The 72,089-nt window shown below is 37.3% G+C and overlaps 3 protein-coding genes across 7 annotated transcripts in view; 1 reads left to right on the top strand and 2 right to left on the bottom strand.

Moving 5' to 3' along the window:
* The window catches only part of p4ha2 (procollagen-proline, 2-oxoglutarate 4-dioxygenase (proline 4-hydroxylase), alpha polypeptide 2), a 35,947-nt gene extending 9,761 nt beyond the window's left edge, over positions 1-26,186 (bottom strand). For 2 of the 5 annotated variants that reach the window (XM_056446627.1, XM_056446626.1), the window contains exons 1-11: positions 26,011-26,186; positions 21,226-21,317; positions 19,748-19,844; positions 19,484-19,635; positions 15,004-15,159; positions 13,572-13,811; positions 11,986-12,185; positions 7,905-8,081; positions 6,093-6,163; positions 3,384-3,483; positions 2,069-2,122 (exon numbers count right to left, since the gene is read on the bottom strand). In XM_056446627.1, coding sequence (XP_056302602.1) covers positions 2,069-2,122; positions 3,384-3,483; positions 6,093-6,163; positions 7,905-8,081; positions 11,986-12,185; positions 13,572-13,811; positions 15,004-15,159; positions 19,484-19,635; positions 19,748-19,844; positions 21,226-21,304 — 1,326 coding nt within the window. In that variant the 5' untranslated portion in view covers positions 21,305-21,317; positions 26,011-26,186. The remainder of the gene's footprint in view (positions 1-2,068; positions 2,123-3,383; positions 3,484-6,092; positions 6,164-7,904; positions 8,082-11,985; positions 12,186-13,571; positions 13,812-15,003; positions 15,160-19,483; positions 19,636-19,747; positions 19,845-21,225; positions 21,318-26,010) is intronic. The other 3 variants (XM_056446629.1, XM_056446628.1, XM_056446630.1) reach the window with 2 other exon arrangements.
* A 4,169-nt stretch (positions 26,187-30,355) lies between these two features.
* Positions 30,356-64,737, bottom strand: hspa4a (heat shock protein 4a). The gene is made up of 19 exons (XM_056446046.1): positions 64,437-64,737; positions 62,353-62,410; positions 62,132-62,272; positions 59,129-59,251; positions 54,722-54,821; positions 52,849-52,982; positions 52,040-52,284; positions 49,538-49,614; positions 49,044-49,195; positions 46,935-47,041; positions 46,724-46,857; positions 46,367-46,548; positions 44,626-44,718; positions 37,994-38,146; positions 35,617-35,742; positions 35,435-35,542; positions 33,589-33,708; positions 32,758-32,919; positions 30,356-31,186 (listed from the first exon to the last, which is right to left on the bottom strand). Exons 1-19 carry the CDS (start codon positions 64,541-64,543, stop codon positions 31,007-31,009), a joined length of 2,502 nt encoding a protein of 833 aa, XP_056302021.1. The 5' UTR covers positions 64,544-64,737; the 3' UTR covers positions 30,356-31,006.
* A 1,014-nt stretch (positions 64,738-65,751) lies between these two features.
* On the top strand, positions 65,752-70,710 carry zcchc10 (zinc finger, CCHC domain containing 10). Its single transcript, XM_056446435.1, has 4 exons — positions 65,752-65,793; positions 66,000-66,161; positions 68,214-68,258; positions 69,930-70,710. Exons 1-4 carry the CDS (start codon positions 65,753-65,755, stop codon positions 70,141-70,143), a joined length of 462 nt encoding a protein of 153 aa, XP_056302410.1. The 5' UTR covers position 65,752; the 3' UTR covers positions 70,144-70,710.
* Positions 70,711-72,089: the final 1,379 nt, after the last annotated feature.

The following is a 72,089-nucleotide window of genomic DNA, read 5'->3' as shown; positions in this document are numbered from 1 at the left end:
CCACATCAGCTATTTAATGGCAATATCGTGATAGATCAAAACAGTGATAATTCAATAAGAGATGTCATTTTGACTGAGAAAGTCTTATTTTTTTAATAATAGTGTAATTATTATTATTATTATTATTTAAATACAGACCGCAGAAGGCATCTAAACACCTTAATATTTGCAAATTACAGTAAATAAACCTCGTCAATAATTAAGACTCTTTGAGATTGGCAGAAGTTTAGAGCTAAATAACTTAACATTAGGGGTGGAACAAATCATAGTTGATCTGTAGTCTGTACAGATCACAACCCACAGTCCAGAACACACGTGATCCAAAGATTATTACCTTCTTTATTTGTAGATTAATCCAATGTTTGTAAAGATCGCAGAGAGATCGCCTCCCGCGTCATTTAAATTGCACGTGTGAAACATTTTATCTCTCCTGTAAACTATAATGATGACGGATGAAGTTATGGCGATACCTAAACGCCTTCTTAGGTTACTAAAGGTGTTTTCTGTCACTGCTTGTTTAACCTGCATTAATGTATTCAGTGTAAGCTGCACGATTAATCATTAAAAGATCGGGATCTCAACAACGTGCAACATAAATTATAAATGATGATGATTTGCATATGTTTATTAATCCTTCGATGCATTCAAATCTGTGATTGAGAAAGAGATTAATTTTTTTACTAAATTCAGTTAATTACAAACAGTCAAATAACACAGAAGTACTGGGAGTGTTACCGACTCGGTCCCAGTCATTCCCCTCACAGGCCAGCAGAGGTCACCATCCCCGGACTTTTAAGCATTACATCATCCATCTAAACTGATTGTGCACACACCTGAACTGAATCTAGTTAACGACCCACGCTTCCTATATAAGCCACACTCAAACACCAGTTCATTGCGAAGTCTTGTTTAGCCCCGGCCAGCATTACTGAGCGTTCTTTCCTGTCTGATCTTCTGATAATAACCCCGGACTGTTTCTGACTGAGTTGTCTTCTGCCTGCCCACGACCCTTGCTTTATACACAGACTCTGAACCACGCTGCCTGCCCTCGACCCAAGCCTGTCTAACGGATTCTGAACCACTCCGCCTGCCACTGATCTATGCCTGGTAAATCACTCTGTGTCTGTCAGCCGCCAGCCCCAAGACCATTATTGATTACTGTTGATGTGTGTTCACACTTTAGTGCGTATTGGATGTTTGTGTTTGACTGTGACTAATATATACTGCATAATGAATCCCTCCGTGTCAGTCTCCTCATTACAGGGAGAACAGTTTATAGTTTAGATAAAACCACTGTTTATGGTAAAGGTTAAAATCACCATCATATGCATTTAACCACGCTCAAATTAAAGTTGTACCATTATTTAACCAATAGGTGGCGACTACCAGCTATCAAAAACATGCCAGTGAATAATTCTTCAAAAATGATCATCTAGTAATGAAACATGAAGTTTTATGAGTGAATAACTGAATCATTTATTGAAAATGAGACTAAAATAAATATGGGTTGTACAAATGATACTGTTAGATTTATAAATTTAGGTTATCAGCAACACCAGCAAATGTCATTTTCACACTGAATATTTCACTTCATTCAGCTGATTATTTCTTCATTTTATTTTTAATAAAATTACAGCTTCTAAGTTCGTTAAAACCAAAAGAGTCTTGCAATGCTGTTTTTGTAATAAATGGAAAGCAAACGGCATTTGTCTACTCTCTTTTTTGGCTGATCTGACTAAAACACCATAATGAGATCCTATGAGAACCGTGAGATTTGTGATTCGTAACACCCCTATTTAACATACATACCTAATTAAGTTTCACTGAAAGTCTTAGTCTTCAATTCATACATAAATCCATACAATAAGCATCAATATGAGAAATCCAAATTGGGTCTTTTGTTGTCAAAAAAAAACTTCAATATAAATATTCTGTATTTTTGTTTTTAAAAATTGCAAATAAAAATGGTCACTTACTACATTTCTTCATGCACACAACCCTGATGTGGTATTAAAATATCATGTCTCATAATTAAAATAATGATGGCGTTCGTGCACAATGATCTTACCCTGGAGAAATCAAAATGTGGTTCATATTGACCCCCGACGCCATAGTTCGCAACCTAAGATGCAACAGAAATCATCTTCAGCTGCACAATCAAAACAATTCATTATTTGCATAAACTCTGGGTTCCAGATGATTACTTCATATTGTCTCAACACAAATCAGTTAACTTAATTGTATTAACAAATTTAAGTGGATTGGAGACATTCAAGTTGGCCTAAAAAACTCAAGAATAGTGTTGTTTCAGCTCATTTTAAATAAGTAGTTTGAACAAGCAGCAAAAATCTTTTTTGAGTGAAAATAGAGTTGAGAAATGAGAGTTATTAGCATACCGTTTACCTTAATGCAATCATCTAATTCATCATACTCTATTGATTTTTCAATTATTGTGCTGTGTATAGGGCTAATTAAAATTGTTCACTGAAAAATATTTAGTCAAGGCTCATTCTGAAAACGTACCCCTGTATACATTTCTGGGGAGCGCCAAATACGACCCAGGAGCTAGATTTTTTTTCAGTTTTTGTTTTCGCGAATCCACCAGAGGTCGATGTGTACGCTTTTTCAGATCTCAAATTTCTCTGGCGAGTGCCATTCACGCCTGCTGTTCTCGCGTAAATCCACCAGAGGGCGCTGTGTATGCTTTTTGAGATCTCAAATTTGTCTCGTGGGTGACATTCACGCCTGTTGTTCTCGCATAAATCCACCAGAGGCTGCTGTCGACTGACTGACTGACTGACTGACCCACCATCCTCCTTCCCTAAACCCAACCAATAGTGTTTTCATAAGCACTGATTGACCAGTGCCCACCCACTTCACTAAACCAAATCGACAGTTTTAACTGTTTTCAGATTTTACCACATTCTCACCCTGTTATTTACTGGTTTATTTTATTTTTTGGCTTCTGTTTTTGTCTTACCTGTTTTCTGGAACCGTTCTTTGCCAGACTCGAACCCTGTCGTCGAGGTCAACTCCTCTCTGCGCCTCAATTCCAGACATACATGACGAGGTACTGAACAAACTGATAACAGTGGGAAAGCCATCCACATGGAGGCAAGCGTTCAACGTTCAAGCGCGAAAAGTAACAGCATCATACCGCCCTGTAGCGTTCATTTTAAAGTTTAAATATAGCCATACATACTTCTGCCTGCTTAATTCGCGATCTCCAAAAATGTATACAGGGCTACGTTTTCAGAATGAGCCTGTGCTGCATTCAGTACATAACGTTATTGTTGTTTGATTTATACTATACACACACTGTATTAGATGATATTATATTATCTTCAGATCAAATATATTGTGGAGTATTTAGCATGAATGACCTGTAGTAGTTCAGCAGTATCCACAGTTAACCCAGTGATGTCCTCTATTCTCTGATTGACCCGTGCGATCACTGGGTCATCTTCTCCTTCCAGCCACGCACTGTATACAGAAAACAGCACAATAATGACAATGGTTATACAGTTGAAGTCAAAATTATTCGCCCTCCTGTGATTTCTTTTTTCCAAATGATGTTTAACAGGGCAAGGAAATTTTCACAGTATTTCCTATAATATTTTTTCTTCTGGAGAAAGTCTTATTTGTTTTATTTCGGCTAGAATAAAAGCAGTGTTTATTTTTTATTTAACTATTTTAAGGTCAATATTATTAGCCGCCTTAAGATATATTTTTTCAGATTGTCTACAGAATAAACCACTATTATACAATGACTTAATTACCCTAGCTTTAACCCAATTAAGCTTTTAATGTCATTTTAAGCTGAATACTAGTCTCTTGAGAAATATCTAGTCAAATATTATTTACATTCATTCATTCATTCATTTTCTTTTCGGCTCAGCCCCTTTATCCGGGGTCCCCACAGCGGAATGAACTGCCAACTTATCCAGCTCGTTTTTACACAGCGGATGCCCTTCCAGCCGCAACCCATCTCTGGGAAACATCCACACACACTCATACACTACAGACAATTTCCAATTCACCACATGTCTTTGGATTGTGGGGGAAACCGGAGCACCCAGAGGAAACCCACGCGAACGCAGGGAGAACATGCAAACTCCACACAGAAACGCCAACTGAGCCGAGGCTCGAACCAGCAACCTTCTTGCTGTGAGGCAAGAAATTGGGGAATATTATATAGACTGATTTCACGCGGCCGCCATTTTTAAAAGCGAAATCGAGGCTGCGGTGGGAAGAAACCCGGAAGTATCGTTGGGAGTTACATTGGAACGTTGTGTAGCTTGCTGTATATTCTCATTTCACCGCCTTCCGAGTGACCCGAAGGTCCGTTCTGAATGAATGGTGAAAATATAAAGGGATATCAGAGCTCATTTTCAGCTAAGGGAAATGGCACTAGTTAGCTAGCGTTTTCTTTCCAAAACACACGTTTTAGACGCCATTTATCAAACTCAAGTTAATGAACTGATTCTTTCACTATATTAGACTGGTCACGATACTGAATTAAAAGAAAAACCATCAATTTCCCGCTAACATTTAAGGCACTGTTAATGGCTTTCTTAAAACAGCGCTGATTTGCCATTGTGTTCACGTGATCAACAGAATAGCTTGTGATTGGCCGAGAAGGTCAACAGTTCACCCTCCGCTGTTTACCGAGTACAAACACAGACGAGCCGAGCGATCTGCTTGATGACTCTACTGATCTTCATGGCTGCTTCGTGCTCGCGTCTCCGTGTATCTGTGTTTGCACTGGGTGAAGGGCAGTAAACTGAGTGCAAACACAGATACAAGGAGACTGGAACGCGAAGCAGCCGTGAAGATCAGTGGAGTCATCTGCGCTCAGCGGCGCTTCAATCTTAACTCAGCGGGAAATAGATGGTTTTAAAACTTCAGTCCCGGGACAACACTATTACAGACAACACGAGGGTGTGCTACAGTGTTTTATCGCTCACTGGGTAACATAGACTGAAGCAGGGAAGAGTCCCCACGGTGTTTACCTGCTGCCATGATCTGAAGCCTAGGAGGACACTTGAGCATATTACTCTTAAAGAGATTGTGATGTTGTTTGATGCTAAATTGCTTTTAATTTTCTAAATTAAACTTACTGAATGATATTAAAGTGATGTTTACACCAGTTCTGCATTTTGAAATCTCGGCAACAGCTGGAGGTGTGTACTCCACAGCATGTTACTGTAACGTGTACAGTCCTTGTCCTATACTTCCGGATTTCTTCCCACCGCAGCCTCGCTTTGGTTCTTTAAAATGGCGGCCACGTGAAATAAGCGTATAAAGGGGGACTAATAATTCTTCAACTGTAGGTTATACATTTACTCATGTAATTTACACATAACAAATCAAATAGAAAATAACCAAGATCGAGTTTAAAGACAGCCAACATGATTTGTGTAAGAGTGTGTGCAGTCGTTCACTGCCTATGATTCCTTGGTAGCCGGTTTCAAGGTTTACTGTGGTTTGGAAAAGTTAAAGCGCTAAAATGTTACGTTTTACATCTAAGAACTATCCAATTGGTCAGTCTATAATTCAGCACACATTTAAAAAAACAAATCACTTATGCACCAACTTCCAAGCTTGCTATAGAGCTGAACAGTGCAGGGGTTTTCTTTATATTCAAATAAAAGTTATCTGAAGATGCGTTTAAGTTGGAAAAAAATCTGTGTTTTTAAAACTAATAAAGACACTGTCGCCTCACAGCAAGAAGGTCGCTGGTTTGAGTCCCAGTTGGGTCAGTTGGCATTTCTATAAAGAGTTTGCATGTTCTCTCAGTGTTGGCGTGAGTTTCCTCCGGGTGCTTTGGGTGTTTCCCCTCACAGTCCAAACACATGCGCTATAAGGGAATGGATGAACTGAATTGTCAGTAGTGTATGAGTGTGAATGAGAGTGTTTGGGTGTTTCCCAGTTATAGATTGCTGCTGGAAGGGCATCCGCTGCTTAAAGCATATTCTGGATAAATTGAAGGTTCATTCTGCTGTGGTGTCCCCTGATTAATAAAGGGACTGAGCCGAAAAGAAACTGAATGAATGGCATTGAATAGTTTGCTGTATGTGAGATGTGCTCACCTTTTGGAGACTCTATAATGTGCGACGGTCAGAACTCCTGTTTTGGGATCTCTCACTGTGGCTCTCGCAAGCTGCAGAAAAAAACTCAACATCAGAAAGAGACAAAATAAAAGCAAAACACACATGCATCTCATTCACAACATCTCAGTCTCTCCATATTTCACAATGACTCGGCACCAGAAACCAGGTTGTGACATATACACTCAAGGGCCACTTTATTAGGTACACCTTAAATATTCCTCAGAATTTTATATTCCCATATTGACATGATAGCATCACGCAGTTGCTGCAGATTTGTCGGCTGGACATCCATGATGCCAATCTCCCGTTCCACCACATCCCAAAGGTGCTCTATTGGATTGAGCTCTGGTGACTGTGGAGGCCATTTGAGCACAGTGAACTCATTGTCATGTTCAAGAAACCAGTCTGAGATGATTCACGCTTTATGACATGGTGTGTTATCCTGCTGGAAGTAGCTATCAGAAGATGGGTACACTGTGGTCATAAAGGGATGGACACGGTCAGCAACAATACTCAGGTAGGCTGTGGTGTTGACACGATGTTCAATTGGTACTAATGGACCCAAAGTGTGCCATGAAAATATCCCCCACACCATTACACCACCACCACCAGCCTGAACCGTTGATACAAGGCAGGATGGATCCATGCTTTCATGTTGTTGACGCCAAATTCTGACCCGACCATCCGAATGTGGCAGCAGAAATGGAGACTCATCAGACCAGGCAACGTTTCTCCAATCTTCTATTGTCCAGTTTTGGTGAGCCTGTGTGAATTGTAGCCGCAGTTTCCTGTTCTTAGCTAACAGGAGTGGCACCCGGTGTGGTCTTCTGCTGCTGTAGCCCATCCGCCTCATGGTGTGTTCAGAGATGCTCTTCTACAGTTACTTCTGTTGCCTTTCGATCAGCTGGAACCAGTCTGGCTATTCTCCTCTGACCTCTGGCATCAACAAGGCCTTTGCGTCCTTCTCTTTTTCAGACCATTCTCTGTAAACCCTAGAGATGGTTGTGCGTGAAAATCCCAGTAGATCACCAGTTTCTGAAATACTCAGACCAGCCCGTCTGGCACCAACAACCATGCCACGTTCAAAGTCACTAAAATCCCCTTTCTTCCCCATTCTAATGCTCAGTTGAAACTGCAGCAGATCGTCTTGACCATGTCTACATGCTTAAATGCATTGAGTTGCTGCCATGAGAATGGCTGATTTTGCGTTAACAAGCAGTTTGACAGGTGTACCTAATAAAGTGTACAAATAATAAAGATATATATTTAGTTGAAGTCAGCATTATTAGCCCCATCTATATTTCTTTCACCAATTTCTGTTTAATGGAGAGAAGATTTTCTTCAACACATTGCTAATCATAATAGTTTTAATAACTCATTTCTAATAACACATTTCTTGCGTCTTTGCTATGATGACAGCACATAATATTTGACTAGATATTTTGCAAGAGAGCTTAAAGTGCAATTTAAAGGTTAACTAGGCAACAGTGGTTTGTTCTGTAGGCAATCTGAAAAAAATGATTACCATTATAACATTATAAAATGATTAATATTATTACCATATTATAACAATATGGTGCATTTTAGTGGCGAAAACAAAAACATTTTGGTTTGTTCTTCTTTGGAAACTCAGAGATGTGAATTTGGATGTCAATTAAATCGCTACACAACCTTGGAATTTGGAGGAAACTTAATGATTATTATTTAATTCTGACTTCACCTGTAGTCATCGCAATACTCAACAGCAATGTCGCATATTGCATCATCTTCACAGCATCGTCGTAGACTGACCTTGGGTGTGGCGATCTCCTTGATCTTCAGGATCTCCTCATCAGAAAGAGCCTCCAGAAAGCGCACGATGTGAGGACTGTCCCACTCATCCTCCTCCTTCATGGGTTTCAGCAGCAGACGGGGATTTCGGTTTCCGTCTCGATAGCGGCAGAACAGCCGGCTCTGCCTTTTTGGAGTCTGCAGGAGATTATGTTTTTTCAATTTTGGAACAACCTTCGGTGCATTTAGGATGAATTCATTTAAAAGTCATGCAGACAAATGTTAGAGGAGCTATGAGATGCAAATAATGTCCCAAAGAATATAATTGCTGGTAAATAAATAAAGAAAATAAATAAATAAATAAAATTACAAGTAAACTACTTAAGTTAAATAAAAAAACACAAATAAACAATTACAATTATTCATTCATTCATACATTTTCTTTTCGGCTTAGTGCCTTTATTAATCCGGGGTCGCCACAGCGGAATGAACCGCCAACTTATCCAGCACATGTTTTACGCAGCGGATGCCCTTCCAGCTGCAACCCATCACTGGGAAAACAATTACAGGTAAATTAATTTAAATAAATAAATATAAATGCAAGTAAATAAACCAAACAAAGAGCAAATAATGTCTGCATTTTCATTTAACTAAATGAAGAGTTTGGGTGAATCTCCAGTCACTTTATTTTGATGGTCCGTTTCTTACATTACATCTACATGCCAACTAATTCTCATTGGATTATAAGTAAACTGTTAGGTTGGGGTTAGGGTTAGTGTAAGTTGACATGTACTTGCAAAGTTTCTTATGGCCAGTTAAATGTCTGTTGGAGGAGCAGTATCAACAGACATTAAGCAGACCGTCTACTAATACTCAAATGGACCTTAAAAATAAGGTGTTACCAATGGCTCGTTTCCACTGACTGGAACGGTACGGTACGGTTCGGTTTGGTACGGGTCACCTTTATCAGGCTTGCGTTTCCACTACCAAGGGTACCCTTTTGGTGGGCGTGGTGTATGACAGAAAGTTTCAGTCGACGTCATTCTCGCCGGAGGAAATGTCTACAATAAAGCTGTACGGGTCACTTACATATCATATGAGAAGCACTTCTCATAAAACAGATGCTTCATACACATAAATACTTGTGTAGAAATGTTTATTACTAATTTTTATATGAACATGAGTTGATTATAACTGCAGATCAATGACGAGATCAGTGCGAAACAGCCTACTGTAACGTTTGTAATTATATTAAATAACTAAATAAATGAACATATATAAACACATACAGCCCCTTACAGTCTCCGATATGTTCCCAACTACAGAAGAACTACACACAACAGACATTTCGTCAGTATTTAGGTTCAAAAACAACACAAAATATAGCACACAGTCAGTGTAAACCTCTTATCTGTGTCTATAATATTCAGCAGCACATGTAGCCTCTGTTAAAGAGTAATTCCGTCATTCTTTCATATTAGTCCAAAAGGTGATAACAATAACAGTTAAACAAGGTATTTTGTTCACGTTTGCTGAAAAAATAATGTGCTCCTTTTTCTCCGGCTTCTCCTTTGTTTCTTCGCGCTTCACTCTCGCGTTTGTCAGTGTCTGACAGGATCGGGTTTCAAAAGCACATCAATAATCAAGCACAGGTTATTATCATCAGCTCAAGAAGTTTGTTATTTCAGATATAGACGCGCGGCGAGCGCGAGGAAGAAAGCGAAATCGCTCGCACTTCAGACTGCCTCGTAAAAAAACTACGGGGCACAGGGTAAATCTGCTCTACTCCATGGCTTTGTGGCTGTTTATCAAGACGACGAGAAGGTTTGTTTGAGCCCAGGTCGACCATGGCTCGTTATTATATGTATAAATAATTCCGCTGTAATCTCTCGGCTGTGCGTGCATTTTAAACATGGCGGGTTTTTTGTTTTCATTCTGGCTTGTTGCATAAGTGAATGACGTATCTCTGTAAACCAATAGCGTTCAGCTGCGCGTCTAGCTCCGCCTTTTGGTACCCTTTCTCGTGTTTGGTACCCTTTCGAAAGTGGGTGCCGAAAAAGTGGTACGGTACGGTTCGGTTCGGTACCAAACCAAACCAAACCGTACCGTACCACTCAGTGGAAACGGGCCTCAAATCTCCAATTGCCTCTAGATTCAATTATGATTCAGGAGGTATTTATTCATTTATAACAGGGGTTCCCAAACTTTTTCTTATGAAGGGCAAAAAACCAAACTTGATTGAGTCTAGTGGGTTATAGTTACCATGGGTAATTTCCTAATTTATTTAATAGTAGTTAAAATAACTAGAAAACATTGCTTTAATTTAACTAACACAACAATATTTTTTACATTTTATAGTGAGCTTATTACAGTTAAATCTCATTTATAACAGAATGCAATTAACACTAGTTTTTGCCTTGATTTGCTCGCCAATGTCTTCTGCATAGTCCTCTATCCGCCGAATTAGAAATCAAGATCTTTTTTAAAGGTATTCACCCCAAACAGGGGAGTTGCTAGACATAAAGCTCAACTGGGGCACACCCCCCTCCTCAAAAAAAAAATATTAAAGTTAGCTAAAAGTATAAATTAATAAAAGTATTCTTGTTATTATACAATTATTATTCTAAATAACCTTAAATGTAACTGAAAAACAATGTTAAGACACAACTGGAGTGAAATTCTAAAATCATTTAAGAAATCTTTTGCATAAATATTCATTTTATTTGAATGAAACTCTATAGACAATTCAATAAAATACAAAAAAAGATGTGTTATAGGATTATCTGTTGTAGACTTGACACATGGCAGATAATTAGGTTTATTAAGTCTTTACCTCCCTGACTCCTCATCCCTCCTTTTTGCTTCATACAAAAACATCAGGAGGCATGCTTAATAAGATCACCTTCATATTGTTTAAACTTTAGTTTTGTCGACTAGCAAAACAAAAAAGGCTGTTACGCCGGTTTTACAACGCATGAGCGGCGCGTGACAAGCAAGTAGCCTGCTTTTTTGGCGCGCATGTTAACTACCGGGACTCGCACCGGCAGAAGAGCAGCACGTGCAAGATGCGCGCGGGTTCTCTGCGTATACGCGGAGATGCGTCAGTTTGCTTTTTGATTAAACTACATTGCTTTCACCTGCGTTAGTTCGGTTGCACATAGAGAATAACGTCTTTATTTCGGAATTACCACTCTTAATAAACACACTTGCATATGAAGTAAATCATATCTCAAAGCGTTTACTGGGGCACTGGAGATTTTTACTGGGGCACGTGCCCCAGTAAATTGGGTCTAGCGACGCCCCTGACCCCAACCCTCTCCATCATTCTCCCTTTCTTCTCTGATGGGATGGTGGGCTAAATCAAATGTTACAATGGGCCAACTTTGGCCCGCGGGCCCTGATTTGGTCATCTCTGATTTATAAAGTGATTCTTGTTTTGTATTTTCTTGCAGTTTTCTTTCAGTTCTTGACTTAATAAATTAATTATATATTAATTATTAATTATATTAATATGTGAATATTAATTATACATATATTAATTATCCATTTGTTGTGGCTATTTATATATACAAGATTGAATCATTTTAAATCATTTAATTTCTTCCTTAAATTCTACCCAACGTTTTTTGTATATGCATATTTATTTATATTTAAAAAAAAATTATAATAATAAAAAAATTAATAAATAAATAAACATACATACATTTCTTTATTTGTATTTTACACAGTTGCATTTTTATCATATGTTATTTGTATTTTACAAACAAAGATACAAAAATTAAAAAGTATTTATTGAATATAAGGAATAAATTATTTCCTAGTGATGGGTTGCAGCTGGAAGGGCATCCGCTACGTAAAACATATGCTGGATAAGTTGGCGGTTCATTGCACTGTGGCCACCCCTAATTAATAAAGGGATTAAGCCGAAAAGAAAATGAATGAATGAATGAATGAATGAATAAATAAAATTTAAAAGCAATAATTTTGCCTGAAACTCTTAAAATTTCTACATTTTTATATACACTATCAGTCAAATGTTAGATTTTATTTACGTATTTGAAAAGTCTCTCAATTTCGTTTATCCGATCAAAAATCTGCTCACCATTTTGACGCCCTCCCCTCGGCACAGGGCCTCGTAAGCCTCTCTCTCAGGCAGGTAGTCTTTGGGCCGCTGGTATGTGTCCAGCTGAATGGGTCTCTCGTCTGCAGGTTCCGGCTGGGTCTGTCCTGAGTCTTGCAGCTCTTTAGACAGCAGACGCTCAAAGTAGCGCAGGTTCCCTCCTGCCCTCTGGTGGCTCGGCTCTGCAAACACACACACAAACATCTCAGAATGTTTTGTCCTTTCAGAAAGAGTTTTTTTTTCAGTCTAATGATAAAAAAAATACTTGTGTGTATTCAATATCAGTACTTTTGTAAAAGCAGCACTCCTTGTGTATATTACCTGTTTATGATAAGTCTCTTCATGCCAAGTCAATAATTGCAAGTAAATAAATAAATACAATTGCAAGAAAATAAATAAGGTAAATAAATAAATAAAATAAACAAATATAATTGCAAGTAAATAAATTAAATAAGGTAAATAAATGAATAAAAATAAATAAATATAATTGCAAGTAAAAAATAAATAAAATTAATTAAATTAATAAAAAATAAATATTAATTAATAAATATAATTGCAAGTAAACAAAAAATAAGTTGAATAAATAAAATAAATATAAATGTAGGATTTTTTTAAATTAATCAGATGAATATAATTGCAAGGAAATTATTCAAATAAATAAAAAAATAAACAAATAAAATTGCAAGTAAATAAATAAAATAAAAATAAATGCAAGTAAATAAATAAAACAAATAAGGTACACAAATAAATATAAATAAATAAAATTGCAAGAAAATTAATTAATTAATTAATTAATTAAAAATATATATATAAATTTAATTGCATGTAAATATATTTAAAGTATATAAATAAATAAAAATAAATAAATATAAAGCCAAGTAAATAAATAAATAAATAAAACTAAACAAACATAATTTCAGTAAAATAAATTATAAAGTAAATAAATATAATTACAAGTAAATTAAATTTGAAAGTAAATAAAATAAATACATATTATTTCATCCAAATAAGTTTCTTAAATAAATGAAATAAATAAATAAAAATGATTGCAAGTAAATAAAATAAACTAAATGTAAATAAAACAAATAAATACAATAGCAAGTAAATAAATTAAATTAATACAATATAATTGCAAGTAAATAAATAATGTAAATAAATAAAATAAATAAATAAGATTGCAAGTAAATAAATAAAATACATAAATAAAGCAAATGAATAAATTTAAATAATTAATATAATTGCAAGTTAATAAATAAAGTAAATTCATGTATAATATAAATATAATTGCAAGTAAATAAATTAAATAAAGAGAATAAATAAAAATAAATAAATATAATTGCAAGTAAACAAATAATCAAATATAAATAAACATAATTGCATATAAATAAATTTAAATAAAAAGTAAATAACTAAAAAAAAATAAATATAATTGCAAGTAAATGAATTAAATATGTTAAATAATTAAATAAAAATAATTGCAGTCAAATAAATAAATATAATTGCAAGTAAATAAAGTAACTCAATAAAGTAAATAAATGTAGTGCTGTGGATGTTGATGTTAGTGTTACCGATGGCCAGCAGGCGTCTGGTGAGCTCGATGGCTCGTGGCAGATCCCCCATCTGATAGACGGAGTAACTGAGATAATCCAGCACATCCGCTTTCGGTGTTTTGGCCTCTTCTCCGGAGTCCATCTGTCTGAGCGCCTGCTGCATCCACAGCACTGAGTGATAGTAATCATTGTCGTTGTAGGCCATTTTCCCCATGTCGAAGCAGTCGTCCACCGTCAGCAGAGCATTGTAACGCACTCCTGAAGATAAAACATTACACAGCCAATCAGTGCCGAGATCATGAGCATGGATTTCTGTGGTTTTTAGGCCCCGTTTGCATCTGGGGGTGCTCTTTTAACATGCGAGTCTTCAAATGAGTCTTATGTAAACACTTTAGTTTCATTATTTTGTCGTATTCTGCATCAATTTACTGTTGTAGTTGTATTAATAATTCTGTTTTTGTGCAAATGTTAGTAAAGTTATTCATTTTGTTTAGTCTTTGCCCTTTTTACTAATCAGTTTATTAATTTATGTATGCATGCACTTATGTATGTATTTATTTATATATTCATTTATGTATTCATTCATTTGTTTGTTTTCTTTTCGGCTTAGTCCCTTTATTAATCTGGGGTCGCCACAGCGGAATGAACCACCAACTTATCCAGCATATGTTTTACACAGTGGATGCCCTTCCAGCTGCAACCCATCACTGGGAAACATCCATACACATACACTACCGACAATTTAGCTCACCCAATTCACCTACAGCACATGTGTTTGGACTGTGGGGGAAACCGTAGGAAACCCACGCCAACACGGGGAGAATATGCAAACGCCACACAGAAATGCCAACTGACCCAGCTGAGGCTCGAACCAGCGACCTTCTTGCAGTGAGGCGACAGCGCTACCCACTGTGCCACTCCGCATAATTTTTGTAAGCATATTTATTACAAGTAATTATTACATAATTACTTTGTATGTACATATTTATTTAAATACATACATTATATATTATATACACAGTATATACTGCATATTAATTTATGCATACATGCAAATATTTATCATGTTTTTATTTAGTTATGTATGTATTATTTATTTATTATTTATTTATATATATTTATTTATTTATATAAGTAATTATGTATGTACGTATGTATGCATGTATGTATGTATGCATGTATGCATGTATGTATGTATGTATGTATGTATGTATGTATGTATGTATGTATGTATGTATGTATGTATGTATGTATGCATGCATGCATGCATGTATGTATGTATGTATTTATACATCTATTCATGTATGTATGTATGTATGTATGTATGTATGTATGTATGTATGTATGTATGTATGTATGTATTTATACATCTATTCATGTATGTATGTATGTATGTATGCATGTATGTATGTATGTATATATGTATGTATGTATGTATTTATAGAGTTACCCGAGTGCTGCCTCTGACCTGGCAGTTTTCCTTTGGAGAAACTCTCTGCGTCCAGTTTGTAGGTGTCCTGCAGACGCAGCAGAGCTTTGGCTGCTCCCTTCTCATCCTCTTCATCTGGGAAATACTGTCTGTGCACCGACATGTTGGAGATGAAGCCTTCACACCACAGGACAAAAAAAGAAAAACAAATAGGGCTGTCAAACATTTTTAGTAGATAAAATGTTCATCCAATGTTAATCCGGAGCTCCATAGGGTCATTTTACATGGCCGGCTGCTATAGCCAAACCTTTAATCACTCGTGCAATGCCAACCGTCGGTTTGATTGGTGCCAGCAGTGAAAATCTTTAGCTTTGGACAATGTGGAACATGTATTGTTCTCTGACGAGTCCACCATCGCTGTCTTTCCCACATCCAAGAGAGTTATGGTGTGGAGAAGCCCCAAAGAAGCGTACCACCCAGACTGTTGCATGCCCAGAGTGTAGCATAGGGGTGGACCAGTGATCGTTTGAACTGCAATATCATGGTTTTCCCTAAGCCCAATACTTACGCTACCACCAAACCATCCTGAAGGACCATGTGCACCAATGGTTCAAACTTTACATCCTGAAGTCGTTCTTCAGTCAGCTCAGCCATCCATCTGTGCCAGTCCAAAATATCCAGACAGAATGGACTGCACAGTTACCAGATATAAACATTATTGAGCCACTTTGGGGTGTTTTGGAGGAGCGAGTTAGGAAATGTTTTCCTCCAACAGCATCACGTAGTGACCTGGCCACTATTCTGCAAGAAGAATGGCTCAAAATTTCTCTGACCACTGTGCAAGACTTGTATCTGTCATTTCCAATGTGATCTAATGCTGTATTAGCCGCAAAAAGGAGGCCCTACACCATACCAATGAATAATTGTGGTCTAAAATCAGGCTTTCAGTTCCATTGTTCATCCTTGTGTATATATGATACCAATTAAAAGGCTAAATGGTTTGTGTGATAACTTAAATATTGAACCTAATTATTGATGTTCGAATAATAAAATATAACAGTTATTTGGGGATTTTGGAGGTAATTTCAGTCAATTTGCATTATGCAATTAATTAGCTTATAAATGTTAACCAAAGCCTTAGTAATATAACTTCGCCAAACAATCTGTGCGATGCTGGGCTTGTGTTGATGTCTCTGTATATTATCTCTCTCTCTCTGTCTCTTGATGATCATTTAAGTGGAAACATTCTTGAGAACTCCACGTGGCAACATGTAGCAACACATGCACACACAAGTCCACATTCAGCTGAGACGGGGCTTATGATAACATCACATTTTCTTATTGCGATTAATTGCTGAAGCTTTAATAACGGTATGTGGTTTTATCATGATATTGATATAAGGGGGCTAATAATATTGACCTTAATATGATTTAAGAAAAAACTAAAAACTGCTTTTATTCTAGCTGAAATAAAACAAATAAGACTTTCTTCAGGAGAAAAAATATTATAGGAAATACTGTGAAAATTTCCTTGCTCTGTTAAATATGATTTGGGAAATATTTGGAAAAAAAAAATTTACAGAAGGGGCGAATAATTTTGACTTCAACTGTATCTGTATGTTTATTCTAAAATATTATGTACCGTCATCATGGCAAAGACAAAATAAATGAGTTAGTAATTAGTTATTAACACTATTATGTTGACAAATGTGTTCAAATCTTCTCTCCGCTAAACAGCACTTGGGAAATATCTGAAAAGGGTTGTTTGTCTAGGTCTGGGTCATTTGTAGTGTTGTAGGACGCTATAATCAAAGATAACGACCTGGTTGGGACTGTAGCTTTATGATAGCTGTGCGTTTATAGCGCACTATAATTTTGTGGTGTGGTTACTGTTATACGGTTTTATCTTTTGGCATTATCTTTAAGCTGCCTTTTAAGAGCTGACAAGAGATTTATTCTGAAGCAAATGTTAAACGTGTTAGAACTGGTGGAGATCTCAGAGCATGCCAAATATGATCGAAGCCTATTTAAAACCCTTTAAAATATAATCTATTAAATATACTGTGCACGCTACCAGTTTAAGGTTTGCAATCATTCATTCGTTTTCTTTTCGGCTTAGTCCCTTTATTAATCTGGGGTCGCCACATGAGAATGAACCGCCAACTTATCCAGCATTTGTTTTATGCAGCGGATGCCGTTTCAGCTGCAACCCAACACTGGGAAACACCCATACACTCTCATTCGGACACATACACTACAGACAATTTAGCTCACCCAATTCACCTATAGCACATGTGCATGGTCCAGTGCTATACCAGAGCACCTAGAGGAAACCCATGCCAAAACGGGAAGAACATGCAAACTCCACGCAGAAATGTCAACTGACCAAGCCTGGGCTCGAACCAGCAACCTTCTTGCTGTGAGGCGATCGTGCTACCTACTGCGCCACCATGACGCAACAGCTTTGCAATTGTTAAGATTTAATGTTTTTACAAAAATTCCACACTTATTAAATACACTTTTCTTTATTTTAAGGCTGGGTGGTGTTTCAGTATATATCATTACAGTGGAATGAAATACTGTAAATGAAATCATAATGTTTTTCACACATATTCAAGTTTATTTATTATACCTTTTCCAGAACAACTACCATCATAAAGACTATGGACACTGTCATACACCAGGCACAATAAGGCGCAAGACGTGTTTGGCGTGATTTGTTGCTATTTTCAGACCAGCGCAACAATTTTCGCGTTTTGTGCTGCGTTGTTTAAATAGCAAATCCATTTGCACCACTTTGTGGACTCATGTGTGTGCTGATCTATAAAGGAGGTGTGTTAAGGCGCATTGTTGGTGCGTTGCTATTTTGAGAAACTGAAATAGACCGCATCATTGACCAGCTAAAAGCTGCTCTACAGTCCAACGCAGAGTGTGTTAGTTATGCGCCTATGTGGGTCCAAACACGTACACATTGCTTAATACACACAGGATGTACAGCAATACGCACATATATTTACAAATGAAAACAATTAAAGGATTAAAATGTTACAAAAATTAGTATTTTCTACATAATTATAAAAACCACTGCCTACATGCCTTTTTTCAGTTTATTCATGAAAATCTGCATTAGTATAATGTTATTATTATTATCAGTATTATTTATTATCTGCATATTTATATCTGTTTTAATAAACACAAGTTTAGATTTGTCCACCTGTGGGGTTTTGGAGACGTCTGCATCACCATATGGGGCATCAGAACAGGACGTGAGTTTGGATATAACTCAGTTGTGTGACCACATTTCATTGTTATTGTTCATTTATTCCTTTGCTGGAGATTAGAGCTGAATTTAGAAATAGTTTTGAAGCAAATCTTTGCGCTTAAACTAAATTAAATATTTAGGCTAATGGATGTCTTCAGTGGAATCAGTTTCCATCGTTTCTTATTCACGTAAGTATAGGAGTTAAAGTAAAGGAAGTAAAAATAAAGAGAAAGTAAAGAGGCTGAATGGAGGAGGCTCGTTTTTTATCCTTGCGCTGCAGATGCTCTGTGTAACTGTTTTCTCGCTAGTGAAGCGTTCAGTTTTTCCACTTACAAAGTCCGCCATGTAAATAGCAAATGCACCACGCATCTGACTCTTAAAGGAAATGGGAGATGAGACTCTGATTGGTTTAATGCATGTTATGCTCAAACCCTGTTAGACCAGGTGTGAATTTTTCCATCCTTAAAATAGCAAAAGTGGATTTGGACGCGCCCTTAATGCGTTATAATGATATAACAAATTGTAGTTATGTGTATATGAAACTACAAATAACATATATAGCAGGGCATTTAATTATTACTGTTTATTTCTTTGCATTTTAACTTTATAAACTATAAAATCATGGGTCTTCTCACGGTTTGTGTCTTATTTTGGGAGCCAACTGACAGTTGTTTGCTCCCCTCTTTTTCCCCTGCTCTGTCGACCACGCCCACTCCTCCCTCTGCTCACAGCGCTCCACGCCCATCATTAAGCTTTTTTTTTAATTCTGAGGTAGACTTAAACTGAATAAGGAGGTTTCATGGTCCTTTAAGCTATTTTTTTTTTATTGTCTATGCCTAATTACCCTAACTTTAGCCTAATTAACCTAGTTAAGCCTTTAAATGTCACTTTAAGCTGAATACTAGTATCTTGAAGAATATCTAGTCAAATATTATGTGCTGTCATCATGGCAAGGATAAAATAAATCAGTTATTAGAAATGAGTTATTAAAACTATTATGTTTAGAAATGTGTTGGATAAATCTGCTCTCTGTTAAACAGAAATTGAGGGGAAAAAATATACGGGGGGCTAATAATTCTGACTTCAACTGTATATATTTTTAGTCCAGGCAAAGTAAAAGAAACAAAACTTTCTCCATAAAAAACCCAATATAATACAGTAAAAAATGTTTGTACTATTTTAAAAAACATGTCATTTGAAAAATATTTCACAGGAGGGTTTATATAAACAATACTATACCATCAGAAGGGTCCTGAAGCACCAGGCTCTCTAACTCGGACCACTCTGTGTTGAGTCTCTTCATCAGTTTATAAGCGTTCACCGGGTGAGCCAGGAAGCCTTCAGGATCTGATGTGGATGTACGCGTCAACTTATCCAGTTTATTAGCCCAGCTGGAGCCAGCAGATGGAGAAGACACACAGCAAAACAAACACACACAGAAATGAGTCACGGCTTCATGTGCAGTCATGAAAAAACATGCACTTCAGAGACAGACAGACTCACCTTCTGACAGTTTCAAGCTTCAGCTCTTCTGCTTGAATGTATTCTTTTAGGGACTGGACCAGTTCCCGCTCGGTGAATATCAGGTTGGTCATTTGGCCTGTGAAAAGAAGTGGAAAAACCTTTAAAATGGCTGGGTGCCCAAACTTATCTGTCATATTAAAGACCAACAAAATATCATTGAGAGCTGTGGGCCGAAGGTAAATTTAACCAAACTATACTACATTCGATTCGCCATTAGTAATTTCATAATTTATTTCATTCATTTTCCTTCTGCTTAATCCCTTTATTCATCAGGGGTCACTAACTTATCCAGCATATGTTTTAAGCAGTGGATGCCCTTCCAGCCGCAACCCATCACTGGGAAACATCCATACACTCTCATTCACACACACTACGGTGTACTTCACCTATACCACATGTCTTTGGACTGTGGGGGAAACCAGAGCACCAGGAGGAAACCCACACAAACCCAGGAAGAACATGCAAACTCCACACAGAAATGGTGAGCTGAGGCTCGAACCAGCGACCTTCTTGCTGTGAGGCGAACGTGCTACCCACTGCGCCACCGCGTCACCTCTCCTAACTAATTTCATAATAATAATAATAATAGAAAACATTACTTTAAATTGTATCAACTAACGCAGTATTACTGTTCAAATGAAAACTTATTGCAATAAAAATGTATATCATTGTGGATTTCAATGCTGAATAGACTAGTCAAGCCGAATCTACATTTGCATTTACCCTTTATTTACTTGTTACTTGGTCAACTCTTCTCTGCATCCACTGACTTACATGGCGAGCTACCGGACAAACTGGTAACAGCGGAAAAGCCGTCCATAGGGAGATAAGCAGTCAGGTGGTAAGCATGAAAAGGAATGGCGTCATACCCCCCTGTAGCATTCAATGCAGCCATACGTATCTCAAGGTACATAATTCGCGATCTCCTGAAATGTATATAGGGCTACGTTTTCTGAATGAGTGTTGGTAAACAGGGAACATTTTACTAATGTTTTGTAAATTTTACTTTTTTACATGGATTGCTGGATGTACCTATTGGGTAGCTTTACAAGGACAAAGGAAAATTAAGACCCGTTTAATTGTATTAATGACATACAACACCATATTTCTGTGAATTTTTAATTTTTTAGTTTTTTCACCTTTTATTGGGATAGGATAGTGGGGGACAGACAGGAAAGCATTGGGAGTAAAGAGAGTGGAATGATCGGCATTGGCCCTCAAGCCCAGAATCGAACTCAGGTCGCCAGAGCACTATGTTGCTATATGTCAACACACTTAACCACTAGGCTATTGGTGCCAACATATTTCTGTGAATTTAAAGACTTTTTAAGGTCTAAAATTTCCTTTTTTAAATCTAAGACATTTGCGTAAAAGCCTGTATAAAGCCACAATATTCACATGCGTTTGGAAAAATCAACTGTCAAATGGTTTTCTTGTTGTGTCTGCATGAAGTTTACCGATCGAGGTGAAGATTTCTGCTCGCGTGGGAGAAGAGAAGCACAGAGTCGACAGCAGAAACACCAGAAATGCTGCCATGGTCGAGAAAAACCTACAAAGGAAACCAGACAGACATTTGAGAAATGTGCAGATGTCATTGGAGTGAACCAAAATCTTTAAATGGAAATTGCGGCGTTCGTTATGAATAGATTTGGTAGGCTACACACTGGTTTGATTTAAAGATATATATGGAGTTATAGGAGCAGCAAAACTACACACATGTGTATTAAGCTGGTTTACAACTGAAGACTGCTTATTAAACACAAAGCGGAGTCAAAAGAGCTTCACCACAAATGGGTCAAGAAACAGCTGCAAACTGAAGAAAAAAGTATGAGAGACACTTGATTAAACAAACACACAACACACACCATGTTTCTAAGCATTTATACGTTCAGTAACATGTTTAATTTCAATAAAATCGGGGATAAATGTTTTCACTCTGATGTACATTCAGTTTTTAAAAGGAGGCATGACACTATTCTGCAATAACAATAACATTGAATCCTTGATGTACTTCATACCTAACATTTTATTTTATTATATAGTACATTTATATATATTATCCTATTATTTTTCTTTATAGTTAGTGTCACAGTGTTTACAGTAGTTTTGTACTACTGTACCGATCGATACTGAAATTTTAAATACGTCCATTTCCTGCTAATATTTGAGCGTTGTTGAGCGCGTTCTTAAACCGCGCTGATTTGCCATTGAATTTGCCTAGAATAGCAGAGTCGAGTAAAGGAGGTCGAGCCTTCTCATTTATAGCTCCTAAACTCTGGAATAGCCCGAGGCTCAGACACACTCTCCCAATTCAAAACTAGATTAAAGACCTATCTCTTCAGTAAAGCATACACTTAGTGCACCACTTAGTGGGCTTCCACACAGGTTCTGCATCTTGTTTATATACACTATGAACAGCATCTACGCTAATTATTTTCTTTATTCTCCATTTCCACCTGGGGATACTCTTCCCGAGGCCCTCAGACTATGCAGAGTCACTGATTCGATCCAAGACCAACGACGAGATGATCCCAAGGTTTCCATATCCTGGACCAGGCCGTATCCTGAGCAGCTGCTGTGATGGTCATGGAAGAGTGGAGAACATGAGACTGATTCCTGTGACGCTCCAGAGACAGACGAGTCTTCGCTGAGGCCAGCTTCCAGCCTTCGCCACTGAGACTGCAGCTCTGCACAAGACGTTTGGCCAGCGGAGAAATTAAAATGGTCGTGCCCAACTGAGCCTGGTTTCTCTCAAGGTTTTTTTTCTTCACTTTCGCCATTTAGTGAAGTTTTTTTCCCTCTCCGCTGTCGCCACTGGCTTGCATGGTTCAGGATCTGTAGAGCTGCGCATCGTTGGATTTGCTCTTCAATATTTGGACTCTCAGTAGTGATTATTAAACCACACTGAACTGAGCTCAACTGAACTGAACTTAAACACTACAAACTGAACTACACTGTTCCTATTTACTGTGACCTTCTATGTGAAGCTGCTTTGACACAATCTACATTGTATAAGCGCTATACAAATAAAGGGGAATTGAATTGAATTGTGTTCACGTGCTCAACAGAAATGACTGTGATTGGCCGTGAAGGTCATCAACTCACCAAACACACCGCTGTTTAGTGTTTACTGAGTGTAACCACAGCTACATCGACACTGGAGCGTTTTAAAGCCGCGATTCATCAGCAGATCGCTCGTATATCAGCTTATTGACAAACCAGCTGATCAATGTGTGTTTGAAACGTGACTTTTGTCCCTGTATCTGTGTTTACAGCGGTGATTTTGGTGAACTGATGACCTTCACGGCCAATCACAGTGATTTCTGTCGAGCATGTGAACACAACGGTAAATCAGCTCTGTTTAAGAACACACTCAACAGCGCTCCAATTTTAGCGGGAAATGGACGATTTTAAAATCTCAGTATCGATTGGTACTGAATTACAGGAACTTGTAAATCTGACATACACCATGAGAAGCAGACACGCATGTGGGAACGCTGGACAGGGAGAAGCAGCTCATTTAACTTCAAAGCCACAAGAGATGAATTAATATCAAAGAAAATCAGCATGTCGGTAATAAGGGAATATTTTGGTTGCAATAACATTATTTTTATTAGTGCAATAACAATGTTAAAAAGATATATTGTGCAGCCCTATAGTATACTATGAATGTGAGGGTTGGACCTAATAAACCTTTTAGCAAATGACCAGTCATTACTGTAAAACCACACAACCGGTTTCACTGGGTGTGGGTCAAATTGGTTGAGCTTGATATGAAAACCACAACTCTTTTAAACAATCAGAAATCCCACAATTCAATTTACTTTCAGGAGGTCACAATCCAGTTCCAACATGCACTGAACTGTGCAGGTGGGAAATATTCAGTGAATTTAGGCGGCTTTGTCAACTTCTGTGTAAAGATTCTATGTAATCGTCCAAGTAAAATCATGTTTGCTTTACTGCTACACAACATAAACAAAAAAAGGTATGAATAAACATCTCTGCGTACTAGATGTGTCAATATTCAGTTACACAACATAAGATTTGTAACGTTTTTATCATGGACATTGCAAAATACTGCGAATAGATAACATTTTAAAATACTATTAAGAATATTCTGACTTGCATTATCAGTGTTGTTCATCACACCATCAACACTTAAAGACGTTCATTCATTCATTTTCCTTCGGCTAAGTCCCTTATTTATCAGGGGTCGCCACAGCGGAATGAACCGCCAACTATTCCAAGATATGTTTCAAGCCCTTCCAGCTGCAACCCAGTACTGGAAAACACCCGTACACTCTCACATTCACACACATACACTACGGCCAATTTAGTATATTCAATTCTCCTATAGCGCATGTGTTTGGACTGTGGGGGAAACCGGAGCACCCGGAGGAAACCCACAGCAACACGAGGAGAACATGCAAACTCCACACAGAAATAAAATAAAACAAGTCTAAACCAATCCCTGTGGCTCCTGTAGATACACTGAGGCCAACCGGTTGATCTGTGCAAGAAAACGAACATTATTTACAATATTATTAGTGCGTTAAAAGAAGATTTAAGCTGAATCTGTGGTTCTTGGTGATTTGGATAATGCAGGTCAATTGATACCCCATTTTGAGATAAAGTATAAACACATACAAACAAGTCTAAATCAATCCCTGTGGCTCCTGTTGACACACTGAGGTCTTATAAAGATAACCGGTTGATCTGTGCAAGGGAATAAACATTGTTTACAATATTATTAGTCTTAATCCACAGTTTAGGCAGTTGGTTTTGCACTATTCTGCACTCACTACGCTTGTGCGCATGCAGAGAACTCGTTGGCCAGGCTGTGAAATAAAGCCAATACTATGTTTATAACATTATGATATAATTATTTTAATTTTTGTATTAAATGGTGTTACTTTTCTTGCACAGAGTGATTGTTTAGCTTCATGAGAAGTCCGCGTTTCATCAGAAGCTGCAGGGATTGATTTGGACGTGTTAGTGTGTGTTTATTTTTAATCTCAAAAACGGGTAACCATTGACTGCCATTACATATTCACCAGCTAAAAATCTTCTTTAATGCTCTACTTAGGAAAAAAGGGTCACCTACATCTTGACTGAGAGTCAGTAAATTAACGAAATTCCAAAAATGTACATTTTACTCACTATTCTGACCTTGCGTTTCTTTTTTTCTGTAGAACACAAATGAAGATATTTTGAAGAATGTTGGAAACAAGTAACCATTGACATTCATAGTAGGTAAAATAAATAACATGGAAGTCAATGGTTTCTTGTTTCCTACATTTTTCAAAATATCTTCATTGAATTCTTCATATTTTGAAGAATATTAAAAGCAAGTAACCACTGACATCCATAGTATGTAAAACAAATAATATAGAAGTCAATTGCTACTGCTTTGCAGCATTTTTCTAAATATATTCATTAGTATTCGACAAAAACTCACAGATTTATGACAAGTGAAACATGAGTAAATGATTTAAATTTTTTGGAGAGTCGAATAACTGCTTTAAAGGCAACTAACTATCAGATTATTGTTTGAAAAAGATTGATTTTACTATAAGAACAAACTAACATGACCTCAAAACTAAAATAAAAAAGGTTGAAATGAGCCCAAGAGACTGATGACGACACCTTCTAGAAAATTTCCTCTCCACCCACAGCAGCAGAAACATGCGGCTGAAGTTTGAGCCTCAGCAAAACTCTTCATAGAACATACATCTACACTCAAACACTGATGTATGCTCGTTTTTTATAAAAAAATTAAGTTGAATAAACATAATAATTTACAGTACATTCAGCTAAACGCACACACTCGTGCCAAAAATGATTTAACACCTGCAGAAAGTCAGACACAACTCCAAATATTTCTCAAAATTTCAGAAATCAATCTAAAACAAGCTGAAAAGCTTCAATTAAATGTGTTAAATCATCAAATTAAAGTAACATATCATACATAACTCAACTTAATTTTGACAAAGTTACTTAACCAGTGTTTACGATACTTAAACTACACCACTTGCTAATACAATACTGCTCTAAAATGCATGACAATCGATTAAAAGCGACACTTGCTTAAATAAAAACCATTAAACTAACATATTTCTGTAATAAACCTTATATAAATGTCAGAAATCACAGGTAACGTTATAACACACTAACGTTATGTTGTACTAATGTTAGTAAGTTACAACGCGAAATTCTGTTGCAAATCAAAACAACCCACTTACCTTAATGTAAAAACGGCTGAAACGTATTATTTATCGTGTCGTTTGGTTTGTAAGTACCATGTGAGGTTAGAGCTCGACTACAGGAGTTTAATAACACCCGTCCGCTATGTTTCAGATGGTCTTGCAGTGATTTTTTAGTGGCTGCCACGTACAGAAGACCCTCTCGACACTTTCCACACGCACCCGCAACGCTTCTGATAGCTGCGCACGCGCATTCCCAACCACATCGCAAACGAGCATAATCTCACCTAGTCCTTACTTGGAGAAAATATCTGTCTTCATATTAAAAACAAGCGACTCTTTATGTCAGATTAAATGTGTATCTATTTGCCTCTGATAATAAGCATTTGACGTCTGAAATTGGCACGACTTCATAGATCCGTGTGTATTCGGTGATTTACGGTAAAAATGAATCATGCTGGACTGCACGTTCCCTTTTGACTCGGGGGTTCTGTTGAATCGTTCAGCTGTAAGTGAGTGGTTAACATGTAAATTGTTAACATTAATACAAGAAAGTTGTTTTTTAAAGTAATAATAATGACTATATTTTAGAAACATGCGCAGGAGATGGAGTCATACGGGTGAAGGTGTCATAAACACAGGGCTACTGTTTATATGCATTCCCTGTATGTATTTTAAACCAGTTTTTTATTTTATTTTCGACTTACTGTGTTATAATTTTGACTTTTTAGGGCATTTTTTATATCTGGCATCCTTTGTACCTGTGAAATCATTCTACCTGGTTATTAATGAGGTATTTTTCATTGTAAAATCATTAATAAGGTATTTTGCAGTGTAAAATCATTTACCAGTTAATTTACCTCTGGTATATACAATCTGGTGAGGCATTTTGCACTGTAAAATCATTAATAAGGTATTTTGGGAAGTAAAATCATCCTACCTGTTTATTAATAAGGTATTTTACGTTGTAAAATCATCCTACCTGTTTATTAATAAGGTATTTTACACTGAAAAATCATCCTACCTGTTTATTGATAAGGTATTTTGGGAAGTAAAATCATCCTACCTGTTTATTAATAAGGTATTTTACACTGAAAAATCATCCTACCTGTTTATTGATAAGGTATTTTACACTGAAAAATCATCCTACCTGTTTATTAATAAGGTTTTTTGAATTAAAATCATCCTGCCTGGTTATTAATAAGGTATTTTACGCTGTAAAATCATCCTACCTGTTTATTAATAAGGTATTTTACGCTGTAAAATCATCCTACCTGTTTATTAATAAGGTATTTTACACTGTAAAATCATCCTACCTGTTTATTAATAAGGTATTTTACGCTGTAAAATCATCCTACCTGTATATTACTAAGGTATTTTGAATTAAAATCATCCTGCCTGTTTATTAATAAGGTATTTTGCACTGTAAAATCATCATCTACCAGTTTATTTAATTGTGGTTTAGGCAATCTGATGAAGTATTTTGCACTGTAAAATCATTTAGAAGATATTTTGAACTGAAAAATCATCGTGCCTGGTTATTAATAAGGTATTTTGCGCTGTAAACCCATTAATAATGTATTTTGCGATGTAAAATCATTAATAAGGTATTTTGCACTGTAAAATCATCCTTACCTGGTTATTAATAAGGTATTTTGCAATGTAAAATCATCATCTACCAGTTTATTTAATTGTGGTATAGGCAATCTGATGAGGTATTTTACACTGTAAAATCATCCTACCTAGTTATTAATAAGGTATATTGCACTGTAAAATCATCCTGCCTGGTTATTAATAAGGTATATTGCACTGTAAAATCATCCTGCCTAGTTATTAATAAGGTATATTGCACTGTAAAATCATCCTGCCTAGTTATTAATAAGGTATATTGCACTGTAAAATCACCTACCAGTTTATTTAATTGTGATATAGACAATCTGCTGAGGTATTTTGAGCTGTAAAATCATCCTACCTGGGTTTAATAAGGTATTTTGCGCTGTAAAACCATTAATAAGGTATTTTTCAGAGTAACATATCTATCTTTATTTCATAGTTGGCCAATCAAATGATTTTGTTGGCTCTGTAGGCTTTTTACTACTGTCTAATCAGTAGTAATCAAAATCTAACCTGACTGCTTCCTGTTTAGAATACACAACCATCTTAGATTTCTTTGACCCCGGCGAATACAAACAACAACCCCCAAGGTGTCAAGATGCGTAAGTGAGTCGGCTTTTCAGAACAGCTGTATAAATACCCTTTTTTAAGATGCGGCCCATGTAAAACACTTGACCAAACAGGAAATGCTCAAAAATGAAAGGTGGTGTGAAATCGCATGTCTTGACACCTTTGAAGGGGGTTGATGTTGTATTCGCCGGGTGCAAAGACATGTTAATTGGTTATATTTTCATCCTCTACACAAGGCGATTCCCCCTACAGACAGTACTTACTGTACGTCTGCTCCTGTGTTCATTACTGGAATGTGAGTCGTGTGTGTGCTGATTGTGAACAGCTCTTTATATAGTGCTGTGAAAAAGTGTTTGCCCCCTTTTTTTGCAGGATCTGTCACACGTCAATGTTTTCAGATCATCAAACTAGTTTAAATATGAATCAAAAATAACACAAATGGCGTCACGGTGTGCTCCGGTTTCCCCCACAGTCCAAACACACCACATGCGCTGTAGGTGAACTAAATTGGCTATAGTGTATGTGTGTGAATGAGTGTGTGTGGATGTTTCCCAGTGATGGGTTGCAGCTGGAAGGGCATCCGCTGTGTAAAACATATGCTAGAATAGTTGGCGGTTCATTCCGCTGTGGTGACCCCAGATTAATAAAGAGACTAAGCCGTAAAAGAATATGAATGAATGAATTCAAATAAACAGAATGCTAATCTATGCTAATAGAATAGCTAAAGAGCATAAAATGTATAAAGTAGCTCTTAGCAAGGTCACTATCGTCCACCCCACCAAAATCTCGACTCTCTGCTGTTAGGATTCAAATAATATTATAATTTACATCATTTAAACCTTACAATGTAAATAATTTGTTCAATTTCAATTCAGAATTAACAATGAAGCAACTAATTTAGTCATTTTTAAACACGATTCAGTGGTTCAAAATACCAGTGTTGCACAGGGCAGGTTCTCTCTAGAACCATAGTTCAGGTAGCCATCTTGCTATTTCCAGTATTGCAAGTGCTGCAACCCGAAATGTTTGGAGCTTCCTCACCTGGGTCCAGTACGCTTGGGTCATTACTATTAGCCGCTGGAGGCTAATCGGTGAGACTCTGTCTCTTTTGTGCAGGACAAATTACAAATGTGTCCATTTTTTTGGCTAGTCAGGAGATGAAATAAACTAAAGCGACGTGATTAATTTCCTACTTGTCCACTGCTAAAAAAAAAAGATTGTGAAATATTATGTGACCCCCCCCCAAAACCCCCCCCCCCCCCCCCAACAGAGCTCACTAGCCGCGTTTCCACTATCGCGCCTAAAGCGAGCGAGCCAAGGCCAGTCACGTTTCCACTATCACTTCCGGGGCGTAATCGGGCCAAAGCGGGGCTTCCTTGGGGCCAGCGTCCGGCCTTTTTCGGCCCGCCGAATACCTTGGGCCAAGGAGGGCCAACTGGGGCTTCGGGGCGGGGTTACGTACAAAGGCGGAGTTTTCCTGTCAGGTAAAGAGGAGACAAGATGCTTTCTTCCCTTACATTTGTTTTGCTATCGTGCTTGATCAACTCACTAAGAAGAAGTAAAAAGTAAATGCCGCCGAACTCGAATGTCCTTATCCAGGGATCGCTGTCTGGCCTTACACCAACAGACCACAAACAGTAAAAAAGCAATCGCTTCAGTGTTCTCCATCTTCCAGCTCTCGTAGTGATGCCAGGTTGTGTTTGTGGTTATAATTTGAGTATTTGTTCCCGCTGAAGTGGGCGGGTTGTGTGACGGGTTGTGTGACGTTTGATTCGGGGGACGTTCTGGGGGCGGTGTTTGCGTGACGCGCTGCGAGCAACTAGCCCGACAGTGGAAACGCGACATGATTTCGGCCTCATTTCTCAACCTCCCGGGCTATTGGCCCGGCCTGGCCCGATTAAAGCCCTGGCTCGCACTGGCCCGATAGTGGAAATGCGGCTACTGAGGCCTACTTAAATGTCACTAAGCTGAATACTAGTATCTTGAAAAACATCTAGTCATATATTATTTACTGTCATCATGACAAAGATAAAAGAAATCAGTTATTAGAAATGAGTTATTAAAACTATTATGATTAGAAATGTGCTAAAAAAGAGTTATAAAGCTTAATTTTATACATAATGAGGTTTATCATATATTATGCATTCAGACTGATCATATTTTGATGACAGGGGTAGTTTTGCGAAAGCTCAGACGAATCTGATGGTCAAAAAACCTCCATCAGTTTTTATTTCACTTCAGTAAACTGACATTATAAATTACAGTAAACCAGTATCTACATCCAAATAAATCCTCGAGGACTTTTACGTTCCAATAAATCCCTTTGTCTGTATACCAAAAACGGTTTATTATCATTCTTATTATTATTATTATATTTGCGACTGGAGTGAACACCAAACTGGTCTCCACAGGTTACAGGTAGAAAAGGAGAAGAAAAACAAACAGCCAAACGCACCGTTCACGATCAAACACTGTAGAGCTACGTCAACATACAGCGCATACATGCCTCAAACACTCTTCTGTCAGCTCAACATCAGCTTCTCCCGCATTTCAGTGCTTTTATCGCCAAGTATTTCACTTGTGAAGATAGTCCAAGTGCTTTAAATCTTCAATGCTGAAGAATGAGGAGGTCGGGTTCTCATTCTGTTCTGCTTTTTAATCGAAGAACTAAAAAAAAGGATCTCGGTCTCCTGTTTTAAACAGCAAACAAACAAACAAACAACAAAAAAAACGCCATCAAAAGCAAGAGCATTGGCTGAGTTTCGAAGCCGGCTTCAACAAAATCAGTGTACATTTGTTTGTTTCTGAGGCGTGAGAGAGGCTGGACACACACACAAGAGGTTGAGCAGATTTAGTCGATGTCCATTTCAGGAAGTTTGGCCTCTGTGTTTTCTGGAGCCTTCTCTGGCTGAGCGTCTGATGGCTGCTGTCCGTTCACGGGGCCGTTCTGTTCGGCTGTCGTCTCCTCTTTTGGAGGCTCCACTTTAGGTTTGGGTTTGGTGACAACGGGATTGCAAGCGGAGTACAGCTCCTGTAGGACAATGGAGATACAGTTAGAAAATGCAGCTCTCAAGAGGACATGCAGGTTTGTGAAATATTAGAAATACACTGAAATAAAAAGTCTGGACTGAAATCGTGAATTCTGTATGCACTTGGGTGAAAACTGAGACCCAAAATTTGAGATGCACTAGGGACGACAACTGAAAACTCTAAATTCGAGACACGCTTGGGCAAAAACTAAAACAAAAAACTTTGAGAAGCACTTGGGCGAAAACTGAAAATCAAAATTCAAGACGGACTTGGGTGAAAACGAAAACAAAAAATTTGAGAGGCACTAGGGTAAAAACTGAAACCCAAAATTTAAGAGCCACTAGCGCAAAAACTGTAACAAAAAAAAATTCAAGACACACTTGGGCGAAGGCTGAGACCCAAAATTTTGATATGCACTTGGGTAAAAACCAGAAACAACAAATTCGAGATGCACTTGGGGGAAAACCGAAACCCAAATTCGAGATGCACTTGGGGGAAAACCGAAACCCAAATTCGAGATGCACTTGGGGGAAAACTGAAACCCAAATTCGAGATGCACTTGGGGGAAAACCGAAACCCAAATTCGAGATGCACTTGGGGGAAAATCGAAACCCAAATTCGAGATGCACTTGGGGGAAAACCGAAACCCAAATTCCAGATGCACTTGGGGGAAAAGTGAAACCCAAATTCGAGATGCACTTGGGGGAAAAGTGAAACCCAAATTCGAGATGCACTTGGGGGAAAACCAAAACCCAAATTCGAGATGCACTTGGGGGAGAAGTGAAACCCAAATTCGAGATACACTTGGGGGAAAACCAAAACCCAAATTCGAGATGCACTTGGGCGAAAACTGAAACCCAAATTCGAGATGCACTTGGGCAAAAACCGAAACCCAAATTCGAGATGCACTTGGGCGAAAACCGAAACCCAAATTCGAGATGCACTTGGGCGAAAACCGAAACCCAAATTCGAGATACACTTGGGGGAAAACCAAAACCCAAATTCGAGATGCACTTGGGGGAAAACCGAAACCCAAATTCAAGATGCACTTGGGGGAGAAGTGAAACCCAAATTCGAGATACACTTGGGGGAAAACCAAAACCCAAATTCGAGATGCACTTGGGGGAAAACCGAAACCCAAATTCGAGATGCACTTGGGCGAAAACTGAAACCCAAATTCGAGATGCACTTGGGGGAAAACCGAAACCCAAATTCGAGATGCACTTGGGGGAAAACTGAAACCCAAAATTTCGAGATGCACTTGGGCGGAAATTGAATTTTAAAAAATTTGAGATGTACTTGAGCGAAAACAGAGACCCAAAATTCAAGATCCACTTGGTGGAAAGCAAACCAAAAAGGCTTTGTAATATTTGTTAAGTATTTTATTAAATAAAAACATTTATAAGAGGAAAGGCATCATTTCAACAGTATTGCCTTTTCTATTCTCAACATAGAAATGTCCTGCCGGACACCAAGTCAGAAAACCAAAGAAACGTAGAATTGCCATTTGGCCACAGTTGCGTATGGATAGTCCATGATCTGCATATCAAGCATCTGCTGTTGAGTTTGTACCTTTGTTTTGGCCTGGATCTCCTGCACTTTAACGGCGGGGTCCTGGCTGAGACTCTGTTTGCTCTGCAGGTTTATTTTGTTGTTCATCCAGGTCATGCCTTCATTCACATGCTTCTCCACCTTCACCATCTCCAGCTCATCAAGATGATCATACAGCTCATCCTGAAGCAAAGACATCGATCCAGACGTTACCATGTGAAAAAAACAATGGGGGTTTACAAAACAATAGTAACACTTTACGATAAGGTTGTATTAGTTAATGTTAGCTAATGTATTTACTAACATGAAAAACAATGAACAGCACATTTATTACAGTATTTAATTCTGTTCATGCAAGTCAATGAAAACAAAGTTGTTCATGGTTAGTTCATGCTAACTCAGTGCATTAAGTTACCAAAGATTAAGCTCAACATGTTTATTGGCAGCCAGACATGAGGTTTAGCACTATTGTGTAAGACTGAAGGGCTTTATTCTGCGAAAACAACCATCCTGGATGTACTTTATCCAGCTTGTTACACGGCTACTTGCTACAAAACATAAAACTTAGACACAAAACATTGTTCTGAGCTGTACTAGTTTATTAGTTCTTTAATTAAACAGCTGATGGAGCATACACTAACCTGCGCATTATTCAGTCACAAGATGGCGCCAAACCGTCAAAAACAGTTTGGATTTTAATAATGTGTTAGTAAAATGTTGATCTATGATTAATTAATGCAGTACAAGTATTAAACCTTACTGTAAAGACTGACCACTAAAAAACAAAGAAAAAAAAGTAATATTGTATAAAGCGCTGTATAAATGAATGAATGAGTCTTGCCTGCTGCTTACCTTTGCTTTATAAGCCTCTACAACTTTCATGTACAGCTGGATTTGTCTTCCGAGCTCCTCGAAAGCTTTAGGTCGCACCTCCGCCTCAATGTATCGGCTCTGAATAGGATCGCCCAGTTTCTAGGAGCAAAGTCGTTTTATTTATTCATTCAGTTTATTATTCATTTTGATGGGTTTATAGTCAGCATAAAAAAAAGTTGACTGCTCTTTTTTTCTCCATATCGTTACGTTTCCAATTGAAAAAGTCTGATAGCCTCACCCTAAAGGACTGAAAACTTCACCCTAAATCTGAGAGTCCCACCCAAAAGGACTTATTGACATGCCCTAAATGACTGATAACTCTACCCTAAAGGACTTACAGCCCTGCCCTAAAAGTCTAAAAGCACCACCCAAAAGAACTGACAGCCCCGCCCTAAAGGACTGATTGACACACCCTAAATGACTGATAGCCACGCCCTTAAGCACTGATAGCTCTGCCCTAAAAGTCTGATAGCCCCACCCAAAAGAATTGATTGACATGCCCTAAATGACTGCTAGCTCCACCATAAAAGTCTGACAGCCCCATCCAAAAGGACTGATTGACACACCCTAAATGACTTATAACTCCACTCTAAATGATTGATAGCCCCACCCAAAAGGACTGACTGACGCCCTAAATGACTGATAGCCCCGCCCAAAAAGACTGAAAGCTCCACCCTAAGTCTGATAGAGTCACCGAAAAGAACTGATTGACAAGCCAAATTACTGATAGCCCCATCCAAAAGGACTGATAGTCACACTCTAAATGTATGATAGCCATGCCCTAAATGACTAATAACTCCATTCTGAAGGACTGATAGCCCCGCCCTAAAAGTCTAATAGCACCACCCAAAAGAACTGACAGCCCCGCCCTAAAGGATTGATTGACACACCCTAAATGACTGATAGCCAAGCCTTAAATGACTGCTAGCTCCGCCCTAAAAGTCTGACAGCCCCATCCAAAAGGACTGATTGACACGCCCTAAAAGTCTGATAGCCCGACCCAAAAGGACTGATTGACACGCCCTACATGACTAATAACTCCACTCTAAATGATTGATAGCCTGACCCAAAACGACTGATTGACATGCCCTAAATGACTGATAGCCCCGCCCAAAAAGACTGAAAGCTCCATCCTAAGTCTGATAGAGTCACCGAAAAGAACTGATTGACAAGACAAATTACTGATAGCCCCATCCAAAAGGACTGATAGTCCCACTCTAAATGTATGATAGCCATGCCCAAAAAGACTGATTGACATGCCCTAAATGACTAATAACTCTACCCTAAAGGACTTACAGCCCTGCCCTAAAAGTCTAATAGCACCACCCAAAAGAACTGACAGCCCCGCCCTAAAGGACTGATTGACACACCCTAAATGACTGATAGCCATGCCCTAAATGACGGCTAGCTCCACCCTAAAAGTCTGACACCCCCATCCAAAAGGACTGATTGACACGCCCTAAATGACTGATAGCCCCGCCCAAAAAGACTGAAAGCTCCACCCTAAGTCTGATAGTCACCGAAAAGAACTGATTGACAAGCCATAAATTACTGATAGCCATGCCCAAAAGGACTGATTGGCATGCCCTAAATGACTAATAACTCCACTCTGAAGGACTGATAGCCCCGCCCTAAAAGTCTGATGGCATAATTAAAGTCTGATGGTTCGATTAAAGATTCTAAGGGCAAATTAAAGTTTACAAAATAATGAAGTGCACAGATACATCCTTTATATCAAGAACTCCCCTTTAAAAATAAGAAGAGTACATTTTGATTTCATGCCGACTTTAAAATGTCAACAACTCAATACTACTATTAGGCTTACCTTTAACTCTGCTAGTTTGTCAATGTACACTTGTTTCTGTTGGTCCTCTCCTTCTTCATACAACCAGTTTTCAGTGTCCTCCAGTTTTAAGGAGAAAGAGTCGCGCTCCTGAATCGAAGTTAACTTTGATTAATAAAAACCATCCCCGATGAGTCTAAAACTGAATATGTGCAGACACTCACCGCCTCGCTGACAAAGTTCTCCAGCACTCCATGCAGTTTCTCTCTCATTTCATAAACGTATTCCTCCACTGCATTCTTCGCATCGTTCCTTTCCTTCTCCAGTTTATCCTGCATGATCATCTTCCCCTGTACACAAGAAAACGAAGTAAAACAGTTCTAGCAGAGAAGATTCACCTTGATCAGAAGCAACTCTGATTTTGTATGAGGGTGAAAAATTGAGTGCCTAATTTTAATGATGCTGCAAAAAATCCCTGCGATGACCAACAGAAAGCCTGGTTGAAAGTGACTTGAGAAGGTCTTGTTAGCTTCGGTTACTCACTGAAGCTAAGCAGGGTTGAGCCTGGTCAGTATCTGAATGGGAGACCACATGGGAAAACTAGGTCGCTGTTAGAAGTGGTGTTAGTGAGGCCAGCAGGGGGCGCTCAACCTGTGGTCTGTGTGAGTCCTAATGCCCCAGTATAGCGAAGGGGACACTATACTGTCACCATCTTTCGGATGAGACATTAAACAGAGGTCCTGACTCTCTGGTCATTAAAAATCCCATGACGCTTCTTGTTAAGAGTAGAGGTGTAACCGCGGTGTCCCGGCCAAATTCCCATCATGGCCTCTGAATTGGCCCTTCGCTAAGCCACACCTGAAAACCGCCACACACCAATCATGGCTTAGCAACAGTAGCTACGCGCAGGAGCTCTGTCAAGCTTTTGAGCGAGGGAAATAAGCCAAATAATTGTGCATATGGATCGTGTAAATCTGACACCCGGTCTCCTAAAGGTTTGAACGGGGTGGTGGAATTTTCCCTTTTTAAAACCTAAAACCCAAGAGGAGAAATGCCAGCGTGGATCAAGCTCTGTGAGGGGTGCTAAAGGAGCGGAGTTAAGTTGCTTTTGTTTTCCTGACACATTCAGTGATAGACCGACGGCAATAACTCACACACCTCTTAGCGCGAAAAGATCTAAACTGTGTTTCCTACAAAAATACAAAGCAGGTTCTGTTTCACTGCGGTCTTTTTCTTTTTTCCCCTCGCTCTATTATGAGCACTGCTCCGTTTAACCCCTCGCCATAGTAGTCATACTAATAGCAATAATATTTCCATCTGTTTCAAGCTACGAATGTTTGAAATTACATATGAACAGAACCGAGATATAAAATCACAATCTGAGCACTTGCGATCAATATACTTCACCCGCAGCTGTTTTTCAGTCATTTATAACCCTCATGCCCATGTCAGAGCTACAATTCACTGATGTTTCCGTCCGTCTTTTAGAGATTTAGTCATTGGTGAGGATGTTATAGCAGGTTAATATCTGCTTTAATATTTGGTGTCTGATTAATATTTGAAGGTAGGGAAAATCTATCTGTTCTCTTCTGCTATTTATACTCTGATTTGCATTTCAATTGATTTATTTTTTCCACTGAACTGCAAATTAGAATAGAAACGGTATAAAAAGCACACAAACACTGACAGCTATAGGTACTGTACATTGTTCACTAGCAATGATGCTAATATTTGGCACAAATCCATCAATTTCCTCTTTCTAGCTGTTTTTCTATGAATGAATTATGTAGAAGCACTGTCCATGCGTGTTTCCTTGCCGGTTAGTACCGCTATATTTCATTGCACAACAATAGTCTATCAGGCTTTTTGTCTAAAAATAGAGAAATCACAGTTTAACTTGTTATTATTACATTATTTTCCAATTTCACCTCTCCTGCTGTGCGTAAGCCTAGGCTAACCTAGCTTCAATTTTGATTAAATTATTTTATAAACGGCTGTTGCGTATTATGTCATGAATATACCCCTGTAATGCATACTGCAGTCCTTTTTTTGTCTGGCTTTCTCGGATATCTCACCTGTTCGCCAAAAATGACTAACGTTTATTGTCTGACACCAGCGCTTACATATTGAAATAGACGTGCCAGTCATGAAAGCTTGACAGGCGTAGCAACAGTAACTAAGTAGGGCGTGGCTTAGAGAAGGGTCAATTAGCTCTATCACTGTCTCTCCACTCCACCTATAGCTAATGTGTGGTGAGCACACTGGCGCCGTTGTCCTGGGGCTGCCGTCGCATCATCCAAGTGGATGCTACACACTGGTGGTGGTGTGAAGAGACCCACCTCATGATTGTGACGCGCTTAGGATGTATGGCCATACACGATAAATGCGCTATATAAATACACATGACATTACATGTGTGGGCATAGTGAAATGAAACGTTGTGTCTTGCAGGACCACGGTGATACATAAATAAACAATCATTAATATGAACACAATGCACATTAGAGCAATTTTAATGGTGAAGAAATGTTCATTTTGGGATGAACTATCCCTTTTATCCCACAGATTTTCCCCACAGATCATTAATTTGAACAGATGTACCTCGTTCTCCATGAAGAGATTGAGCGCGTCGCTGGCGAGCTGCCACTGCAGGCTGTTCATGATGGGCAGATCCACTGTCTTGGTTTTCACTTTGGCTTTCTTGGCCTGTGGAGGCTGATCATTCTTCTTTTCCTGTTTGTCTTCTGGTGAAGTCTGAAAACAATGACGGTCACAATGAAGTTACAGCTCTCCACTGGGAGCATTAAAGTCAGTGTGAAGTCCAAATGTACAATATTTACTGTGCGAATGCACATTGTTAACCTTAAGGAGAACAGTTTACCCATGCAAGTTCTTTAGCTGAAATAAAAGCATGTTTTGGTAATCTGCAATTTAAAGTCTGATCATTTGCTTCAGGGTTTAGAATGGCGATCCTTCTGTTGACGTTAACCTGAGGGCTTCCATATCAACTGCATATTACTATCTTAAACCACACCGCTCTTAACTGTATGCTATGAGGGAATAATGCATGAAAGCTCCTCCCCCTACTGAATATTCAATTTTAGTAGGAAGTGCATCAACATACAGCAATAAAATACTCAGCATTTTCTGGTTCACGCTGACTTTAACAACGAAACTAAAATGAAACCAGAATTCTGTAACTACTACAATTACCATTCATTCTGACCATTCTCATACAAGAGGTCTTATTGTCAATTCATATTTCTTCTATTGACAAATTAAAATTAGGCTTTGAATGTCTGTCGTCATATTTAATCAACAGGTTTCATGCTGATTTTATTTTAACTTCGAGGTAATGCACACAATAGATGCGTTCAAACAATGTTGGCTATGTCTGTGATGAAAAATAGACTTAATTATTGCACTGTAATTGAAACAATGTATGATTCTGGAGGCAGAGACAGTCAAAAATAGCTATCGTTTATATTTATTGAAGATTAATGTTCCCTAAATACACATGAAAACACTTGTTTTCAGACATAAATTGATGTAATTTGTGTTAATACACAAAACGGTTCCATAAAGTTGGAAAATAATAGAATGAGACGCAAAACGAACCTGCAATTCTAGATTCACCCATATATCCATAAAGAAATACACGCACACATGTAGTTCAGATGTGCATATTTAAAATGAAATTTATATACAGTTGAAGTCAGAATTATTAGCCCACCTTTGAATTTTTTTTTTTTTTTTTTATATTTTCCAAATAATGTTTATCAGAGCAAAGAAGTGTTCACAGTATGTCTGATAATATTTTTTCTTCTGGAGAAAGTTTTATTTCAGCTAGAATAAAAGCAGTTTTAAATTTTTTAAAAACCATTTTAAGGTCAATATTATTAGCCCCTTTAAGCTATTTTTTCGATAGTCTACAGAACAAACCATCGTTATACAATAACTTGCCTAATTACTAGGGATGGCTATCGTGAAACTGACGTTTCGACACAGTGTCGAGATCCCGAAGCGCAAGTGTTTCGAAACACTGAACCGAAGCATGATCCAAAACACCCAGGTCACGTGACTAAAGTGTTTCGAAACACCTGGTCACGTGACTAAAGTGATTCAAAGCATCGAACAGTTCAGAAGCGTTTCGAGACCTGGAGAATCTGCATTTGACTGATAGGGTCACACCTATCCTTTTGTCAGGTATGGCCTAGTGGACTGTGCGTGTGCATGTTGTTACAGATTTCATATGACTTTTGGGTTCGAATCCCGACTTGTACAAATACTTCAAAATCGTGATTTTATGTATTTTAATCATGTTACTGTTTATGGTGTAGTCTAGATATGAGACAGCTGCAGATACGCCATCAATTCAGCATCATTTTTGTAACTGTAAAACAATAATTAATATTTAATAGTACTGTGATGGTTGGGTTTAGAGTTGTGGTAGACGTTAATAAAATACAATAAATGGGAAATTTTATGAATAATATAAATAATTCTTGTTAACTTCTGTCCACAACTGTATCTGATCTAGCAACAGGCCTGTTTTATGACCAAAACAAGCTATATTTATTCAAGTGTTTATTCGGATGTCAGACCAATGTTGAAACAAAACGATACATGAACAAAGAATCTCAAACTGATATTAAAGCATTTCAAAATAACTGTGTCAGCCTGGATTCGAACCAACAATCCCCGCATGGAAGTCAGGAACCTTAACCACTCAACTATATCAATTGAGGATTCGACCTTACAAAGTGGGGTTTAATACCTCAATTTGCTCAACTGTTCTTTGCTGAAGCTGTTCCAGTGCAATACATAAAAAATTACCACTAGGCGTCACTGTAGAGTGGGGTTTCGAAACGTTTCGAAGCTTCAACACATTTGCTTCAACTGTTTCAGTGTTTCATGAAGCCTCGCTTTGCCCACCACTACTAATTACCCTAACCAGCCTAGTTAACCCAATTAACCTAGTTAAGCCATTAAATGTCACTTTAAGCTGTATAGAAGTGTCTTGAAGAATATCTAGTCAAATATTATGTACTGTCATCATGACAAAGATAAAATACATCAGTTATTAGAAATGAGTTATTAAAACTATTATGATTAGAAATGTGTTGAAAAAAAAATCTCTCTGTTAAACAAAAATTAGGGAAAAAATAAACAGGGGGCTAATAATTGAGGGGGGCTAATAATTCTGACTTGAACTGTATATGGTCAAAATTAAACGCTGAGTTATATCTCTGACTTTCTCTGAGTTTATTACCAGTGTTTCCCAGAAAGTCACACTAAGTGTGTTCAAGGATCTGTAGAGAGTGGTATATGTTTGATGAGAGTGAGGGAAAGCTCTAGAGGAAATGTTTCCCAGAATGCCTTCATATGGAGATTTTAAAGCAAGTTTAAAGTAAATGTTTAACCTTCTGCATCTGGCTGCTCTTTCATAAATGCACCAGATCCACTGACATTAGCACAAGGTTAAGAACAAAGTCTTGCATGTTTGCATTTGTTGTAGATTTTTTATGAGGACGTTTCCTTAAAAATGAAGTAATTAGTGAATGAGACCTGGTGTCTATTTAAATGAGTTTTTTAAATGCCATTGTGCCATCGTTCTTCATATTTTCTGTGTAGCACTTTATTTAACATGTTTCTGCATGTTTATACTGTGTACTTCTACTAATTGTACTAACCCTGAACCAACACCTAAACCCAACCTCAACTCATTCAATACTTTCATAGTTACGTAAGCAACAAGTACACGCTAGTGCATGTTTTGTAAAATAGACCAGATATTAATTATAAACCTGGAGCTATTTAAAGAAAACAGACTACTCCTTTGTGCACAATCAGCATGATCAATAAATAATTAATAAACAACAATAAATATTTCTGATTTAAAGGGGCAGTAGGGGATGGTCTTCAGAAACATGTGTAGTTGTGCTGGTTGAAAGTCTCTTCACATTCCAATAGTAATGATTAAAGTAAATGATCTAAATGTATTTATATGTACTTTTATGTAGAGATGAGACTAAAAAATGTTCGTTCAATTAAATATTGTCGGACCGATAATTCCCATAAATCTGACAAGTAACCCAAACTGTCTGTGAGTAAATGTAGATTTGTATTTACGTGTACACGTGCACACGAGAATGACAGCGGTAAAAACAAATGCTGAATCAAAACTTTTGGAAAATCTTGAATCAACACTGGAGTTAGTTTTGCACGCTGGAGGCAGGACGACACCATGGCTGAAGTATATGTTTTAGACAGGTAATGTTCCGTTTCTAATCTATTTTAGTCACGCAAAGCTGATGGAGATCGTGTTGTTTTATAAATAGGTTAAGTTTATAATAACTTTTAATTTCAGTTATTATTCATTTAGTTATTATTAATTTAAGTTATTATTCATTTCAGTCTTATTGTCATTACAGACATACCTGACCAGTTTAATTACACATTGTTTTTTATGTGTGTGTGTGTGTGTGTGTGTGTGTGTGTGTGTGTGTTTTTACCCACTCGAGTTAAATAAAAATTTGCAAAAAACATAAACTTTATATATTAAATGAAAAGCGGACGCTGATAAAGGGTGCTTTCACACCTGCCTTATTTCATTCGGTTGAATTGCACTAGAGTTCGTTTTCCCTCTTGGTGCGGTTCAGTTGGGCAGGTGTGAATGTCGCAGTCGATACTCGAGTGCGCACCAAAAGCAGACCAAAGAAGCGTACTGAGACCTCCTTGAAGAGGTGGTCTCGGTACGCTTTACAACGAACCTTGGAGCGGTTTGTTTGTGGCGAGAACATGATCTGAACTAAAACAGACCCAACCCAAAAAGTACTGTGCTTTTTGGACTAACCCAGCTGCCGTAGTCCGATGCGCTTATCCGATGCGCTTATAGTCCGATGTCTTATCTTATGGAATGTGGAGGAAAAATAATTGTTGACAGTGCTTTACCAACAATTTTAAATGGAGAGAGGGAGAAAAACATTACCTGATGGATCGTTTGTAATATTTCCGGATGGTGACCATGCCGCATTTAGCTAAATTAATTCACGCCTCCTCCTAAAGTGAATTGCGATGTGCCTTTACCAGTTGCAATGCATGAAAACGTCGTTTTCCATCCGCGCTTCATTCTCGAAATGTATAGTTTGTCTAAAGTGATGTATACAAATTATATAGTATGACCAGTGATACAATCAGCCAGTTCAGTCGTCCCTCCATAGTAGAAAAAAAAAAGCGACATTTTGTGTCTGCCGGTTTGTTTACTTGCAGGAGTTCCGTTGGCATTTTCCCACACGTTAATTCGGACCAATCGAAAAGCAGTTTAGGAAATACGTTCAATAACATCTGGCCAATGAGTGATGTGGATTTTGTCACATGACTCCATTTTGGTTCTTTTCAACTGGTTCGGACCAAAGCAATCAGTGTGGTGTGAAAACGACCCAAAAACGGCAGAGAAGTGCTACAATGTCTCACTTGTTGCCCTTGGTCTGGACCAAATGAACCGATCCACAGATGTGAAAGCACCCAAAGTTGTCATTTTCAAAACGCATGCACAACAAGCAGCCGGATTCTGTAAATACATGTTTTGGGTCACACTTACTAGGTGTCTTTAACTACTATGTACAATCACTTTTAGGGTGATCTTTGTACAGATTCCATGCACTTACTATTGTTATCATAGCTAATTATGCACAATTACATGCAGCTAGCCCTAAACTTAAAGGGCACCCATGATGCGAAATCAACTTTTGTAAGCTGTTTGGACAGAATCGTGTTTAGGTACAGCGTGCCCACAGTCATATTTGAGTAAAATAAACACAAGTCTTTTTTTTTTTTAATTCCTGATGTTATAATAGGATCTAAATCCCATCGATTTTGAGGCTCACCACAACGTGATTGAGTGCCGATTTCCCCACCCACTGAATTGATCGGCAGGTGCAAATTAACATGTCTCCATAGTAACGCATATAAACATGTCCACAGAACAGGATTTGCGAAGAAACTGAGATTAAAAGATCCGTTCAACTCTCTGTGATCATCTGCACCTCAAGAATGAGCATGTTTGTAATAAAGACAGTAAAATCGCTGTGTTACTCATAACCACTGGAATCACCACAGCTAAATAGAGTCAGTAAACTCGAGCAGTGTGTTTGTGTGTGCTACAAACTTTGTCACGACATTGTGACTCGTCATTGCAGAAAGGCTTGATTAAACTCCACCACAAATACATCAAATAAGCTTACTTGGTATTTTTGACTAATAAACTGGTGGCTGTCTATCACTGACTGCTGTTTATCTGAACGCAAGAGTAGCAGACACGCACATGGGAACGATGGGCATGAAAAACAGCTACAAAAACAGCTACACTTTGCTCTAAAGTCATATTCTGCATTGTATAAAAATAATCCGATGGGATTGTGAGCTGAAAATTTACAGATATATTCTGGAGACACCAAAGACTTGTCTTACATCTTGTAAAAGGGGTAAAATAGGAGCACTTTAAAGAGATGGTTCACCTTTAAAATTAAAATTTACTCACTATTAACTCTCCCTCAAGTGGTTCCTATCCTTCATGAGTTGAGTTTTTTTTTTCTGTTGAACACTAAAGAAGATATTTGGTAGAAAGCCAAAAACTCGCAACCACTGACTTCCATAGTAGGAAAAACACTAGGAAAGTCAACGGTTACAGGTTGACAACTTTCTTCATGTTCGTCAAAGAAAAACAAAACTCAAGACAGGCTTGGAACAAGTAAAGGGGGAGTAAATGATGACAGACTTTTCAATTTTGGGTAAACTATCCCCTTAAACTGTCCCTCTAACCCAATTTGTATGTTAAGTACATGTAATTAAATAATATTAACCAGTAGTTAAAGAATAGTTACACAAGGGCATCTTAAGATAAAGTCTAACCGAATACAGATTAGTTGGTAGATACACAGTACTTGTGTTCATGTATTAAAATTGTATGGTCAACATTGCAATAATATAGGTATTGTTAAGCAGATATTTATATACTTGCACTATATATGCAACAACAGGTGCAATAACAACATTGACAAGTGCACAGTAAGTACGGTGTATGATTGTAAATGAACACTACATTATCAAATAAATGTTAGCGCATCATAGTTAAAGACACCTAATATAAAATGGGACCAATATTTTAATATGCTTTGGTGTATTCTGTAATGTTGTGCATATGGTGTTGCTGTGCATGAGTGTTCACAGACCTCCATATCTTCAGTGTCTGATTTCTTGTCGGCTTGTTCTTTCTGATCATCAGCTTGAGCCTTCTGCGCCTCTTGATCCACTTGCATCTTGTTCTTTTGGGAGCAAATATAATAAACGTTCATTCTGTCTGTGATCACACATACACTGAAGAGCTTGTAAAGGCTATGATATCGTTTAGCATCTGTAAGGAATGATGAGATGCTCCTAGCACCCATAACTCCATGTATTCTGACAACCCAACGAATGTTCGTGGTTGACGCCATAAACAATGCTATGGCTAGCACTGTCAACAGTGTCCATTTCAGGGGTCACACATTTCACACACGCAACTGTTTCGTCTATACAAAACCCCAACCTTACCCCTAAACCCAACCCTCACAGGAAACGATCAGCATTTTTACATTTTCCAAATACTTCGATCTGTGTGCATAAGCATGTTTACCTCTATTTTGGTCATCACAGTTACACAAGTCCCAATGTGTCTGTGTGCGTTGAGGTTTAAGTCCCTATCGCGATATAAAAACAAGTACATACACATCTGGTTTGCCATCCTTGTGAGGTTTTCCCACATACACTACATGATAAAAGTCTTGTCGTCTAAGTTTTAGGAACAACAAATATTGACTTCTAGTTGATCATTTGATATCAGAAGTGGCTTATATGAAAGGCAAAGGCCTCTAGGTTCTTGCAGGACTCCCAGAGTTCATCAAGACTCTTTTGATTCATCTTTAATGTCTCCTCCATCTTACCCCAGACATGCTCAATAATGTGGAAGTCTGGTGACTGGGCTGGCCAATCCTGGAGCACCTTGACCTTCTTTGCTTTCAGGAGCTTTGATGTGGAGGCTGAAGTATGAGAAGGAGCGCTATCCTGCTGGAGAATTTGCCCTCTCCTGTGGTTTGTAATGTAAAGGGCAGCACTAATGTCTTGATCCCTCAGGCTGTTGATGTTGCCATCCACTCTGCAGATCTCTTGCATGCCCCCATACTGAATGTAACCCCAAACCATGATTTTATTTTACCAAACTTGACTGATATCTGTGAGAATCTTGGGTCCATATGGATTCCAATAGGTCTCCTGCAGTATATGTGATGTTTGGGATGCAGATCAACAGATGATTCATCAGAAAAATCCACCTTTTGCCACTTTTCCAAATGTCCAACTAGAAGTCAAGTTATTATTTCTTGCTCTTATAACTGGGATCATCAACAAGACTTTTGTCAGGTAGTGCATGTTGTGACATTTATACTGTACAGACTGTATATTTTATCGCCATCCCCAGGATGGTTTATGAGAAATCTCCATTGCCGTAATGTATTTTATATTCTAAAGAAATGTTTATTATATCACCCTACCCTAACCATATATACTTGATATTTTATTATTATTATTATTATTAGTAGTAGTAGTAGTAGTAGTAGTAGCAGCAATAGTAGTATTATTCTAATTATGTTGACTTATTTCTAAGGTTTGAATTATGAGGACACAGGATATATCCTCATAAACCACCTTTACATAGTAATACCCATGTCATACACTTGAAATACTATAGTGTTTTTTAATCATACTGATATATCCAATAGTGATAGAGATGTTGCACAATCAGCTAAAATGCATGTAGAATTAGTTTTTTTTATGTGTGGGCGATATATATTGCATCATTATTGAGATCATGTCCATGTGTTGTGCGATAAGTCTATATATTGATTATTGTGACAGGCCTAAGAGTGCGGTGTTTACCTCTTCGTCTTTGGCAGGAGTGTCCGTCTCCATTGGCTCTTCTCCCTCGCCGGGTTTCAGCAGTTCCACCAATGAGGCGCTGGAAACACTGAAGACCCCGTGAACATTCACTCGGACCTTCACTTTCACTTTGGAGCTCTCGCCTGATGCCTGAGGAACCACCTTATGGATGGTAAACTGACCTGTGCATAGACAAACATTAGTCAATAGGGCAGCATAATTTAATATAATCTTTATTTCTGCTTCTCTTGATTAGACATGGGACGATAACCGGTTTCAAGGTTTACCATTTGGAAAAGTCAAGATGTTTAAACCGCTAACATTTTAGTAGATAATGAAGAAGTCCAGTTTACACACCTATGGTAGGATCGGGATATGGCAGGGCTTTAAGATTGTTGTAGTAGGCTTCCAAAGTGAAGGGTTCCCTCCGGTAGAAAGTTAACACTTTAGAGAAGGGTGCGGCGTGGTTCTTTGGGAAAACTTCACAATCACTGCAGGACAAGACGACACGATGATTGAAATGGTGAACTGACAGAGTTAACCATCAAGTAGAGCAGAAATAATGTACCTGACGCCTTCATCTGCTGCTGAAGTCCACTTCAGAGAGATTGGGTACGGCACCACGTCTGTGATGGAGAACTCGCGCACTTTAAAAGCAGGCGACAGGATTGCACACTGAGGAAAGACAAACATTAAAGAGTTTGTTGGCATTAATGGGACATCACTTTTGTTATTTGCATAATTTGAGAAGGCAATGCAGGCAACTTATTGTTTTTTGTTAGTCATTAGTAGGCCTGCAACATGAGTAAGGACTGAAACTTTCCATGGAAATTAATGGGAATATATGGGAATTAATAGTAATAAACTGTGAATTTGGCAAGGTGAAGGTTAGCCTATTAAAGGGGACTTAATTGAGACATGATAGGATGCTATTTGTATAATTTTAGAAGGTAATTCAAGCATATTGTTGGTTTTTGTTAGTCATGAGTAGGGCTGCAACATGAGCAAGGCCTGAAACTTTCCATGGGAATTAAAGGGAATAAACTGTAAATTTGGTAAGTTAAAGGTTAGCCTATTAAAGAGGACTTAATTGAGACATGATAGGTTGCTATTTGTATAATTTAAGAAGGTAATTCAAGTATATTGTTGGTTTTTGTTAGTCATGAGTAGGGCTGCAACATGAGTAAGGCCTGAAACTTTCCATGGAAATTAAAGATAATTAATGGGAATAAACTGTAAATTTGGTAAGTTAAAGGTTAGCCTGTTAGCCTATTAAAGAGGACTTAATTGGGAGACATCGTAGGTTGCTATTCGCATAATTTCAGAAGGCAATGCAATTATATTATTAGTTTGTTGGTTATTGGTGTTTATCAGTGTTTGTTAGTAACAGTGTTATAATTGTGTACATTTAATGTAATCATAGTTGTTTCAGCTTGCAAATGATGCAATTCCTTTAAAACGAGGGATATAAGCCCTAATACAGAGGTGCTGTTTGAAAGGCGCATTTTTTCCCAGGCGACGTTTAACGGTTGCCAAATTAGGGAAATAAATTGGCAAACTACCAAATAGCAGCAGTCTTGAGTACGGTTGCAAACTTCCGGGAATTTTCAAGGCTGGGAACTTTCCATGGAAACTAACGGGAATATATGGGAATTAATAGGAATAAACTGTAAATTTGCTAAATTGACGGCAAGTATATTATTGGTTTGTGTTAGTAACGTGATGGTATTATTGTGGTTAAGCAAGGACGTTTTTATAACTGCAAACGATGCAATTCCTTTAAAATGTACAACAGGGGGATATAAACTCAAATACAGAGGTATTGTTTTCCAGGCAATTATAAATGGTTGCCAAATTAGGGAAATAAATGAGCAAACTACCAAATAGCACCTGTAGTTCCATGTGTTCCATAGGAATTTCCAGGAACTAATAGGAATAAACAGTGAATTTGGCAAATTAAAGGTTAGCCTGTTAAAAGGGACTTAATTGGGACACATCGTAGGTTGCCATTTGCACAATTTCAGAAGGCAATGCAAGTATATTATTAGTTTGTGCTAGTAACAGTGGTATGATTGTGGTTATTTAGTGTAACTATGGTTGTTTCAGGTTGCAAATTATGCAATTCCTTTAAAATGCACAAGAGAGGGATTTAAGCCCCAATACAGAGGTACTGTCTGAAATGTAAATTTCTTCCAGGGAGACGTTTAACAGTTGAAATTTACTGGATGCAACCTAGTCATTAATACAACCGCAATCACCATCGGGAAGCGGCATAATCCATTACATGGGAGAATTTTGCTTTAGCAATCCAAAATAAATAAAGAAACCCAACCTCAGTGGCCAGTAGCTTCGCCGTTTCATGAGCAAAACTGCGACCGTCAACATTTCACTTCTAACAGTTGAATAAGTGCATAAGTTGGGTATTTAACATAAAATGCACGTATTCTTTTTAGAATTTTCAGTGTGAATGCACTATTTGTACTATTTATACCACAAAATGGCATAGAAGTATTATAGAAGTATGTTATTTGGGATGCATCTTTGGTTTAATCACTAATAGACAGCTCGCTAAGTGTTAAATAACTTCAGGTAATGTACAACAAATAATGGTTTTTGTCAATAACGCAAATGGATCATTTCAGCCGTATCCCACAGAGAAGCACAGGACGGCATTAACCTGCAGTGCACATCCTCTGGCCACAGCTTCATCCAGATTCAACGTAGTGCTCAGCTCCTTTCCAAAAAACTTGCTGATTCGCTCTTTAATGGCTGGAATCCTGGAGGCGCCGCCGATGATCTCCACTGCATAGATGTCCTCCTTCTTCAGTCCTTGATAAAGGAAAAAACAATAACATCATCATCATCTTCCTCTAATAAATCGATCACTGTTTTGCAGGAAATTTACGTGACACAAGTAAACTAAAACTATTAGTCAAAAACCACTTTAATTAACTGAAATAAAATGTAAGAATTCCCAATAAATAAAAAAATTAAATGAAACTAACAAGTCGCAGAGCAAAAACAGCAACCTTTAATAGATATTTTCAAGACAAACTCTACAGGACATAGTAACATTGAAGAGCGTTAGACTAATTTGTTCGATTTCAGTCTTCACATTAAAATATATTTCTTGTGAACAGGAAGAAAATAATGCGCCATTAGAATACTCACTGGTTTGATCCATGATGCTTTGCAGGGGAGCCTCCACCTTGGCCAGCAGCCCTGCACAAAGCTCCTCAAACTTGGCTCTGGAACAGGAGAGTCATGGAGATATTATTAGACGTGTTCTTTTAACAAATTAAACTGCTCACATCATGATGCACAAATGTTTCCTCATCATTGCTCGAGTGCTTTATTTACACCCATGACACCGAGAGCCCAGTTTAGCCACTAGTGCAGTTGTATGTGCGATTACCAGAGCTTGGTTGATTACTTATGAATTGTAATCAGTTACTGACTACGAAGTACATGACAAAACATGCAGACAGTAATGTATGGTCCCCTTCAGGATTCTGCAAGTTCAATGGATCTTGAGATTAAAACACAAAAACTTAAGCAAATAATACCACACGTTTTGAATAAAGTCATCACAAAACTTGAAATTTTATGGCACAAATATATTAAAACAAAAAACGTCCCAGCCCAAGGGACTGAATAGAAATTCTTAAAGAGCCCATAGTTTACCTGTTTTTTATGATTTAATATTAATATTCTGGTTCTTCTGAGTGTGCCAGTTTAGGTTCAGTTTAAAACACAATTCAGATTGTTTTATTATAATGTGTTAAAAAGTGTCATGTTGGGGGCGTGTCCACAGCTCGCTGATTTATGGGTGTGTTGCTTCACATGTAGACTAGTTTCGGCTTCCCGCCAACGTAACAAGGGGGCGGAGCCATGAGCTCACCCGCTCTGCATTTGCAACAGAGACAGGAAGACTGAGAGGAGCAGGAGTGAGAGGATCAGCAATCAGTCGTACATTGCAGAAGCACCTAGTTAAGATCACAGGGAGCTTCTGGGATCGCGAGAAATGCAAACGGCTGAAGTATAAGGTAGACTCAATGAGAAGTACACATGTTTGCAAACCTACCTAAAGATACAACCAATAATTCCGATTAGAGCGATAATGTGGAGAATATTGCTCTTGTGTTGAGCCCAATGAGCCTTGCATCTAAAAATAGAGCTAGCGTGTTCCTTTAGTGATATCGCTTCGACTCACGCTGAAAATGGCGGACGTTAATCAACAAACTAAGGATGTGATGACGCGCCTGTCAATCAATATTGGTGAGCGGGGGGACCGCTCTCCTACGTAAAGTTGCGGTCAATCTGAAAACCGCTCCAATTGGTCCACTGTTTTTTATGTTGTTAAATTGAAAAAGAGCGCTGGGTGTGCTTATATCAACCCAATATGACGATCTATACACCATACATGCACATATGTCTGTCCAAACAGCTTGAAAAGTAGATTTTTTTACCATAGGTGCCCTTTAAATTACACATTTATGTTAATGTCTTCAGAATACTTTTAAATTGCTTTTGTGCTACTGCATGTTTGATGTCATGTTACATACAGTTGAAGTCAGAAGTATTCGCCCCCGTTTATTTTTTTTTCTCCAATTTCTGTTAAACAGAGAGATTTTTTTCAACACATTTCTAAACATAAGTTTTAATAACTCATTTCTAATAATTGATGTATTTTATCTTTGCCATGATGACAGTAAATAATATTTGACTAGATATTCTTTAAGACACTTCTATACAGCTTAAAGTGACATGTAAAGGCTTAACTAGGGTAATTATGCAGGTTAGGGTAATTAGGCAAGTTACTGTATAATGATGGTTTGTTCTGACTACCGGAAAAAAATACGGCTTAAAGGGGCTAATAATTTTGACCTTAAAATGAGTTTTAAAAAATTAAAAACTGCTTTTATTCTAGCCAAAATAAAACAAATAAGACTTTCTCCAGAAGAAAAAATATTATCAGACATACTGTGAACATTTCCTTGCTCTGTTAAACATCATTTGGGAAATACTTTAAAAAAAAACTAAAAAATTAAAAGGGAGGCTCATAATTCTGACTTCAACTGTATATTACAGAGATAGTTTTAGATAGTTTTTTTGAACACAAAAGAGGTTATTTGTAAGTCAATGGTTACAGGTTTCTAACATTTCTCAAAGTATCTTCTTTTGTCTTCAACAGATAAAGAAAACTCTTAAAGGTATGGAACCACTTGAGGGAGAGTATATTTTAATTTTAGGGCAAACTATTCCTTTAATGTGGCATAATTTTGTACTATTTTGAATAGATTTTATATTTGACATATGATTCCAATAGGCTTGATTTATACAACCTATAACTGAAAAAGCTTTATTTTTTCCTGAAATATTCCTGAGGTGTGTCAGGTCTCTCAGAACGCGGCGTCCTTACAGAACATGAGCGGACAATATGCGTATCCAACTTCACACATAGAAGTTGTGATCAATAAAAAACAAACTTAACAGGAGAATGTGCTTAAACACCAAGTACATATATTCAACTTAAATATTGAACAACTTCAAATCATCACATGAGCCATAATCATTAATAAATAAATGAAATGTATTCTGGTGTGCGTTCACTTTTAGGAAGGTTTCTATGCAAAAAACAAAACAAAAATCGGACCGCTAGTGATTACTAACCTGTTGAGTTTGCTGCTGACATCGATGTCGTTCATGAAGCACTCGATGTTGAGCGGCAGGTCTGAGGAGTTTGCGCTCATCAGTTTTTTCAGCTTCTCGCACTCCTGATAAAGGCGAACCAGAGCGCGGGGCTTCGATCTCACATCCAGTTTGTACTTCTGCGCAAATTCCTCACAGAAATACTTCACTAGCACCTCATCAAAGTCTTTTCCACCCAGCTCAGGGTCAAACGCAGACCCCAGAACCTGAAATAATCAGTCAACAAGTATATTAGAGGGTCAAAGTAAACAATTACAGGGTAGAGGAATCAGAGAATGAAACTCAATACAATTTAAGACCTTTTTAAGACCCTTTCCCATACTTTTTAAAACCTCATATGCCACTTTGGGTTTCAACTGGTAACATTGGCAACATTTTAGCCGAGACTAATCCTAAACCAAAACATTTTAAGCACGACGCACAGGCATTTGTAGCTCCGCCCTTTTTTTGAACAGAGCAATCTCATTTGAATTTAAAGCGACAGTCACCAAAACACTACAATTAGGATCAAAGCCTAAAAGGGTCAGTTTCAAAGAGTTTATCTAGGGGGTATTTTGATCTGAAACTTGGATTACCTAACACAACAGAATATTAATAAAACAGGAAGAGTTTTGCTGATAAGATGTCAGAATAAACATGTCACTGTATTAATCCATGAATCCTAACATAAAACAGCATTTTAATTTACTACTTTTTAAATTAGTTTCAGTTAACAGAAGTTTCTGAACAGATGTACACAGTGAACAACCACCCAAAAAATCCTGCATTACCTTTAACTTGCCCTTGTTAAAGGCACACGCAGAGACCTGGTAACCAGCATGGCCAACATCCACAAACACCACAGTCCTGGGCTTTTCCTCTGGAGCAGGCAGGTCCTGTTTGTAGATGCCATACGCCAGTGCAACTACAACCATAGTTAACATAATCACACACTTTTAAAACAGTTTGTTTGTTTGTTTTAGGGCTGCATAATATCTAAAACAAAATCATTATCACAATAATAGTATATGCAATATTCATATCACAGAGGGTTGCCTTAGATTACTTTTTTTTTTTTTCATTAGGGATGCACCCAACTGATAATACTACTCAGTAGGTGCTGTTCTGCGATTGGCTAGAAGGTGAACCTAGAGCTAAAATATATAATAATGCATATTTATATTTGTTTTAATAAAATCAAGTTTAGATTTGTCCACCTGTCGGGTTTTGGAGACGTCTGCATCACCATATGGAGCATAAGAACAGGACGTGTATTTGGATATACACTTCATTATTATTGTTCATTTATTGCTTTGCTGGAGATTAGAACTGAATTTAGAAATAGTTTTAAACAAATCTTTGTGATTAACAAGCATAATTAAATATGTAGGCTAATGGATGTCTTCAGTGGAGTGAGTTTCCACCGTTTCCTCACTCCACCAAAGTAAAGGAGTAAAGTGAAGAGTAAAAGTAAAGAGGCTGAATGGAGGAGGCTCGATCTTTATCCACGTGCTGCAGATGCTCTGTTTAACTGTTTTCTCGCTAGTGAAGCGTTCAGTTTTTACACTTACAAAGTCCGCCATGTAAATAGCAAATGCGCCATGGAGCTACACAACAGGCTCTTAAAGGGAATGGGAGATGAGACTCTGATTGGTTTAATGCACATTAGAAAAATTTTGTATGATCCCAACATTAATGAATTATTCATTTTAAAACGCTACTAAAAATGGCTTTACCTAGGGATATGTAATAAATATTACAAGAAATATATACAGTAGTTATCGTAATACTAAACAGCTATATCGCATTTTTTACCATTATTGTGCAACCATAGTTTGTTTATTTATTTATTACCACATCAGCAACATATGCCTATTTCATAGCAAGATTAATATATAAGAAAATACATAGTAATAATAACGACAACGTCATACAGCAATAAGAAACGATACCAAAAACAAAGTAAAATAGTATAATAAAAACATTAAATTTGATGTTTCACTTCTATATATGATCAATTAAATTTCATTCATTTTCTTTTCGGCTTAGTCCCTTTATTTATCAGAGTAAGCCACAGTGGAATGAACCGCCAACTTATCCAGCATTTGTTTTACGCAGCGGATGCCTATCCAGCCGCAATCCATCACTGGGAAACACACTTACACTCTAGCACAAGCTCACATACACTATGGCCAATTTAGCTTATTCAATTCACCTATATCGCACGTGTTTTGACTGTGGGGGAAACCGGAGCACCCAGAGGAAACCCACACCAACACGAGGAGAACATGCAAACTCCAAACAGAAATGACAACTGATCCAGCCAGGGCTCGAACCAGCGATCTTCTTGCTGTGAGGCGATTGTGCTACACATTGCGCCACCATGCTGCCTAAATTAAATTTCTAGACATTTCATTACCACCCTTTACGGATACCCAAAAACCACTATCATTTTCAGCATCTTCAGTTACGCAAGATTGAGAACACCACATGTGTTTACATTCAAAAACAAAAGAAGAGGTGTGCATTGGAAAGGGATAAACACACTCTGTGTAAACCGGCCCTAAGACTGTATGATCCATAATAAAGGCATTAGACGTGATGATAGTCTTTTTGCTGTTATATTATAATTATTATTATTATAAGTAGTGTTGTTGTTTGTACCTGCTGTAGTGTCATTCATGAGTCTGAGACAGTTGAGGCCTGCGATCTGTGCAGCATCCATCACTGATCTTCTCTCGGCATCTGTAAAAAAGCTGGGAACCTGTGGGACAAGAGCAAAATGAATTATTCACATTTATTACATATTAACTACAACAGCGAGATATTAAAAATGTAGGGCTGCATCGGATCAGAAAAATCGAACATTGCAATATTTTGTTACGTTGCGATAGTGTTGTCACGATACTGCAATTCGATACCAATCAGCACTGAATTTTTAAAAACGTCCATTTCCTGCTAACATTTGAGCACTGCTAAGCGTGTTCTTAAGCCTCATTCACACTACGAGCGACGTGCAGTGGCAAAGCAACAAATGACCGTTCATTCCAAAGGAGAGTGAGCTACTTCTAGCGACCCCAGTCTACGCGAGCGAATGTTAGTGACCAGGTGGGCGTGGCAAGCGACGCAACAAAGTTTACAATCCTTCAACTTTACGCAAATGCTAAATTATTCTCTTTATTCTCCATTTCCACCTGGGGATACTCATTCCGAGAGCCCCCAGAGACTATGCAGCGCCACTGATGCGATCCAAGACCAGCGACGAGATGATCCCAAGGTTGACATAATCCTGGACCAGGCCGTATCCTGAGCAGCTGCTGTGGTGGTCATGGAGGAGTGGAGCACGTGAGACCGATTCCTGTGACGCTCCAGGGACAGACGAGTCTCGCTGACGTCCAGCTTCTCCAGCCTCCGGCACCTAGACTGCAGCTCTGCACAAGATGTTTGGCCATAGGAGAAATGGTCGTGTCCAACTGAGCCTGGCTTCTCTCAAGGTTTTTAAATTCCTCATTTTCACCAATTGATGAAGTTTTTTCCTCTCCGCTGTCGCCACTGGCTTGCATGGTTTGGGATCTGTAGAGCTGCGCATTGATGGATTTGCTCTCCAGTATTTGGATTCTCAGTAGTGAATGTTAATCCACACTGAACTGAGCTAAACTGAACTTAAACACTGAAAACTGAACTGCTTCAATTTACTATGATCTTCTATGTGAAGCTGCTTTGACGCAATCTGCATTGTAAAAGCGCTATAGAAATAAAGGTGAATTGAATTGCAGAGCGACTTTCTTGAGTGACCAATAGAAGCACCAGTAGAGTTCACGTGGTCCTCTCTCTGCTCGCTCAGAGGCCGGTTGTCCTCGGCCGTACTGTAGACCTGCCACCCAGAGCGACAGGTAGCTACAAAAGTCGCTGCTAGTGTGAAGAGGCATTAAACAGCGCTGATTTGCCATTGTGTACACATGTTCAACAGAAATGACTGTGATTGGCCATGAAGGTCATCAGCTCACTAAACTCACCGCTGTTTACTGAGTGTAACCACAGATACAGGGACACTGGAGCGTTTTATAGCTGTGAAGATCAGCTGGTTTGTCTATAAGCTGACATATGAGCGATCCGCTGATGAATCGACTGATCTACGTGGCTTTAAAACGTTTCAGTGTCCGTGTATCTGTGGTTACACCAGTGGTGGAAAGAGTAATGAAAAATCATCCTTAAGGTAAACAACCATTACTTGGCAACAAATGTAGTGCAGGTAGAGTAAAAGTATCTGTTGTAAATATTACTGAAAGTCTGAGTAAAAAACAGACCTTTCAAAAGTACTCAAGAGTAGTGAGTATTATACTAAAAAGCTGATGCGTTTACATGTAATTTGTGTGTAAACGTAACATTCTGTAGTGCATTTAGTTATTGCCCAGCAGGCACACAACGTCATACGATGTTAATATTAGGTTAGATTTCGGTGATGTCAGGTGACCAAAATTCAGTTTCTAGCCAGCATCTAAGGACAATCTTATTTTAATGTCCAATAATGACGTCAAATGATGTTGATATTTGGTCGATTTCAAGTTGTTAGAAAGTGACCAAAATCCAACGTCGACCCAACATCTTAAACCAACATCAAATACTGACATTTATTCATCAGTTACGCAACCAAAATCCAACGTCTGATAGACGTCGCAGTGGTAACGCCCGCACAACGTCAAGCTGTAACATCATTATATGTTGATATTTGGTTGTTTTTGGGTTGGACATTGACGTCAGCCTGACATTGGGTTCTAACGTCAACCTGATTTTCATTTTCAAACAAAATCCAACGTCCACATGACGTTAGGGTACAATGTCAATCTGACGTAATGTTGACATCTTGTGCCTGCTGGTTGTTTAAGGCCATTTCGGTCATCATACAGTAAACCTCCGTCATCTTCTCATCAGTGATATGCATCTAAACAGCCTCTGGGTCAATGTGTGTCAAGATTTTAAACATCTTCTTGGACACTTTTAATGGTTCCAAACAGTTTGCTGCAATTATAAAATCGCCCATACCTTGAGGTTATTCATTATGATCCGATTTACCTTCTATGTGCGATTTGATTTGACAGGAATTAAAGGACTGATTTTTTCTAATCCACACAGACAAGAAAAAAATTAAGTAGTGACTGCAGGTTGAAGTAATGAGGTAAAAGTACCAAGACTGCACTAAAAATGTACTCGAGGGAAAGTAACAGTACACATTTTTAAAACTACTTAGTAAATTACAATTCCTGAGAAAAACGACTCAATTACAGTAATTTGAGTATCTGTAATTAGTTACTTTACACCACTTGGGTTACACTCAGTAAACAGTGGTGAGTTTGGTTAGCTGATGACCTCCATGGCCAATCACAGTCATTTCTGAGGAGCATGTGAACACAATGGCAAATCAGCGCGGTTTAAGAACGTGCTCAACAGCACTTAAATGTTAGCGGGAAATGGACGTTTTTAAAACTTCACTATCGATTGGCAACACTATTCTGCGATATACATTGCGATATGAATACAATTTCACCCCTTGAATAGCTCTACGTGTAAATAATTTATACAAAAAAAAGTATTAAAAAATATCTAATAAACCTCCATGGATAAATACAATAAAGAAAATATGCAACTGAAATAAACAGTGTTTTGTCATTTTCAGAGTCTAACAGCATTCAGTAATTGAATAATAAAAATAATTCAATAAAATTCATCGTTATTAAAGTTAGAAATTATAAATAAATTAAGCCTGAATGCTTTTAAAAATCATTATACAAATCACAGGTCTCAAACATATACAAATCATAAACTATAATCCCTAGAGTTGTGAACGATTGCATAACAATATCAATAGTGAAATTATATATTGCTCAGCCTTATTTAGTATAATAATGCAACACAACAAATGTAGAACAAAAAAAAACAGAGGAAAAACAAATAAATAAACAGAAGCAACACTACAGGAGTTTTTGGGATCATTTCCTGATTGCTCTGTGTTTTGACAGACACGTCATTAGAAGTATTTTGTGTATGATAAGAATTCGAGTCGTTTTACCACTGAAGCACAAAAACTAAACTAATTGTGCAATTCTAGTGAACTGCACGGGTGTTGTGAAGAAAATAGCACATTTAAGAGCACTGATAGCATGCTGTTAACAGGATTTCCATGTCTTTAGCTTGTTACTAACATTGTAGATGCTAGATGTAAGATTTTGCATCATTTCATCACATTGTTATCGGGTTTTAAAATGCTGCCAAGATGTTTTAAGACAATGCTAGCATGTTTCAAAACATGTAGTTAGCATTTTTCATGTTGCTAAAATGTTTTCTAAATGTTGGAATTCATGGACAAGATGATTAACCACTAAGTTAGCATAAATTGTTGATAATATATTTCAAACAACACACTGCTAGCATATTTTAGAGTCTTGTGGCATGTTGTTAATGTACTTCATGTTACTATAAGCTTTTTTTTGTGGTATTAGCATGTTTCTAACAGAGTAACATGTTTTATCACATAACTGGCTTATTCTACAGTGTAGATGGCATGTTAATAGCATGTTTTATGTTGCTAAGACTGTTTTTTTACATATTTTGTAGCATTTTAAGTTGTTTCAAAAAGGTTTTAATAGGGTAACATGTTTTTACACATAACCATCTTTTGTTGTTAGCATGTTTTAGTGATGCTAAAATGTTTACTTCACCTTAAAATGCAACATCACCACATATTGTTAGCATATTTTAATATATTTTTCAGGTTTAAAAAAACACGTAGCTATCACCGTCTTTTGTTGTTACCATGTTTTATGTTGCTAAAATGCTAACTTCACTTAAAAATGTTTTAATATACATTAAATGGATTAGCATGATGTTAATGTGCTTGTTTTAACAAATTTACCTATTGCTAGCATGTTTCTAACAACAAATTGCTAGCATGAATAATCTATTTTGCTAGTCAGATTAGAAAATGAATAGATTTGAAATATTAGATAATAATTTAAACTGGTTTACAAATGCAAATACAGAAATGTTTTAGACATGTTTAGAGAATGGGCTTACAGAGATGACACAGTCCGCCACAGGCTTCTTGAGTGCAGATTCTGCGGTCTCCTTCAGTTTGGTCAGCAGCATTGCAGTGACCTGCTCGATGCCAAACAGCTTCTCTTCCTCCATATACATGACCTGTGGGATGGACAGCACAATGCAACGTGATTTAACAACATCTGAGGCCTCGTTTACATTGATGCGTTTTAGAATGAAAATGATCTGCGCCCACACTGGCGTTTCATCTAGCGTTTCTGAAAAGATCTCAGTCCACACTACACCACTGAAAATGCACGTCCCGTGACCACACACACTCTGGCTTGCAGCGCATGCACACATATGAGCTCCAGGCAGTCAGTGAGTGCTTTGAGCACACTTCCCCAGGTGAGAGCAGCGCACGTCGGACTGTGAATCAAGGGTCTACCGCTGGATCTCATCTCACTATAGTTGTTAAACATGATATTTAATTCATCTAGTCTCTATCTAACGACTCCTCTGTCTTTTGAATCTATTGCATGTTCTTAGGTAACGCGTTTAGGCTGAGCTCAAAGATAAGTTAATATAGGCAAGTTAGATTGCTTGCCTTTATTTCCTATAATGTATAAACTTATTATACTTTATACTTTTAGAATGGCCATTATTGATTATTAAAACTGATATTCAAGAAAGGGTATGTTTCTAATTTTTTGAATGAAAATGAAAGGCAGTTATGTTATAGATTCCGTTTGTTATACATATGCAGTGAAGTGAAGATGACGGTCATATAAATATGTAGCTAGATGATGCCTCAACATTTTAAGTGTCTGATACGTTAAAATCAAAATGAACATAGGCAGTTCCTTATATCAGTGGTTCCCAAACTGGGGGTCGCGACCCCTGCGGGGGTCGCAGAATAATTTCAAGGGGTCGCGAGAGTTATTTAAAAATTGTGTAATTTTCAGTGATTATAATATATATTTTTCAGTATTACAAGTGAAAGCTAATATTTTCAGATTTTTAAAGATATTACTGATTCATAAAGTATTTAGGACACATTCGGGCAGAATGCATCTTTGTACTTGGAACGCAGCGCTCAGGAACAGTTTAAAACTGTTGTCATGTCAACTTGCCGCAGTAAACAAAGCCTTCAACGCTTGCCCCGCCTTCGCGCTCTTCTTATTGGCCCACTGCTCTAAGAACTGAACACGAATGATTGGTTAAAATCAGCTGTCAATCACTCAGTCAACGCCTCCTGTCTTCAGATGACAGGAGCTACAACCGCGAAAATGTAAAGCGCTGAAGACGAGAGAATGAAAACAACACTGACAGATTTTGTCTTAGAAACACCTAAAGCTACAAATATTGGCACATCTGATTACTGATCATGTGCTGAATGTTAATCCACCAGCTATACTTATTGAAGAGAGGATAAAAGACCTCCATTGGCTTCAAGTCTGCTATGAAAATAACTAGCATTCACTGTAAAGTCTGTGGGATATCTTTTGGGATATCCGTCCGTGTATCTTTTGGTCACTCAATTATGTTATAAAAATGTCTTTTCTTGTGATAACGGGATTTCATTGAGACATATTTTCCTCACGCATGCATATTTATTTTTTTGCTTGTTAGTTTTGATTAGTGTTGATTTTTAAATGCAATAAATCTGTTTATAAAACTTGTAGTAACAGTGCGATAATTGGTGGGAGCCACTAAATTTTGGCTGGTGCGTCTACATTTTTAAAGTTAGAAGCACCAGTGTTACCAAGCAAAAATGTTAATTTCGAGCCCTGTAATCTATAGTAAATATAGTTAAAATATTGTGAACAGCTTAAAAAAAAAGCTATTTTTATTGTTTGTATATGCTTTGGTAGTGGGGGGTCGCGAGTTCTTGACGATCTTACAATGGGGGTCGCGGGTTTAAAAGTTTGAGAACCACTGCCTTATATCATGTTTTCATTTTATTGTCAAGTTGAAACAACGTAGCCAGAGTGATGTGAATGACAAAGTACACCGTTCCCTTTGAAGATTTACCCGAAGTGTCCTCAAGAGTTTGTTTTCTATATATCCGTCAATAATTAAGCGCACGTTATTATCATCAGCTCAAGAAGTTTATTATTTCAGATATAGACGCGCGGCGAGCGCAAGGAAGAAAGCGAAACCGCTCGCGCCTCAGACTGCCTCGTAAAAAAACTACGCGGCACAGGGTAAATCTGCTCTACTCCATGGCTTTGTGGCTGTTTATCAAGACGACGACAAGGTTTGTTTGAGCCCGGGTCGATCATGGCTCGTTATTATATGCATTTATAATTCCGTTATAATCTCTCGGCTGTGTATTTCAAACATGGCGTTTTTTTTGTTTTCAAACATGGCGGTTTTTTTGTTTTCATTCTGGCTGGTTGCGTAAGCGAATGACGTATCTCTGTAAACCAATAGCGTTCAGCGGCGCGTCTAGCTCCAATTTTTGGTACCCTTTCTCGTGTTTGGTACCCTTTCGAAAGGGTGCCGAAAAAGTGGTACGGTACGCTTTTTGACAGTGGAAACGGCCATAAAAGCATACCAAACCAAACCGAACCGTACCGTACCACTCAGTGGAAACGGGCCTTTAATCTTGAGAAGTCTGAACTTAAGGAAAGGGTGCAAGACTGAACATTGTGTCCTTAATATTGAGAAAAAGCCCCGATCAGAGAGGTGAATGTCTTTAGCCACTCCTCCGTTTTCAGATGTCTCTGTTTCCCCCAGACACACTGACACGGATCAGCAGTGTTTTAAAATGAAAAGGGCCTCTTCAGCGTTCAAAATGGTTGGTTTTCAGGGCTGGAAAACTCTGATAAACGTAGCAAAACTTACGCGTTTTAAAACTAAAACATATTAGTGTAAACATGGCCTGAAGCAAACAACATAGAGAAATACTATAAATTCTGAGTGTGCCTCACCCAGGTGGGTGGGCTTGACAAACTACCTGCAGAATCAGAATCAATGAAAAAAAAAATATTATAATCAGTGCATCCCTATTTAACAGTGTATTTACATGAGTCCTACCTTAATGCCAGTGGTTCCATTAGGCATCTGTGCAAGATCATAGACCAAACTGGACTGTGTGGTCTCCACATACGGGTCACTGAACGCCCTGCCGTGGAATCGTTTAAAACCCTGAACAGTGTTCTTGCAGTTTGTGACCACCTGAGAACAGAAATGATCATTACACCTTCTGATCATCAGTAAACTTTTATGCTGCTTATTAAGAATAATTGAGTGCTTACCTGGCTTTTAGCAGCTGCCCCGATCGACCGATTACGAGGACCGAATGATACAAATGACCTGAAATAAAGAGCACATTGTAAAATACAGAGTATCCTGTCAGAATAATCAATATATGGACTTGTTGCACAACACATGGACATGACTTCAATCATTTTGGTGATGCAATGTATATCGTCCATACATAAAAGCCAATGCAAGCAACATTTTAGCTGATTGCGCAACATCTCTATTGGAGGTGGTTTAAACACACTATGGTATTTACTATAAATTACTATAGTATATTTCATGGGGGTCTCTGACAGCTGAAAATAGATCTGGTAGCAGATATCGCAGCTTCTGTTACTCTTTTATTCTACTCTGACTATAATTAAATGAATTAATCTTAAGAGTAAAATATGATGTGTCTTTGGTAGAGTGGACTTACATTGTGATGATATTATTTTGTCATTCTGGCATTTTATAATAAGTGGCAAGAAATGGTCTTAAATTGACAATAATATCGTATATCGCAATATATTTATACAGCTAGATAGATAGATAGATAGATAGATAGATGGAAAGATAGATGGATGGATATACGGATGGATATACGGATGGATATACTAATAGATGGATATACTAATAGATAGATAGATAGATAGATAGATAGATAGATAGATAGATAGATAGATAGATAGATGTCTAAAGTACTAATAAAGCCTGGGGTTTTTAGCATAAATACTTTTGCAGGAGAATTATATTTACAAAATGTAGAATTAAAAAAAAAAAAAATAAATAAATAATAATAATAATATTTATTATATATATATATATATATATATATATATATATATATATATATATATATATATATATATATATATATATATATATATATACAGATAGACAGACTGATAGATAGACAGACAGAGACAAACAGATATAGACAGACAGACAGACAGACAGACAGACAGACAGACCGAAGTCTAAAGTACTAATAAAGTCTGGTATTTTTTAGCATAAATGCTTTTGCAGGAGAATTATATTTACCAAATGTAGAGTTAAAAACTAGCTTAACCAGAATATCAGCTACATAATTAGATCAATTAATTTTATTTTATCTTGACATTTTATTCTTAATCATACTGCTGCACTAAACTAATAGTCAACATTTTAAAACACAGTTTAGACATAACGTAATTTTCAAGTGATATATTTAACACAATGAGACTATCTTTTTTTTTTTTTTTTTTTTTTTAGAAATGTACATTATAAACAGATTCATTTTAATGTATTTTCAATTAAAGGGATAGTTCACCCAATACTGTAAATTCTGTCATCATGTATTCACTATTCACGAACTTGTATGAGTTTCTTTCTTCTGTTGAACACAATACAAGTTATTTGTTCGAATGATAGAAACCGGTAACCATTGACTACCATAGTTTTTCCTCCTATGGAAGTCAATGGTTACCGGTTTCTGACATTCTTTATTTTGTGTTCTACAGAAATAAAGAAACTCATAAAGGTTTGGAACCACTTCAGACGAATAAATAGTGAGTAAATATTAAATTTTGGGTGAACTTATCCCTTTAAGGTGATTCCTATCGAGCGGCCTTAAATTTGCTAGAATGTTCCTCCGATGCCGGTGTGACGTCACACATCACATTACAGCAGAAGCCACGCTGTAGCATTTAGCTAACAGACAGCAGTCTGCTCTCATTCCCCACAACAAAAAACATAAACACATAAATAATAAACACGTCATCTAAAAGACACATCCATCATACCACCTTAGCCTAAAATGAAAATAATATTAATAATTTAATCTCACAGAAAGTCAACGTGACAAAGAGCTCGCGAACAACTGATTTCACATTATTATTTTAAATTAAATCAAATGACACATCATGAACGAAAACCTATTTTATACTATATTTACATTTATATTTTTTATTTATATTATAGTTATACTGTCGTTGATTGTGACAGGGTAATTTCTCGACAATGAGAAGCACATGCAGCCTCCGGAGCAGTGGTTAGCACACCGAACAGTTATTAATACGTTGAAACAAGGTAATATGAATGACATAAATGGACTTACGGTGTACATCTGTCGCTGTATTCGTTTGCTACGGTTTCAATTCCACCGGCCCGAGCGACAGCAACATAACAGCTCTGGAAACCCACATCAAACCCCACTACTGACATCTTCACTGCTGATCACAGCCCGGATAAAACTCTCAGTGCTAGAAACAAGAGGCCTTTAAAAATATGTACAGTCGCAGAGGAGTGTAGTTTAGGTTGTTATTTTTGAAACTCTTCTCGGCTCTCGAATGTCCATTGACTAAGTTGCTGTAGACCGGTGAGTGCTACATGTAATGGGTAAAGCCGGAGTTCACGCGCAACGGATTTATCGCGAGACTTCTGGAGTTCTAGATTGCTCTGGAGCTTTCCTTGTATGACGTAACCGTGACGGATAAATCCAGCCAATCGACGGATAGAGAGATTTTAAAACAAAAATGGGTAAATATTATACTTACAAATGTAAATTTTCTTCATCATTACCTAATTTGCAGAATTTTCTTCGTAACTTAATAACAATTAATTAATTAATTACTAGATTACAAAATGTTTATAGTAAAAAAGTGTAAAAACTATAAAAATTTTATAAAGATTTTGTAAATATTATGTAATTTGATCATTTTGCTTCTGTAATCTGTTTTTAGAATTATTTTATTCTACTATTACTTATTTTCTTTTATTTAATTGTCTTTTTCCCCCCTTGTTTATTATTGTACTTGATGTCATCTAAGGTTATGGTTATTCATTTTTTATTTACTTTGTTGTTTCCACCTGGGGATACTCATCTCGAGGCCTCTAGAGATTATGTAGCGTCATTGATGCGATCCAAGACCTGTGAAGAAATGATGCCAAGGTTTTCATAGTCCTGGACCAGACCGTATTCTGAGCAGATGCTGTGGTGGTCATAGAAGAGCGGAGAGCGTGAGACTCCTGAAAGACCCCAGTGACAGACGAGTCTCCGCATTGATCATGTGGGCCAGCCTGAACACCGCTTTTATTTTATTTTATTATAAATTAATAAAATAAAATAAAATAAAATAAATAAAAATTTTAAATAAAAATAAGATATTATATTAAAATAAATAAAAAATTAATTAATTAATAAAAATAAAATAAAATAAATAAAAATAAACAAAAAGAAAAATAAAATAAAGAAACAAATAGATAAATAAATAAATAGATAAAAACTAAATAAAATAAGTAAATAAAATAAAATAATATATAAAAAAAATAAAAAGCAAAAATAAAACAGCAACTGAGCAGTCTCCCAAGCTTTACATGGCAGACTTTTATTTTATTTTCCACGCCCGACATAGCTAGGTGATCGCATTCAAAATGGCGACTCCCATGCATAGACTGATCGCTCGGCGACAAGCGTGAGTTATTTTACACATAATACACATTTAATGTTGATTTATACATTATATTTTTAATTTAAAAACTTTGTTTCATCTGACTATGTTAACAGTTTAACACATACTGTGTTCGTTGTACTTTGAAGAGCAGTTTTCAGGTGGTTTGTCTGAACTCGGAAGCCTTTAGCGCAGTCGTGATGTGTTTGTTTTCGCGTTTTTTTAAACAGGGAAGCAAATAAACAGCATGTTCGTTGCCAGAAGTGTCTGGAATATGGACACTGGTCTTATGAATGTACTGGGAAGAGAAAATATCTTTACAGACCCTCCAGGACAGCGGAGATGAAGAAAAAACTTAAAGACAAGGAGAACAATCCTTCAGAAGATCCTGGGTAAGGACACATTCAACACACACACGAGTGTAGCTGTGTTGAATGAATCAGCTACTAGTTTATTCATTCAGAAGTCATCTTTTTGTAACTGTATTCAGTTTATTTTGATTCTTTCTCTGAAATTAGGTTTGGGTTATAGGGTTAGTTCACCCCCAAATATGAAAATTGTCATAATTAACTTCCTGAAGTCCTTAGAGGTCATGTGTTAGTAGATTTTTTTTCTTGTTTTTCGTGATCATGACTTCATTTTCACTTTTTTCTTTGCAAATCAAAAGTTGTTTTCTCATGATTGTGACTTAATCTTCACATTATCTGCACATATCAGAAGTTTTCTTGTGATCGCAGCCATTTTCCCATTATCTCTATATCAAAAGTTTTCTCGTAATTGCAAAATAGTTTGTACGTTATTTCTACATATCAAATGTTTTTTTCTCATGATCATGACTTAGCTTTCACGTTATCTGTACATATTAAAAGTTGTGTTCTCGTGATTGCGATATAATTTTTACTCTATTTCTACCTATGAAAAGTTGTTCTCATGAACGCGACTTAATTTTCGTTATCTCTACATATTAAAAGTTGTTTTCTCTTGAACTCGACTCAATGATCACGTTATCTCATGTTATTAACATTATATTTTAATTTTCATGTTATCCACATTATTTTTACATATCAAAAGTTAGTTTCTCATGAACGTAACTTAGTTTTCGTTATCAATACATATTAAAAATTGTTTGAGCATGATTGCAAGTTAATTTTCACCTTATTCACATTATTTTTACATATCAAAAGCTGTTTTCTCATGATTGCGATATAATTTTTACATTATTTATACATATCAAATGCTTTTTTTTGTCTCCTGATTGTGACTATTTTTTCTTATTTTTACCTATGAAAAGTTGTTTTCTCATGAAATCGACTCAAGTTTCACGTTATCTCACGTTATTAACATTATCCTTACATATCAAAAAGTTTTCTTGTGATTGCGACTTAATTTTCACGTTATTTACATTATTTTTACATAGCAAAAGTTGTTTTATCATTACTGTGACTTAATTTTTGTTATCTTTACATATCACAAGTTGTTCTTGCGATTGTGACTTCACATTTTTATGTATGTATGTATATATATATATATATATATATATATATATATATATATATATATATATATATATATATATATGTATATGTGTATATATATGTATATGTGTATATATATGTATATGTGTATATATATGTATATGTGTATATATATATATATATGTATATGTGTATATATATATATATGTGTATATGTATGTTTGTATGTGTATATATATGTGTATATATATGTGTGTAGTTTCTAGTTATCTCTACAAATCAAAAGTAGTGTTCTAGTGACCGTAACTTAATTTTCAGATTATATATATACGTATCAAAAGTTCTTTTCCCATGATCGCAACTTTGTTAATGTCTGTAAAATTTTTACTTAAACATTATTATATATATATTTATATAAATATTATATTTATATGTTATAATATATATTTGAATAAACATATTTAAATATATTAATCAACATTTGAAGTGAATCAGTGACAAGAACAGGTGTGCAATAGTTTTAGGACAACTTTGATAAAAGATGATGATATGCTTCAAATGTTGACTACTGTATAAATATTATATGCTTTTCAAAACCCATTTGCAGCATGAAACTGAAAGTTTATGCAAATATGATGAATATTTTTTATGAATGTTTTGGTTTTGGTGAAAATGTTCACGCATTTTGAACCATTTTTTCAGCAAATGAAATCATTAATTCACTTATTAATGAGAATTTGCTGATGAAATATTATATAACTCCCACTCCCCCCCAAATTACAACCATTACTAAAAGAGTTTGAATTCAGTTTTTGGATGAAGCAGCGACATCTGAAGTCAAAAGAGCAGAATGCAGATGTGTACACTGCCACAATTAATCTAGACCGCTGCATTAAGATGATTTGTGTTTTATTTTTGTATGATTCTGGCCACATTAAACCCTGTAAATCTTTCAACTGTACTTTCTAGATCTGGAGAAACACCACGCAGTGAGAAAAAAACGAAGAAAAAAAAGTGAGTCTTTTTGGCAATCCTACTGTCATCATAATAAACGTGTTGATTTATGCATATAATGTGTATTTTATAAACTGAAAGTTTTATATCTGTATATCGATCTACACTCACCGGCCACTTTATTATGTACACCTTACTAGTACCGTGTTGGACCCCCTTTTGCCTTCATAACTGCCTTAATCCTTCGTGACAGATTCAACAAGGTACTGGAAATGTTCCTCAGAGATTTTGCTCCATATTGACATGATAGCATCACACAGTTGCTGCAGATTTGTCGGCTGCACATCCATGATGTGAATCTCCCGTTCCACCACATGCCAAATGGGCTCTATTGGATTGAGATCTGGTAACTGTGGAGGCCATTTGAGTACAGTGAACTCATTGTCATGTTCAAGAAGCATTATCCTGCTGGAAGTAGCCATCAGAAGATGGGTAGACTGTGGTCATAAAGGGATGGACATGGTCAGCAACAATACTCAGGTAGGCTGTGGCGTTGACACGATGCTCAATTGGTATTAATGGGCCCAAAGTGTGCCAAGAAAATATCCCCCACACCATTACACCACCACCACCACCAGTCTGAACCAGTGATACAAGGCATGTTGTTGACACTAAATTCTGACCCGACCATCCGAATGTGGCAGCAGAAATGGAGACTCATCAGATCAGATTGACTAATTTTGGTGAGCCTGTGTGAATTGTAGCCTCAGTTTCCTGTTCCTAGCTGACAGGACTGGCACCCGGTGTGGTCTTCTGCTGCTTTAGCCCATCCGCCTCAAGGTTTTACGTGTTGTGTGCTCAGAGATGCTCTTCTGCAGACCTCGGTTGTAACGAGTGCTTATTTGAGTTACTGTTGCCTTTCTAACAGCTAGAACCAGTCTGGCCATTCTCCTCTGACATCATCAAGGCATTTGCGCCCACAGAACTGCCGCTCACTGGATATTTCCTCTTTGTTGGACCATTCTCTGCAAACCGTAGAGATGGTTGTGCGTGAAAATCCCAGTAGATCAGCAGTTTCTGAAATACTCAGACCAGCCCGTCTGGCACCAACAACCATGCCACGTTCAAAGTCACTTCATTCTGTTGCTCAGTTTGAACTGCAGCAGATCGTCTTGACCATGTCTCCATGCCTAAAAGCATTGACTTGCTGCCATGTGATTGGCTGATTAGAAATTGCATTAACAAGCAGTCGGCCAGGTGTACCTAATAAAGTGGCCGGTGAGTGTATATTAGCAATGTTTTTCTATGTAACCGGTACACTTGGGTCTTTTCCAGCACATCACATGTATGGCAAGTCAAATTGTGCCATAGATATGTGTTTTACTTCAGAATAAATGTTTTTACAGGGGTTTGAACAATATTTGCACCGTAAAATATGCTGTTCTGACATAAACCATTAGGATGTTGTTGGCAGTGTTTTAGTATGCCCATTTGGCCTGCCACATGATGAGTGCATGGAACACGCATTATATTAATTTGAAATGTGTTGAAACCACACAAATTTTGAGATTTTTCTGTGACAACATCATTGTTTTATGTCTGATCTACTTACATTTGTCAAGTCAACTTAATTGAGGAGAACATGAATGAATTGTGTGCAACCCTGTGTTATTTTTACAGTGTACTCTGTAGTGAACGGTGCACTGAAGCATATCGTTTCTCCCCCTCCAGTTCCTCCAGCAGCAGCGGCTCCTCCAGCGACTCTTCCTCAGACAGCAGCGACTCCTCCAGCTCCTCATCCTCAGACAGCAGCAGTGACAGTGACGATGACTCTTCGTCCTCTTCTTCCTCATCTTCATCCTCATCTTCCTCCTCCAGCTCTGACTCGGACTCCTCCAGCAGCTCTGATCAGGGCCCTCCCAAGAAGAGGAAAAAGAAGAAATGAGGCTCCACTGCGTCTGAATTGAGAACATTCATATTGTGAGGAGGCGAGGAAATTATTTATGTTTAGTCACGCCGTTTTGTTTAATGTAAAAAAAAAATCTTTCAGTCACTTTAAAGGGGTAGTTCATCCAAAAAATGAAAACTCTGTCATTTACGCACTTGTTTTTAAACCTGTTTGAGTTTCTTTATTCTGCTAGACACAAAAGAAGATATTTTGAAGAATGTTGGAAACCGGTAACCATTGACTTCAATAGTATTTGTTCACTCTAAACACAAAAGAAGATATTTTGAAGAATGTCGGAAACCGGTAACCATTGACTTCAATAGTATTTGTTCACTCCAAACACAAAAGAAGATATTTTGAAGAATGTCGGAAACCGGTAACCATTGACTTCAATAGTATTTGTTCACTCCAAACACAAAAGAAGATATTTTGAAGAATGTCGGAAACCGGTAACCATTGACTTCAATAGTATTTGTTTACTCCAAATACAAAAGAAGATATTTCGAAGAATGTTAGAAACTGGTAACCATTGACTCAAATAGTATTTGTTCACTCTAAACACAAAAGAAGATATTCTGAAGAACGTTGGATACCGGTAACAATTGACTTTAAAAAGTATTTGTTCACTCTAAACACAAAAGAAGATATTTTGAAGAATGTTGGAAACCGGTAACAATTGACTTTAAAAAGTATTTGTTCACTCTAAACACAAAAGAAGATATTTTGAAGAATGTTGGAAACCGGTAACCATTGACTTCAATAGTATTTGTTCACTCCAAATACAAAAGATATTTTGAAGAATGTTGGAAACTGGTAACCATTGACTCAAATAGTATTTGTTCACTCTAAACACAAAAGAAGATATTTTGAAGAATGTTGGATACCGGCAACAATTCACCTAAATAGTATTTGTTCACTCTAAACACAAAAGAAGATATTTAGAAGAATGTTGGAAACCGGTAACAATTGACTTTAAATAGTATTTGTTCACTCTAAACACAAAAGAAGATATTTTGAAGAATGTTGGAAACCGGTAACAATTGACTTTAAAAAGTATTTGTTCACTCTAAACACAAAAGAAGATATTTTGAAGAATGTTGGAAACCGGTAACCATTGACTTCAATAGTATTTGTTCACTCCAAATACAAAAGATATTTTGAAGAATGTTGGAAACTGGTAACCATTGACTCAAATAGTATTTGTTCACTCTAAACACAAAAGAAGATATTTTGAAGAATGTTGGATACCGGTAACAATTCACTTAAATGGTATTTGTTCACTCTAAACACAAAAGAAGATATTTAGGAGAATGTTGGAAACCGGTAACAATTGACTTTAAATAGTATTTGTTCACTTCAAACACAAGAAGATATTTTGAAGAATGTTGGAAACTGGTAACCATTGACTTCAATAGTACTTACTAACTCTTGTTCCAAACCTGTTTGAGTTTTTTTTTCGTCTGTTAAACACAAAAGATATTTTGAAGAATGTTGATATTACCATAGTGTTTGTTTTCCATTCTATGGACGTCAATGGTTACAGGTTGTCAACTTTTTTCAAAATATCTTCTTTTGTGTTCAACAGAAGTAAGAAACTCATAAAGGTTTATAAGTAAACAGTAAGTAAATTTCATTTTTGGGTGAACTATCCCTTTAAATTTTCTCTTTTTTTTACAGAGACGTTACGTTTCCCTCCTTACTAGTGTAGTGATCAACTAAATTTATAATACTGAAATGATTTTCTTTACCAATGTTTGTTGACTTATTTTGCATTCGTTTGACCATATATGATTCATGTCTAGTTAGGTTTAGCTTTTTTAAGGAACGATTTAAGTATGAATGACACGTACATCTTCATTTTTAAGATGGTCTTACAAAATAAACTGATTTCTTACAAAAAGAATGTACTCGTGATGTGTTGAAATATCAAGATCTTGTTCGGA

The sequence above is a fragment of the Danio aesculapii genome, chromosome 21 (assembly GCF_903798145.1).
Source record: "Danio aesculapii chromosome 21, fDanAes4.1, whole genome shotgun sequence".
NCBI lineage: Eukaryota > Metazoa > Chordata > Actinopteri > Cypriniformes > Danionidae > Danio > Danio aesculapii.
This window is presented reverse-complemented; position numbering and strand designations above follow the sequence as displayed.

Coding starts and splice junctions, on each gene's coding strand:
- zcchc10 (XM_056446435.1), top strand. CDS start 65,753: ATGGCGACTCCCATGCATAGACTGATCGCTCGGCGACAAGC. Junction 65,794..65,999: donor CTGATCGCTCGGCGACAAGC/GTGAGTTATTTT, acceptor TTTTTTAAACAG/GGAAGCAAATAAACAGCATG. Junction 68,259..69,929: donor AAAAAAACGAAGAAAAAAAA/GTGAGTCTTTTT, acceptor CTCCCCCTCCAG/TTCCTCCAGCAGCAGCGGCT.
- hspa4a (XM_056446046.1), bottom strand. CDS start 64,543: ATGTCAGTAGTGGGGTTTGATGTGGGTTTCCAGAGCTGTTATGTTGCT. Junction 47,042..49,043: donor CCAGAGGATGTGCACTGCAG/GTTAATGCCGTC, acceptor GTCTTTCCTCAG/TGTGCAATCCTGTCGCCTGC. Junction 32,920..33,588: donor TAGAGGCTTATAAAGCAAAG/GTAAGCAGCAGG, acceptor TCTTTGCTTCAG/GATGAGCTGTATGATCATCT.